The following is a 70,195-nucleotide window of genomic DNA, read 5'->3' on the forward strand; positions in this document are numbered from 1 at the left end:
AGCATGGAGGAAAAGGATGTCAGGAAGGAGTGGAATATAGAAAGATCAAAATGACTTTTTGTAGAGGCTTGATAAAAAATAAGACTTAAAATCACCTTTTGAAGTCTTATTTTTTATCAAGCCTCTACAAAAAGTCCCTGATTTTAATGAAGCATGTCTTCACCTTCAAATTCAACCCATTTCCAAATGTCTTTAGGTCTGAATCAGGCTTTGTTCTTCTGTTAATGCCACATAATAACATGTGGTTGCCTCTGGGATCAAATGCGTTCAATCATCCAACATTTCTGCCTTTTTTTCTCAGGAAGGAGGTGAAAACCCTCAATGAAAAGGTTTGTGTTGTACTGTCAGCAACAGAGAGCTCTTATTCCTTGCTCCTTTTACAGGATTTTCCCAGAATGCATTGCTCTCTGTCGGAGGGGGGGGGTTGTCTGTATTTGGCTGCATAGACCGGTTGTCAACAGGCCCCGTCAACAAACCCTCGTCTCCATAGAAACGTCCAAATACACGGGAGAAGAGAGGCAGGCTCTCCGCCTCTGCAGCCGGTGGGTTTGAGCGGGGAGGCGGGTCAGAGGAGCGGATCCTTTAGACCTGTCAGATACACTTAGACAGAGCGGGGTGGGGGCGCCGAGTCACTCTGCCCCGTCCTTCGCTCAGAAATCAGCAGCTGGAATTGTAAAATCGAAGCAGATGGAAAAGCAGCCTGCGGCCCGGGAACTCAGACCAGAGGAAGCTAACAATCTGCAGTTTACCTTAGCATTAGTATACTGTTTGTTAGCATTAGTTGTTGTTGTTGATGTTGTTGATGTTGTTGTTGTTGTTGGAGATAAGCCTCGCCTCTTGACGCAAGTGAACGTAGTTGATGCCGCGGTAAAACTTGTGCAAGTAACGTTGGAAGTAGACGCACCATTAACGAGGACCCGGGTTGATAGAAAACATGTTTAGAACAAAGAGGTTTTGAACAGTGTCAGCTAATGCTACCTGATAGCAGCTAATCCGTGTATAGCAGCTAATGCTACCTGATAGCAGCTAATCCGTGTATAGCAGCTAATGCTACCTGATAGCAGCTAATCCGTGTATAGCAGCTAATGCTACCTGATAGCAGCTAATCCGTGTATAGCAGCTAATGCTACCTGATAGCAGCTAATCCGTGTATAGCAGCTAATGCTACCTGATAGCAGCTAATCCGTGTATAGCAGCTAATGCTACCTGATAGCAGCTAATCCGTGTATAGCAGCTAATGCTACCTGATAGCAGCTAATCCGTGTATAGCAGCTAATGCTATCGGAGGTTCGTACATCAGGTTCTCAGAGATAATGAGTTGTTTGGTTGACTGCATGGACAAATAATCATCTCTTGAACTCTAATTGCTAATTGGTTAATTGGTTTAAATTGATGCTTAAAATGACGTATCTTCTATGTTTGGTGCGTTTGCCTTCATCTTTTCAGAAGGTGTCGCTAATTTTTGATGGACACATTGACAATAAAAATGGAGCAGAGTTGGTTTTAATGAAACAAAACAGATTTAAAGCAGCTTTTAAAACCTTTGAGTCCACATGGTTTCACATCTGCAGGCTCATGGTAAATTTATCTTGGATGGTAACGACATCATTGCAGACAACGTACTTTTAGGTTTCCACAGAATCTCCAATATGTGTAGGGTTCATCTATTACCATTCTGTGTCCCCTTAGTGTCCCTTTGTGCTCTCTTAGTGTCCCCTTAGTGTCCCCTTGTGCTCTCTTAGTGTCCCCTTAGTGTCCCCTTGTGCTCTCTTAGTGTCCCCTTGTGCTCTCTTAGTGTCCCCTTAGTGTCCCTTTGTGCTCTCTTAGTGTCCCCTTAGTGTCCCCTTGTGCTCTCTTAGTGTCCCCTTGTGCTCTCTTAGTGTCCCCTTAGTGTCCCTTTGTGCTCTCTTAGTGTCCCCTTGTGCTCTCTTAGTGTCCCCTTGTGCTCTCTTAGTGTCCCTTGTGCTCTCTTAGTGTCCCCTTAGTGTCCCTTTGTGCTCTCTTAGTGTCCCCTTTGTGCTCTCTTAGTGTCCCCTTAGTGTCCCTTTGTGCTCTCTTAGTGTCCCCTTGTGCTCTCTTAGTGTCCCCTTAGTGTCCCTTTGTGCTCTCTTAGTGTCCCTTGTGCTCTCTTAGTGTCCCCTTGTGCTCTCTTAGTGTCCCCTTGTGCTCTCTTAGTGTCCCTTGTGCTCTCTTAGTGTCCCCTTGTGCTCTCTTAGTGTCCCCTTGTGCTCTCTTAGTGTCCCCTTGTGCTCTCTTAGTGTCCCCTTAGTGTCCCCATGTGCTCTCTTAGTGTCCCCTTGTGCTCTCTTAGTGTCCCCTTGTGCTCTCTTAGTGTCCCCTTAGTGTCCCCATGTGCTCTCTTAGTGTCCCCTTGTGCTCTCTTAGTGTCCCCTTGTGCTCTCTTAGTGTCCCTTTGTGCTCTCTTAGTGTCCCCTTGTGCTCTCTTAGTGTCCCCTTGTGCTCTGTTAGTGTCCCTTGTGCTCTCTTAGTGTCCCCATGTGCTCTCTTAGTGTCCCCATGTGCTCTCTTAGTGTCCCCTTGTGCTCTGTTAGTGTCCCCTTGTGCTCTGTTAGTGTCTCTTGTGCTCTCTTAGTGTCCCTTTGTGCTCTCCTAGTGTCCCCTTGTGCTCTCTTAGTGTCCCCTTGTGCTCTCTTAGTGTCCCCTTGTGTCTCTTAGTGTCCCCTTGTGCTCTGTAGTGTCTCTTAGTGTCCCCTTGTGCTCTCTTAGTGTCCCCTTGTGCTCTCTTAGTGTCCCCTTGTGCTCTGTTAGTGTCTCTTAGTGTCCCCTTGTGCTCTGTTAGTGTCTCTTGTGCTCTCTTAGCGTCCCCTTGTGTCTCTTAGTGTCCCCTTGTGCTCTGTTAGTGTCTCTTAGTGTCCCCTTGTGCTCTGTTAGTGTCTCTTAGTGCCCCCTTGTGCTCTGTTAGTGTCCCCTTGTGTCTCTTAGTGTCCCTTTTCTGTAGTTGTGTGACTCTTTGTTGACTTGTATGTTTCCGTGTCTCTTGTTGGTTAGCAGTCTTCTCGTTGTTTGATGTTTTATCCCCTTCACCCCCGAACGTTAACCCCTCTGTTGATAACGAAGAGTCTAAGGTTCAAAGGCTCTCATTTCCCTCTTTCATGGACATGTTAGGCAGTTTATTTGACTGAAACCCAGCCTGACTCGACCACTTCAGAGCAGGTCCACAGCGTTAGTGAACATCTTCTTCACTCCGAGGTCCTTTTAGCGTTTATTTGACAGATGACAGTCTCTCTTCCGTTGATAACCAAGACTTCAAAGGCCTCTCACTACCCTTTCCCTCTTCATTCAGATGTGAGCACGTTTATAGATGTGTTTTATATATTTAAATGCAATCCGGCAGCCGTGGAGTCGACCACTCTTCATAAAAGCCCCCAGCACAGAGTTTAATCTTCATTTTTTGGGGGGGATTTTTAGCATTTATTTGATGGATGACGGTGGAAGCAGAGAGGAAACGGTTAGGTTTATAGGTAGTGGCAGGGTGTGTGGATTAGAGGGTAAATCTGGAGGTGTTTGGGGGGTTTAAGGTGCTGACCGTGAAGCCAGTCACTTCCTGTTATTTCCTCACTTCATTACCTACCAAATAATCAAGATGATATTTTTTAAGTATTTATTTTATTTTGAGTTTTTTCAGCATTATTTGTATTTGAATTCTTTTTCGAGTTTTTTCCTCCAATGTTTATACTTTTGTATTCCTGTTTTTATTGCACATGTCTTTATAGTATTTCAATATGTATACAATATCATATTTGTAGTCATTTATATTATTGTATCCTACCACTAAACCAAAATGATATTTTTCTCTTGTACTTTTTTATGTTAATTGTGTTTTTTAAATATTGTATATATTTTAAAAACATTTTGCTGTTTATTTTATTCCTGTTTTACATGTCTTCATAGTATTTGAATATCTCAAATATTTATATTATATAGAGTTATTTTGTTCATTTTTATAATTTATAATTTCTCCTTCATTTTAAATGTTTTTTGACGTCATTTTTTGTTGTTGTTGTTTTTATGCACCAAAGACGTGATAAAATACTCGTCTCATTTCTGTCCCAAAGGTCAAATATCGTGGTGTTTTCCCTCCCTGGCCGTGGCTGCAGACTCAGCTCCACATGCATTAAGGTATTTATTAAATGCTCTTTTATTTAAATATCAGAGGTGCTCTGGTGTCTCGGGGCTGGACCTCAGTGACTCACGTCTTCCACAGTTATTATCTCTGGATCCTCCAACGACGCCGTGTTTCTGTTTCTGTTAAACGCCGACGCCGTCTGCCTCTCTCTTTTACTGCGCGGTGCAGAAACCAGATCCAGACCTCAGCAGCACGGCGAGGAGCGAACAAGTGGAGCCGCACAGGAGCTCCTACTGTAGCGTCCAGATGCTGTCTGGATAAATATAGACCCCGCGCTCTCCAAACACTCGCCCCACCATCATTTCAGTTTTATTATAAACTCTCGGTCTAACGAGCCAGAGGAAGAGCAGTAAACAGCGGGACAGGAAGAGGAGACGCAAAGTGCTTTCAGCTCCGCGGGCCCCGTCCAGAATGTAATACAAATAAACACAATACAAGGACTCATAATACAGTGTAAGAGGAGAGAGGACGACATGCTACTGGTGTTTTATTATAATCCAATTAAAAAGGTTTGGAGGACGTCCGTGAGTCCAATAAAAGGGCAACTGTCAAAGGGTTTATGGTTATTTTAGTCAAAGTTAGGGTAAAAACTGATATCTGAGGTTAACTTTGCTGTTGACGAGTCACAGATATATTTAGAGAGATGTTCCTGCCTGAAACCAAAAGAATATCTAAACTCAAAGCATGGTTTTCTAACCCTTAAGTCAAAGTTTGCTGCCTAAATATGAACTTGATTTCATTCCCTTTGACACATGCTTTTAGTTCCTGTTTTATTTTGAAAGTCATTCTCTCCTTGAGTCTGGTCCTGTCTTCCTTCCTGTCTTTAATCTTGCATTCCCCTTGTGTTCCTTGTTGCTTCGTCGTCGTCCAGTCGGTTTGATTCCCAGTCTGTCTGCCCTCCCATCATGTCTCCTAAAGTTTTCCCAGTTTGGTTCTGGTTTTGTTTCCCTCGCCTGTCCCTGCAGTGTTTCTGTTTATTAAGGAACAGCTTCTCTCCAAACCCTGACGTTGTTCTGTTACCTATCGGTATAACCTGTGTGGAGGCTGTGGCTTAGTGGGATGGTCATGGGAGCACTGGTTCAATCCTGACAATTCTGACCTCTCAGTACCCCCAAATCTGCCCCTTAGTGAAATTTTCAGTCCTTCATTATTAAACATCTCTTAAAAGTCACATTCTAATCCCCCGGTCGGTCAAAGCACTGCAGCTACAATAAAGGAAATGATCCAAGTTAGGATACTGTTACCTTCTTGGGCTTTTATTTTGAAAAACAAGGTATTTTCGTAGGTGTTTTATGCCCTTCAGCGACTGTTGGAGGCTTTTATTTTGAAAAACAAGCCATTTCCTGACCCCTATGTATTGTTAGGGGTCAATGATAGAGAGATGGAAGTGTTTCTGAAGGTGAGGAGAAGGGTTTGGTTTATTTTCCATGATGTTGGAACATTAAAAGGTGTCTTTTTGGTCTCTTTAGGCCAAGATGTGATGAGGATTGGCTCAAAATCGTCTCAGTTTCAATAAAGGAAATGTTCGACCTGCTGTTGGTTTGAGGCGTGACGTCATCAGGCCACCCTGCAGCTCCTCTTCTCTGGGTGTTTGCAGAGAGAGATGTAATGGCTGAATAAAGTGGCAGTGATTCCAACTGGGAAAATACAGGTACAGGTGACTATAACAACAGTAAATGGTTCTTTGTTCACAGCGTTACATTTTATATATTTATATTAAGACCTGAACAATTTGGAACATATTTATAATTTTGCTTTTTTTTCTGAAACCTTTTTTTCGGGGGGGAAATCTCAGAGTTCAGACTTTAATCTGAAATTTGGAAAAAATATATATTTTCATTTTTTAATTTGTATTATGTTCAAGGAAAATCTCAGAAATCTGAAAATAATACATTTTAATGTTCTGAGACCGGTTCTGAGACCGGTTCTGAGACCGGTTCTGAGACCGGTTCTGAGACCGGTTCTGAGACCGGTTCTGAGACCGGTTCTGAGACCGGTTCTGAGACAGGTTCTGAGACCGGTTCTGAGACAGGTTCTGAGAAAAGTCAGAATTCTGATATAAAATTAGTTTTTTTCTAAAAAAAGATATCAGTATTTTTCTCTGAGGTTTGCTGTCAGGACTTTAAAGCCTGTCAAATGTAAAACCATAACACTTACCAAACATAACAAATGAGTGATCTGACTTCATTAAAGCTCTGAGACTGAACTCTGGAACTGGAGCTTCATTAATCCTCGCAGTGATTCGCTGCTGACAGCCGCGGTCAGCCCGTCTGCCGGCCGTCGCCTCGCTTTATTCCCCACATCAGGCCTCACTAATGCGTCTGAACACCCACACCCCCCACACCCAGCCGCCGCTCCAGAGTCATTGTGTGGAGCCTCAGTTAATCAGAGGACCCTCCCTTCAGGGAGAGCTCCCCGTCCAGGAACAAGCACTCACTATTTCCCCAGAAACATAATGACTGAGAGGCTCTACCTCCAGACGCTGGAAAACCAGCTCAGTGACACCTGGGGCAGGGTCGGCGGCCCTTTGCAGGGTCGGGGGCCAGCGGCCCTCAGGCTCCAGGATCCTCCTCTCTCCTGCAGACTGTAAACAGCGACCTGCAGCCTGATGACACCTCCATTACTCACGCTCAGCCCTCAGTTCTGGAAACTCGGGATCACTGAGCGCTGAGTCACGCTGTTTACATACCACGGTGGGGGGGTGGGGGGGGTGGCTGCTAACACCAGTATTCTCTCAGGTAGATCCAGATCATTTCACCCATTGCAGCTGCTTCTCTGCTACTGAATGCTAAGTGTAGCATCCGTCTGGCCGTTATTTTTAGCCAAGAAATGTACATGCACGTCCAGGACTTTAGGATAACTATTGCAACTACCTGACAGCTGGTTGTGGCAGACAATCGATCCATCACATTTATTGATAAAGCACACCCTAACCCTAACCCTGACCCCAACCCTAACCCTAACCCAACCCTAACCCCAACCCTAAATAAATAGAAGAGACGTACACATGAACACACACAGCTCTGATGCACAAATAAACACGCATCAGGCAGATGAGAGTCAAACGCTAGAGAATTAAGTAGGTTCTTAGTCTGGATTTACAGCAGTCCATGGAGGGGACCGGTCCGGTGGGGGGGGGAGGTGGTGCCGGTCCACAGTCTTGAGCTGCAACAGAGAAGGCACTGAGTCTACGTTCGGAGCGTGGGATGACCAGGAGCCCAGGTGAGGGGCCTAGGAGGTCTGCAACATGCAAGGCTTCATACTCAAACAGGACCGGGTTCAAATCAGTGCCCTGACTGCGGGCTTCATGAGTCCAGACCCCCCCCTCTCTTTGGATCTGGCTCCACGGCGGTCCGGTTGTGCTGTAGTTTATTACAGTTGACATTTTGTCGGGCATTTCCATGTTAGGGTGGAGTTTACATTTCAGGAAACATGATTTTCGAGTGGAGTCATGTCGTGTTGTGAAATAATGTAAAATGTTTGGCAGGGGAAAATGTAATTAGGAGCGGGGGAGTTGTGGAAATGCAAAAAGTTGCCATAATACGTCCCCAAACGGAGAGTCAGAGCCTGAGAGGAGCAGCAGCCGGCCTTTACACGTTCTTCAGCAATTAAAGAGCCATTCATCATCCTCTCTTAAAGGTGCCGAACCACAGCCTCACCGCCGCCAGTCTGCGGTGAGAGGCTCGACCTGAGAGGGATCTGTGAGGGAACTGTGAGGGATCTGAGAGGGATCTATGAGGGAACTGTGAGGGATCTGAGAGGGATCTGAGAGGGAACTGTGAGGGATCTGAGAGGGATCTGAGAGGCTCGACCTGTGAGGGAACTGTGAGGGATCTGTGAGGGATCTGAGAGGGATCTGAGAGGCTCGACCTGTGAGGGAACTGTGAGGGATCTGTGAGGGATCTGAGAGGGGTCTGTGAGGCTCGACCTGTGAGGGACCTGTGAGGGATCTGTGAGGGATCTGAGAGGGATCTATGAGGGAACTGTGAGGGATCTGAGAGGGATCTGAGAGGGAACTGTGAGGGATCTGAGAGGGATCTGAGAGGCTCGACCTGTGAGGGAACTGTGAGGGATCTGTGAGGGATCTGAGAGGGATCTGAGAGGCTCGACCTGAGAGGGATCTGAGAGGGATCTGAGAGGCTCGACCTGTGAGGGAACTGTGAGGGATCTGAGAGGGGTCTGTGAGGCTCGACCTGTGAGGGACCTGTGAGGGATCTGAGAGGGATCTGTGAGGCTCGACCTGAGAGGGATCTGTGAGGCTCGACCTGAGAGGGATCTATGAGGGATCTGAGAGGGATCTGAGAGGGATCTGTGAGGCTCCACCTGAGAAGGATCTGAGAGGCTCGACCTGAGAGGGATCTGTGAGGGATCTGTGAGGGATCTGAGAGGGATCTGAGAGGGATCTGTGAGGGATGTGAGAGGCTCGACCTGAGAGGGATCTGAGAGGGATCTGAGAGGGATCTGTGAGGGATCTGTGAGGCTCGACCTGAGAGGGATCTGAGAGGGATCTGTGAGGCTCGACCTGAGAGGGATCTGAGAGGGATCTGAGAGGGTTTTGAGAGGGATCTGAGAGGGATCTGCGAGGGATCTGAGAGGCTCGACCTGAGGGGGATGTGAGAGGCTCGACCTGAGAGGGATCTGAGAGGGATCTGAGAGGGATCTGTGAGGGATCTGAGAGGCTCAACCTGAGAGGGATCTGTGAGGCTCGACCTGAGAGGGATCTGAGAGGGATCTGAGAGGAATCTGTGAGGCTCGACCTGAGAGGGATCTGAGAGGGATCTGTGAGGGATGTGTGAGGCTCGACCTGAGAGGGATCTGTGAGGGATCTGAGAGGCTCGACCTGAGAGGGATCTGTGAGGGATCTGAGAGGCTCGACCTGAGAGGGATCTGAGAGGGATCTGAGAGGGTTTTGAGAGGGATCTGTGAGGGATCTGAGAGGCTCGACCTGAGAGGGATCTGTGAGGGATCTGTGAGGCTCGACCTGAGAGGGATCTGAGAGGGATCTGAGAGGGTTTTGAGAGGGATCTGAGAGGGATCTGTGAGGGATCTGAGAGGCTCGACCTGAGGGGGATGTGAGAGGCTCGACCTGAGAGGGATCTGAGAGGGATCTGAGAGGGATCTGTGAGGGATCTGAGAGGCTCGACCTGAGAGGGATCTGTGAGGCTCGACCTGAGAGGGATCTGAGAGGGATCTGTGAGGCTCGACCTGAGAGGGATCTGAGAGGGATCTGAGAGGGATCTGTGAGGGATGTGTGAGGCTCGACCTGAGAGGGATCTGTGAGGGATCTGAGAGGCTCGACCTGAGAGGGATCTGAGAGGGATCTGAGAGGCTCCTAATGAAGAGGAAGCTGCACAGAAACACTACTGCTGAAGAACGAGGCGCTGCAGTGCAGTTACTCAGTGTATTCAGATGGGCGGGTTAATAAAAGGGTCAGAGCCCCTGGGGGAAGTTTCTGCTGACATTTCCGTGAAGTCTTAAAAAGAGATAAAACTAACTGGACATAAGAGTACAAAAAACGACCACAAAAAGATGCAAAAATGTAGAAAAAGAGACATTAAGATTTTCAGTCGACTATTCAGTATTCATGAAGTCACTAAAACCTATTTTTAAATTTGCATGTTTTATAGATTTTTAAAACCCCAATTTCGTGTCATCTGACCCTTTCTAACCCTGAGGGTGTTTCTGTTTTGTATGAACAAGTTAATCTGCACACAAGTTACAAGAAGCAAACAAAAATGACCCCAAAAAATGTTCAGAAAAATAAGTAAAATTAGCAGAAAAACCTGAAATATTTCTATTATTTTTGTTTATTCTCCAGGTGATGAAGGGGTAACTGGGTTCAGGAAGGTATACCACACTTCCTCCTCTTCTTCCTCCTCCTCCTCCTCCAGCAGCGCCTCGTTAAGCTCGTTACTGTTTTACACACTTCTGTAAATGACTGAGAGGTTTCCTGAAGGCGAACAAATCAAACACACCCAGTGAGGCGACGGCTGTGAAGCAGCAGCATGACGCCGCGCCACCGCCAACACACACACACACACACACACACACACACACACACACACACACACACATACACATACACATAAACCTGATTAAAAACAACACTACACATGTTGTGGAGGAGATTATTCTGCAGACAGGATCTGAAACCACCAATAAAAACGAGTCGTCGGGCAGAAAGAGTCAATGTGTTTTTTAAGCTCTAAATTGTAAAAATAAATAGCAATATTAAATAGAAAAAATATATAGATATCATAAAAAAGAAGTTCCTTTACTCCTACATATTTTTTTATTTTTATAAAAAACACATTTGATTTAATTAAATTTTAAATATTTAATTATTGCCAAAAACAATTAAACAGGAAATATTTAGAAATACCACCTAATGAATAAATAATGATAAGATTCAAAATAAAAGATGATGTTTAAATAAAAGATTGAATTAAATTTAAATGATTTAAAAAATGAATTGTAATTTGAACACATTTGGATATAAACCGGCTGCAGTCGCTTTAGAGCCAAACAGCTTTAAAGTAAACTCAAATTAAACTCTTCCCGTAGTCCAGAGAACGTTTTCACCTGCTGAACTCTGAGTTTAATCACGGTATTTCACAGTGTTTACTGCAGCAGCACGTCCAACTATATAGTTAGTGGATCGGCTGCAGCTGTGATTGATCCCGTTAACCCATTTCCTCAAGGCCTCGCCGAGGATTATGGGTCATTACGGGCTTTTACACTCCCTCCGTTCTGCAAACAAACTCTCAGAAAGATCCAGTTCTTCAAGCTGTTATGTAATAAACTGACATTATGTAATGTGCTTCTTTTTTTTAAATGTATCCGACTGTATTGTATTGCTAACTTTTTTCACATATTATATTTTTAATAAATGACATTTTAGCTTAGTGGTGGAGACGTGAGGTCATGTGACCGTGCTGTAGTTCCTTTATAACCCAACATTAGCCTCCTTTAGCTTAGTGGTCGAGACGTGAGGTCATGTGACCGTGCTGTAGTTCCTTATAACCCAACATTAGCCTCCTTTAGCTTAGTGGTCGAGACGTGAGGTCATGTGACCGTGCTGTAGTTCCTTTATAACCCAACATTAGCCTCCTTTAGCTTAGTGGTCGAGACGTGAGGTCATGTGACCGTGCTGTAGTTCCTTTATAACCCAACATTAGCCTCCTTTAGCTTAGTGGTCGAGACGTGAGGTCATGTGACCGTGCTGTAGTTCCTCTATAGCCCAACGTTAGCCTCCTTTAGCTTAGTGGTGGAGACGTGAGGTCATGTGACCGTGCTGTAGTTCCTTTATAGCCCAACATTAGCCTCCTTTAGCTTAGCGGTGGAGAGGTGAGGTCATGTGACCGTGCTGTAGTTCCTCTATAGCCCAACGTTAGCCTCCTTTAGCTTAGCGGTGGAGACGGTGAGGTCATGTGACGTGCTGTAGTTCCTTTATAGCCCAACATTAGCCGCCTTTAGCTTAGCGGTGGAGACGTGAAGTCATGTGACGTGCTGTAGTTCCTTTATAGCCTAATATTAGCTTTTTACTTCAGAAATCATTCATGTGGAGATTATTCTGCTGAACTACACGTTTGTTTGACACAGAGATTATTTTCTGACAGAATTTAAGGAGAAATCGGGCCAGGGAGATGTTGCCTTCAGGGACCAACACAGAAACAACAGACTTTTATCTCAGGGCTTTTTCTAATAGCGCAGCTCTACTCGTATAATATGAAATACTCAGTCTTTATAGACTCCAGGTCCTGGTTTCGCTCTGGAACCAGTGAACTGTTGTTGCTGAAAGCCTCTCACTTCTCTCTGAGTGTGAAATATTGTCTGCTGGATGCTGCTGTGTTGGGGTTGGCTCTGCAGACGCTTTGCATGGGTGTGTTTCCAAAACCTGAAAAGCCCTGACACAGTTCCACACACACTGTCTGCAGGTTAACAAACTGCTGCTTTTACTGCACTTTAATGAAGTCTTCTGCAGAAAAAAGAGGGTTTGAAATGCTTCAGAAATCAGATTTACTCTTTCTTTACTTTTGTGACCAACAACATGGGTTAAACGTCACGTCCCATTAAAGGCGCCTTGATCCCGTCTCCCCACAATAATGCATACCAGAGCTTCTGGAAACATCTCAAGGCTGCCCACTTTTCAGAGCACACACACACACACACACACACACACACACATTCCTGCCTGAGAAGCAACACACACACTGTAGCCGCTCTGTCTGACGTTTAACCGTCTTATCTTTACAGCAGCACGCTAACATGCTCCTAGCTCTTCATATTGGGAGATTTCCAAAAGCTAATGTTGGGCTATAAAGGAACTACAGCACGATCACATGACTTCACGTCCCCACCGCTAAGCTAAAGGAGGCTAATGTTGGGCTATAAAGGAACTACAGCACGATCACATGACTTCACGTCCCCACCGCTAAGCTAAAGGTGGTTAATGTTGGGTTATAAAGGAACTACAGCACGGTCACATGACTTCACGTCCCCACCGCTAAGCTAAAGGAGGCTAATGTTGGGCTATAAAGGAACTACAGCACGGTCACATGACTTCACGTCCCCACCACTACGCTAAAGGTGGCTAATGTTGTCTATAAAGGAACTACAGCACGGTCACATGACCTCACGTCTCCACCGCTAAGCTAAAGGTGGCTAATGTTGGGCTATAAAGGAACTACAGCACGGTCACATGACTTCACGTCCCCACCGCTAAGCTAAAGGAGGCTAATGTTGGGATATAAAGGAACTACAGCACGGTCACATGACTTCACGTCCCCACCGCTAAGCTAAAGGTGGCTAATGTTGGGATATAAAGGAACTACAGCACGGTCACATGACTTCACGTCACCACCGCTAAGCTAAAGGAGGCTAATGTTGGATATAAAGGAACTACAGCACGGTCACATGACTTCACGTCCCCACCGCTAAGCTAAAGGTGGCTAATGTTGGGCTATAAAGGAACTACAGCACGGTCACATGACTTCACGTCCCCACCGCTAAGCTAAAGGTGGCTAATGTTGGGCTATAAAGGAACTACAGCACGGTCACATGACTTCACGTCACCACCGCTACGCTAAAGGTGGCTAATGTTGTCTATAAAGGAACTACAGCACGGTCACATGACCTCACGTCTCCACCGCTAAGCTAAAGGAGGCTAATGTTGGGCTATAAAGGAACTACAGCACGGTCACATGACTTCACGTCACCACCGCTAAGCTAAAGGAGGCTAATGTTGGGCTATAAAGGAACTACAGCACGGTCACATGACCTCACGTCACCACCGCTAAGCTAAAGGAGGCTAATGTTGGGCTATAAAGGAACTACAGCACGGTCACATGACTTCACGTGGAGTTAAATTACAATTTTAGGTTGAAGATAATGGTTCAAGTAATCCTGCCTGGTTGGTTAGGAAATATATCTAAGGCCATGTCACTTTGATCAGTTTACATTATTGGACATAATTCTATTTCCTTTATAAATGCATGAGGTTCAGATTATATACAAATAGTTGCATCTCCTTAGGCATATTAGTAACTGGAGGCTTCATTTAAATACAGTTTAGTGTGGCTTTAAATGATGAGGATGTGAGAAAAATGAAGGGGATTAAAAAATCTGCACATCAGCACATTTTCAAACACAGGCTCAAACTTTATCCCATTGATTCAGCAGCAGGACGGTAACGCTGCAAGTTTAACATGAAGTTTAAATTCCTCACATAGAAGACGTGTTCAGCAGCATCTGGACCCCCCAGACATCAGAGGGGCTGCTGGGAAATCTGCCAGCTTGAGGCGGCAACAGCTTCTCAGGAGGTCTGAGAGACGACGACAGAGAGAGAACTCAGCAGACTGGAAACACTGCCGTCCTCAGACCGTCCGTCTGACTGCCGGTCCGGCTTCAAGAAAAGGTAAAAATCTCCAGCTAAATGCATTTCAATGGAAACGCTGCAAGGAGTAGATTTACTCCCGTGGGTGGAATAAAACTGCACTAATCCTCTGCACCAAGTTCAACTCTGACTGGCTAATTCACATCGTTATCCAACTGGGCCGACTTTAGAGAGTAAAAGGAGTCAACATGTGTTATTGAGGAAATTATGTGAGAGTAGAACTGGTTGACATCATATCATACGTCATGCTAATAAAGCTTTTAATAAACTGGGACTGACTCACCCTTTATTGAATAAAATGAACAACAAAATATCAGGGAGGACTAAGACTTTCCAGCAAAGGCATGTTCCCTGCTAGCTAGCATGTTAGCAGCTAATGATATTATTGAAGATCCTTTGTTGTAGTATAACGTTTACACAGTTACAAGAGGTGACATCATCAGGAAATAAAACTCGTATTCAACTCGGTTTGAATAACTTCAAAAGTTAAGCAAAGAAACGTAGAGGACCCAGTACCTAGCCTTGGGGTACACCACATGTACATTTCATCCAAAAAACATGCCGCTATGTAAGTATGCTTTATTATTTAATGTTTAAACTGGTTTGGGTTCCTGGTTTGTACTCTGCGATGTATCCTACAGGACATTTAAGTCAAAGCAAGAAAAGCTTGTCACAGATCGGGCGGATCACACATCCAAACTTTTCCATTTCTGCGACACCAATGTGAAATGTGCTCGACAGATTTGGGTGGAAACCCCGAACCGTTCGTCTGTTATGGAAGAGGACACCTCCTGTCTGTGTGTGTGTGTGTGTGTGTGTGTGTGTGTGTGTGTGTGTGTGTGTGTGTGTGTGTGTGTGTGTGTGTGTGTGTGTGTGTGTGTGTGTGTGTGTGTGTGTGTGTGTGTGTGTGTGTGTGTGTTAAACACAGGGAGGAGTGTGTGATCAGTATCAGCAGTGATGTCTTGAACTCTGTTTATAACTGCCGTCGCTCTGATGATGATCCTGGGTGGTGCGCTTGTTTTAGTGTGTGTGTGTGTGTGTGTGTGTGTGTGTGTGTGTGTGTGTGTGTGTGTGTGTGTGTGTGTGTGTGTGTGTGTGTGTGTGTGTGTGTGTGTGTGTGTCTGTGTCTGTGTCTGTGTCTGTGTGTGTGTGTGTGTGTGTGTGTGTGAAGAGACAGTAAAGTGTCTCCACCCTGCAGACGCCTCGCTGGATGACGTGATGTTTGACATGTTGCTCCATGACGCAGACGGTCCTTCATCACAGCTGGAGGTCCGAGGATCCTGCAGGACAAAGAAATCCTTTTCTTTTTTCTTCTGAAAATAGGTTTTTGTGACAGTTTTAGAAGATAAATGAATTAAATATTTGACAAATATGAGACCTAATAGAAAAGATCAAATCTAATATATAAAATAAGACATTATGATAAAAAATACCATCTCTGCTTTCCACTCCAGAAACATCAACTGAACAACATCATATGGTTTGAAAGGAATACAAATGTGAAGTAGTACGGTATTTACTAATGGTAAAGAGAAGAGTTATTTGGGTGTGTAAACTGTAAGTGTCAGTCAGATTTGAAAAACAACAGATCCCAATAATGATCCCTTCAGACCCTGGACCTCAGTCCGCTGCGTTAAACACAAACAACACAGCGACAAACTCAATGCCAACCCAGTGTTCCCTCGACAAGAACAAGTTATTAGATTTTAACGACAAACTCACAGTTTCCACAACAACCCCCCCAGGACTCGTAAACCCTTCCTCTGCTGCCAGAGTTCAAACACTTAAAGGGACGTCCTCTTTATTCCCACAGACCGGGCCCGCTCAGTGTTCATTAATCTGTTCCTCAGAAAAACTTACTGCCCTACTCATCTGTTCATGGTGTTCCCTCTCCTCAAGAGTGTTTGAGTGCATGTGGACGGTCTACAAAGGCTAAAGAGTCCCAAAGTTCAGGAACATGGTGACATCACTACGGAACACTCGCGCTCCTGTTGGGTGCCGAGTTAAAGAAAAGCTTCCTGAAGTCTGCAGAGCAAAACTAAACGCCTCGTTCTGAAGTTCACTGAGCTTATTCTAGATATCCACATTTACGTGTGTGTGTGTGTGTGTGTGTGTGTGTGTGTGTGTGTGTGTGTGTGTGTGTGTGTGTGTGTGTGTGTGTGTGTGTGTGTGTGTGTGTGTGTGTGTGTGTGTGTGTGTGTGTGTGTGTGTGTGTGTGTGTGACCACAGATCCTCTGCAGACTCTCAGACTCTCTTTAATCCCCGACTCACTGCGAGGCTCCTCTTCACATCACAACGAGACACACTCACACACTTTATCCACCACAGACACTCTCTCTCACACACTCACACACACACACACACACACACACACACACACACACACACACACACACACACACACACACACACACACACACACACACACACACACACACACTGCTACAGACGACAGTAAATATCTTGAACACAGTTTTGGTCCTGAGTAAAAATACCTCAGCTCAGTTTAAAATAGCGTGTAGCAGCAGAAGAAGAAGTGGGTCGTTACGCAGCGTTCCCACAGCGGTGACACAGCACCCTCCACATGCACGCCCTTTCACGTGCACGCCCACGCCTCCAGCAGCCAATGGGAGGCGGAGGTCTGAGTGACATCAGAGTTGTATTTAGCAGCGAGGAATCCCCCCGTGTTTACTCTCTGCTGCAGGACCACAGAGTGTGTGTGGGGGGAGGACCAGAACCAGGACCACGAGCTGGACTTGGACCAACAGAAACACAGCGGTCAGACGGCAGAGAGAGAAGCTTCAGAACAAGCAGAAAAACTGCTTTCAGAGGCAGGGATGGTGAGCACTGAGGCCTCAAACCTGAAGCAGGACTTAGGGATCGCTAACCATGAGATATCCGTCTGTTTCATCCGTTCATACTCAGTTTCATCCGTTCATACTCAGTTTCATCCGTTCATACTCAGTTTCATCCGTTCATACTCAGTTTCATACTCAGTTTCATCCGTTCATACCGTTCATACTCAGTTTCATACTCAGTTTCATACTCAGTTTCATCTGTTCATACTCAGTTTCATCCGTTTATCAGTTTCATCCATTCATACTCAGTTTCATCCGTTCATTCGTTCATACTCAGTTTCATCCGTTCATACTCAGTTTCATCTGTTCATACTCAGTTTCATACTCAGTTTCATCCGTTCATACTCAGTTTCATCCGTTTATCAGTTTCATCCGTTCATACTCAGTTTCATCCGTTCATACTCAGTTTCATACTCAGTTTCATCCGTTCATACTCAGTTTCATCCGTTCATACATTCATACTCAGTTTCATCCGTTCATACTCAGTTTCATACTCAGTTTCATCCGTTCATACTCAGTTTCATACTCAGTTTCATCCGTTCATACATTCATACTCAGTTTCATACTCAGTTTCATCCGTTCATCCGTTCATACTCAGTTTCATACTCAGTTTATATTCTTTGCATGTTTGTGATTTTTGGCAACATTCTCCGGTCCCTTTTCATCCCTTCAGTGATTCTGGATCTATTCTTTTGGTCTTTTTTAATCTGTTTTCGGTATTGGTATCTTTTCGTGCAGATCTTTGTGATTGTACTGCATGACTTATTTCTCTTTTGGCATGCGGCCCCTCAATATCAAGATCTTTGTGTTTCCTGTTTGATTTTGAAAGGCCTTTTCTCCTCGTGTCTTGTTTCCCTTCCTATGTGATTGACTTCACCTGCTGTGTGTTTCAGTAAATTACTCCTGTTTGGCGTCCATGTTTTTCTGGTGTGGTTCATTCTGTCCCTGGTTTCCAGTCGCCGTCTGCTTCCTGTGTTCCTCAAGTCTTCCTGGGTATGTTTCTGGTTTTATTTCACAGTCTCTTGTTATGTTTCACTTTAATGCCTCCTTGTTTCATACTGCGTTTGGGTTCTGCCTTCCTCACCCATCCCCTGACAGTCGACTTCCTGCACATTACTGACCGTTTATACATCAAGAGTTGCCGATTAAATCCACTTTAAAGTCATATTATACAGTTGAATATGTGTGGAATATAAAAGCAGACACCTGCAGTTCTTTACTTTTAAGATACATTCACCCAGAAGTAGATAAATAACTGATATCTAGAGAAGTTCTCTAGCTGCATGAGGAAACACCGATGAAAAGGTAATGCAAAATGACCAAAACGGAATCAAAAAACATCTAAAAACAGATGCAGATGTTAAGCTGATGCAAATCATGGAAGCCAAAGGACACAGAAAGCTTGAAACAGCTCCACACGATATTCAGAAAGCCCTTAAAAGAGTGATGCTATATATTTACTTCCCACAAGGTCAGCTCTAGATCTCCCTCACGTTCCCCTCTGGATTCGGTGACTTTAGAGACCTTTAAATGTTGGAAACTCTGGAAATAAACTCTGACATCTCCAGGAATAGAAGCTGCTTCTGACTGTGGAGTGATGAAGAGGAGGAGGAGGAGGAAGACGTCTCAGAGAGAAACCACTGCGCTGCTGCAGGCTGACTGCTCTGTTATTATCCAATCAGACGTCTGCAGCTCCGGGGTTTACCGACTGCACATCACGAGGTCAGCCGAGAGGCGAGATGATGGGTGGACCGGGTCATCCACGAGCCTTAGAAGATCCAAAATGACTGAAAATAGTTATAAAAAGGCCTAAAATAGAAGCTACATAATAAAATGAGATGCTAAATGACGGAAAAATGATTAAAAGCAACAGATATGAAGTGATGCAAGACAATAACAAAAAACATGGAAGTAAAATCACTGGAAATATTTGTAAAATGGCTGGAAACAGGTTAGGTTGTCTAACATGAAATGCTTAATGACTGAAATTAGATGCAAAACTATCAAAAAGACTGAATGACAATAAATCGATACACAATGACTTAAAATGATTGTAAAATGGGAGGAAATGTATGCATATTATCACAATTCTATGAAAAATGCCTAAAATTAAATGTGAAATGAAGGAAAAATATGCTTTTAAGAAATCACACACACACACACACACACACACACACACACACACTCTCTGTTATTAGCTGCTTCGATTTATCGAGCTATTTTTAGCCGCTCTCTGATTTGCTTGGTGTGGCGGAAAGTCAACTCTGGAAACTCAAGCTGAGCGAAGACATGTGTCGGGCCGCCGCTCACACACACACGGTCTCACACACTCCTCACACACACTCCTCACACACTCTGACTCATAAATATATGTTAATATATGTCTGCTGTGTCTTCCCTGTACTCTCTGGAAAAGAGACGCAGTGGAAGGAGAGCGGCTGGAATTACAGATCTGAGGACAAAGTGTAATCTCACCTCACATGAAAACTCTGGAGAAACAGCTCGTCACCAACGCTCAGGAAACCCTTCGTACAGAGCTGCAGAGGCTGAATCCTTCTCTGGGATTCATACGATCAATGAATCGTACCAACTATTTCCCAACATGAAGATGTAAATCTGCAAAGCAATCAACTACAAAGAGACACAGACTGACTAAAAAGCATAACGCAAAGTCATGCAACATGTGCAAACAACCAAAAAAACAGCAGAATGTCTTCAAAGAGACACAAAGCAAACAAAAAAGCAAGAAGTGTAAAAAGGAATGCAAATCGGCCTAAAACCTCTAAGAAAACGTCCACATACGATGCAAGATGTCTCCAAAGAGACACAAAGCAAACAGAAAGAAACCGCAATAATTCTACAAGTTCCTTAAAACGATCGAAACCAAAAGGAACAAAAAATACTTCAAAGGAATGAAAGAGGACCAAAGAGCTCCAAAACGCCCCAGAAAGACGTGCAGAACTTCTACAGAGAGACGCAGAACATACAGAACATCTGTTCCTCTGCCAATATGTGAAGGTCTTCCAGCCTCGATTTGAGGGAACATTTTGTCATTTGCAGCAGTGTGTGTGTGTGTGTGTGTGTGTGTGTGTGTGTGTGTGTGTGTGTGTGTGTGTGTGTGTGTGTGTGTGTGTGTGTGTGTGTGTGTGTGTGTGTGTGTGTGTGTGTGTGTCTGTGTCTGTGTCTGTGTCTGTGTGTGTGTGTGTGTGTGTGGGAAACCACAGAAGTAAACATGGCTTTATTGTCAGGAGATGAAGGAAGGAGCATCTCCGAGGCTCCGGACGGAAACTCTGTCAGACTCTCCAGAATAGTGCCGTGGCTTTAATAGAGGCTGAACCTGAGGAAATGAGACAAAGGTAGAGCCTTTCATTCCCAGTTATCGATATTTTAGGAGGCATTTAGATGAGTTATTAGGAAAACTACAGTTAATATTTGCCATTTTATTTTCCGAGCAGCAGTTGAAGGGGCGAGTAAACTTTACAAAGAAATACCAAGAAAGAACATCACCACATAATTAAGGCGACACAAAACGAGAAGATCAGGGCAACATGACGGAGGAGCTAGACTCATGAGAAAATAGTTTGACATTTTTAAAAGTCGAAGATTCAAAAATGTGTCAGATTTCCAAAGGGAAACAAACCGTCCTCTAAAGGAAACCAAACAACCTCACCTGATGCAAAATGTCCTCAAAGAGGTGCAAAATCACAGAAACATGAAGCAGAACAAAGAGAGAAGGAGAGGTTTATAAAGACACCAAAACCAAGAGAGAAACGGCCAAAATGTGACGCTCATCCCAAGAAAGAGAAGTAAAAAGTTTGTCGAGCCGACACAAAACGTCCTCAAAGAAATGAAAGAGGACCAAAGAGTTCTCTTCTAGGATCTGTAGCTCTTGATTTTTGTAGGATGGGGCTTTTGTCTGTAGTTTGGACAGGTGTTCAGTCTCTACCTGCAGCAGGACTCACCTGTCTCTCTGCAGATGTCATTTATATATTAGTTTTCTCTTCCTTTGACTCTCTTGGGTTTGTTTGCATGTCCTTTGATCGTGTGTGGTCTCCACCTCCAGAGACACCATGAGCTCATAAAACAGTATTTGACTCTTTTTATCTCTGAGCGCTAACCGGGAGCGTCTGGAGCTTAATGAACTTAACTTCATTAGAAGAGGAACGCCGTATCTGCATTAACGAGCTGTCTGTATCTGTACATCTGCTCAGCAAACTGCTCACACATGTGGAAACATCTGCCTCCATAGAGAGAAGCGTATCCGGCTCAGGGAGGCAGAACGGACCGTCGCTAGCTTCTATCTTTAGCCTCTGATGCTAACAGCGGCGGACGTCGGCCGGACGTTTAATCTGCAGAAGTAATTCAATAATCGTTTAATTGATGAGTAATGTTTCCCAGGATAACAATATATGAGATGTTGTTGGTAAAGCAGTGGAGCACGGTTTAACCCTTCGTTATATTACATAAGAGGCTCAATAACAGGTCAGAATAGTAAAGGCACGTCCGCTCTGCCCAATCCCTGCCCATGTTCAAAAAGCACCTCAACACATTTCTCTGCACTAAGTCCTTTGATCCCTCACCCCCACTCCCCTTTTCCCCTCCCTATTTGTAAAGCGACCTTGGGTATATAAGCTTAAGTTATTATTATTAATGAGGAACAGAAATCGCAAACAGGACGGCCAGAGTTCAGAAATACAGCAGGAGATGCTAATCAGTAAACCTTTGAACTGAGTTTCCACCAATTAATTTTCATCTTGTGTCTCTAATAGTTTAAGATTGAGAGGTTCTAGATCCTTCCATCATCCCAACTATCCACACTATATTTAAAAATCACTGCAGGCCCGAGGTGCTACGAGCTAAATGCTAACGTTAGCTCGGCTTGATATTTTTCTGCATTGGCCAACTTGCCTCCTGTCCTCTGATATAAATATAAAGTGGTAAAAACAAGGAATACAGTTTCAGTTTGAGGTCAAAAATCAGAGTTTCTCTTTGAATGCTGTTTGGCTAACTCTCAGGAAGAGACTGCGTCTGCAGGATTTCATTTTTATTAGAAATGTATGGCTCACAAATGCACACCCTTCTTATTCTCTTTCCTTTGAACGCTCTTTCGTTGGTATGGTTGGCAAAAAACAGTGACCATCAGTTTGAGAGTTCCAGGCGTTCCATCTCTAACGTCCTTCAGCAATATATAGAGTTATAGAGCAACAGGAAGTACGTGTCGGTATAAATGTGGCTTCAGACTGAACATAAACGACAACTTGTTAGTACTTGAATGTTTTAAACTATGACTTTTTTAGGTTTCTTATTTTAAACTCATCTTCTGTAGATTTAGGAAACAACACTACAATTTAACGGCCCTTTTTTCTGCCAATAAGATCTGAAACAACTCTCAATATACATCTCAGGGCTGGTGTTTTTAGCCCTTCTGATGCAGAGATATTCCACCTTCAGCGAAGCTGCTGAGTAAAAACCGTCAGACGCTGAATGTCAGACGCGTCACTCTCAGTCTGAAGGAGGCTCGAACCCCAGAAACCACCAGCCTCTAAACATAGAGACCTCAGACCACACGGAAACTGACGCTTCGCCTTCGACTGAAACCACCAGCAGCGTGTTGTGGGGAGCGCTCCCTTTCTTCACCCTCCGTCTGACAGCAGGGGGTCATTACTTAATACAGAGAAAGTGAGACAAAAACATAGGAGGCGGGGAGACAAAAACACGCAGCGAGACTGAAAATGATCCCGTGAAGATGCCCAAGTAAAGTTTGAGGCTCTGCAGAAACAACATGTGAGTGCTGCAGAGCCTCGGTGACGTGTGCACCGCTCACATGTGCCACTGTTTAGGGTTTTATGGAGTAAAGTTAGCAGGAAGTGGGAGTGAGTGAGTTCACGGTGCTTCTGCTGATGTCACGAGGAGGGCTGAACGGTTTTATAAAGCTGCAGGAACATGCAGCGGAGGAAACAGATCTGCAGAGGAGTGTCTTCTCTTCACGGGACCTTTATTATCCCCGAGGATTCATAGCAGAGGAGAACCCAGGACCCCTCATACAGGTGAGTGCATCCATCCATCCATAGGTGCAGGACTTCACCACTGAGCAGTCATTGGAAGTCTAAACGTTGTGGGGTTTGGGTTCTGGTAAATAGTTAATAATACAAATAAATGAAATCAAGATTTGTTCTCACGTATCTTTTTTAAAACAGTTTTTTCTTATTTGTTTACTTCAATTATAACAGTTAAAAACATCCCTTGTAGACTTTATTTACAGCATTTGTTTTTTTACGGCATAATATTTTTAATAATTAGATGTTTCTAACTTTGAATTTATTCCCAAAGTTTTAAACGTATAAAAAATATTCTCTATTCTTGAATCATAGTTTCCTGCAATTCAAGTTGTTTTATTATTTCAGGTAGACATGATATCTCTGGGCAGGTAACCAAACCGTGCAATGCTCTCTTAAAATGTAGCTTGAGGCGCTAACGGCACTTCCGGACAATTAAGCCCCGCCCACTTTCTGGTGCTAACACTGCATTAGAGCGAAGCAGAACATAATAGCTCCTTCATGTCTGAAACTGCTGAGGCTGCTGGGGAACATTTAAAGACAGCTTGTTCCGCACCATGTTTTAAACTTCTATTAGGGCTTATTGGAATAATCAGAAATGTGCACGGCGGTGTCGTCTGCGTACAGGGTGACTTTTTAATTTGGCACAAAAAAAATAACATTTTCTTCTGCATTTGTAGAGAAACCAGAACATGGTTTCTAGCCAGTTAAATCATTTGAAGTGTACCTGCCATAGTTTTATCCTCCTGACATTCATTCAGAGAAGATATACCTGCACAATACTGGTATTTCTACTCCCTAAAGCCATCAAACTGACTGTTATTATCAGATCAACACCAAAGGCCAACCCCGTCTTTTAAACAATACATATTTCACAATATGCTCTTCAGCCTAAACAATAGAAAACTATGAATCATTGTTTTTCTTAATGTCATTGTTAGCATTGATTGTGTGATGCTAACAGAAGCCCAGATGATTTGTTAGCGCTGCCATTAGCTTGTAAACGTTTATAAAGAGTCAGTGTGTCTCCTTTTAAATGTGATCACAGCTGTAGCTCCATAAAGAGCTGCAAACTGTTTCAAGAACCTCTCTGTGCGCTAATCCCGTTAGCTTGGCAGCGCAGCGCTAACCATAATGAGCTCTAATTGAGCGCAGGGGACGTGACGCCGCGGTGCGATCCAGCAGTGAAACACAAGCAGATAATACACACACATCTGGTGATACACACATATCTGATGACACACACAGTCAGACGCAGACAGACTGCAGGCGCCGTGCACTTTCCTCTCAATGCTGCTGGATCTGCATGCTAAGCTAACGGTTAGCATGGGCCGAGAGCTGCCAGATTCTGCAGGAAGGCCTTTTTATTTATTCAATTTTAGTTGCGCTGACGTATTTATAACTCACTGTGACTTTAGATAAATGAAAACACATTGAGCTTCTTCTGGCATGATGCTGACAAACCTTAATTTAAGGCTGTGGAAAGTGTGTTTTTGTGACTCGTTTCTGGGGTTTTAAAAGCAAAATATACAGTTTTAAGGAGATAAATAGGAGTATAAAGATGTAAGTGTAGTATTTCTTTAACCACAGGCTGTAACACATCTAGTACTTCTTATTTAACGCTTATAAATCCCTACTATGTGGGCCTCTGACCATAGCTTGAGCCTCTGTGTTTTTGTGGTCTGTGTTATGTCAGATGGTCACAGGGTCAGGCTGGGTAGCAGAAAAAAACCTCTGAAAATATGTGTGTGAATAACTGTGTGTCAGAGTGTGTGTGTGTGTGTGTGTGTGTGTGTGTGTGTGTGTGTGTGTGTGTGTGTGTGTGTGTGTGTGTGTGTGTGTGTGTGTGTGTGTGTGTGTGTGTGTGTGTGTGTGTGTGTGTGTGTGTGTGTGTGTGTGTGTGTGGTTTCACAGCGGTGGTGGTGGTGGCGGTGGGAGTGGTGTGTAATGTGAATGGGAGTAAAACAAGAGCGGGGGAGGAAAGGGGGGGATAGGAGAGAGTTATTCGTTATGGCGTGTGTGTCCAAAACAAATGGACTGAATTCCTGCGTTAGAAAATATGTACGTTATGAAAATAAGATGGGTATGGAGTCCAAGGAGTGCCATAATTATTAACACCTAAACAAGTATACATATATGGGGGATAGTAAGACACGTGCTGAAGTGTTCAGTTTTAAATTCCTTATTGTTTTTTAAATGTTTTAGGGATTTTTTCAGTTTGCTTAAAAAAAATATTTATCCTATTTTTTTATTTTTGGCTTTTTTCTGAAACTTATTATTTCCTTTTTTCCCATTTAATGAAATCATTCATCATTTTAGAATTCTTATTTATTCTGCCTTTATTTTTTATTGTTTTATTTAGATTTCACTCTTTTAATGTTCTATATATCTCCATGTTTATATTAATAGTAACATTCCCCTTTTTTCTATATACTTATTTATTGATCTTTATATTTCCAACATTTAAATTTGTATAGATTGACACTTTTTGTGAGGCACTCCTCTGTCTCCATAGGGAGGGTCAAAGTAAAGCCCGAGCGATGAAAGCCACCCTGAGAGGAGAATGTCAGGGCCTCTTCATCATCCCTCAATCATCTTCATACATCACCCCCCCTCCCACCCCCTGACATTTTCCCATCATCCCTCTCTCAGGAACTCCTCACTGATTTACTGTCTCTCAGCTGCTGTACTAACTATTAAATGGAGTCTGAGGTCACTTCATTCCTCTCACATTTAGGGGGGAACAAATCCGTTAGGAAGCTCAAATTCAGGCGTCTCTCATCGTTGTGCTCGGCTCGGACGTTTTGGAATAATAAAATGAAACGAGATAAGGGGAGTTTTGACAGACATCCCAGCTGGATTTTGACCGCTATACTAAGATGAACCCTTAGCTTTTTCCTCAGTTTGAGACGCCCCGTTATTCTGATGGCTCATTTTTCTAAAACCCAGTAGGCAGAATAATGGGCCACTAGGGCAAAAGACCATTTGTCCGACAGCCCGTTATCTCCCAAAATAAACACCTGTTGCTTCTAAAATACAGCCACAAAGAAAATTTGAATAGTGTACTGTAGATTTACGGCCTGTCATCATTTGGCCTGCCTGCTTAATTGTTTAGCCAATTAACCTTTGAGACCTTCTCCTGATAATTGGTGTTGGGCCACAGAAACAAGGGTCATACTAAAGTCTTCCAAAGCCTTGAGTGAGCAACTAAACCAGGTTCTGAATCACAGGTTTACCTACATGAGTCCTGTCATTAAAACCCACACCACCTCCCTGTGTGGTGAGCAACTACAGTCGGGGGGGAACAGTACGAGTCTTTGTGAGGAGGATTGTTTTAAAAAGCCGCCACAGGAGAAACGGGGGGGGGGGGGTTCAGTCACAAAGATTAAGAGCGGATATTTGTTTTGTGTACGGCGGCTCTGCCAAACGCAGCAGCGCTCTGTGATCTGAAACAGGCTGCTGCTGCCAGGAACACGCCTGACTCCTCTTACCTGTTCAGGTGAAGCAGCTTCAGCAGGAGGGGTTGTTTCCAGGACAGGTAGACCTCCCCCTCTGTGTAAAATAAATCTCTCTGGACCCTGTGTTCCTGACTCGCCTCCAAACAGCTCGTAAACTGGAAGCCAATACACTGATGTGTAGGGGGGAGTCCTGCCCCGATCCCCCCGGCAGCACCACCCTCAGAAAGCTTTTTATTTGTATATATTCTGAGAGATGACTCGGAGAGCTGGCCGCTGGTAGCAGTGAATGAAAGCAGTGTTGCATCACCACACTGGCAGCCTCCGTACTTCACAATAATGAGTTCATTGTGTTCAAACCGTGACCTTTCCCTGAGAGCTATTCCTGGGACTCAGAGGGACTGAAGTGGAGGGGGCATCACATCCAGGAGCAAAGTGAAAACACACGGCTCTGCAGGCAAGCCCCGGTAGATATCTGCCTCTCTCAGGTTGCACCTGGAAGCTCACGGTGGGCTCGGCCTTGAGGTTAAAGAGGTCCTTAAACAAACATGGCTGTGTGTTAGGGGACAGCAGCCGGGGCACAAAACCCCTTAAGCTTCCCCTTAAGTACGACACTTGAGGGTTAACTTCCTCTCAACTGAGTGACACAAGTTTTTTCACAGAAACAGATACAATTCTACAGACGTGTTGAAGACCTGTTGTTATGAAGCTCCATTTAAAGCATCTTTACAAATTTGCATTAGAGAGAAAACGGATTACATTTAGCTCTCATTCTTTGTCATTGTGCACCATATGTGGCGGTTTGTCATCATATGTACATCATTTTGCATCGTATTGTGGTGGTTTTACATCATATGTACATCATTTTGCATCGTATTGTGGTGGTTTGCATCCTTTTTTTTGTGATTTTGCATCAAACTCTAGTTGTTCCGCTTGTCTTTGTGATGCATTCTACCAATTTTACTCGTTTTGCATCTTTTTGTAATATTTTTAGGGTCAAAGCAAGTATATGAAAAATATCCTTACAGAAAATAAAAGCAGAAAGTGTCTCTGTAATTGTAACAGCGTTTGGTTTCTGCAGTTTGTAGTAAACGCTGATCATGATGAAGCGCGTTGGCACCTGTCGGCCTCCGTACCTTGACTCTGGAAAATCCCAATCAATCGTTTTATTGTTGAAAAGAGAAAAGAAACAACAGTCTTTGTGTGAAGTCGCCTGGATAAGATGAGAGTCACATTAATCACACGTCTGTTGTTTCTAAACACGCTTCAAACCCATTGCACACACACACACACACACACACACACACACACACACACACACACACACACACACACACACACACACATAAATAAAAACCGGTATCATAATTACACATAAATCTCCGCCGTGTGAAACGCTGCTGCCTCATGCTTGTGTAAACATTTTCCCCCAGAAATGATTTCCACACAGATACGTTCGTGTGTGTGTGTGTGTGTGTGTGTGTGTGTGTGTGTGTGTGTGTGTGTGTGTGTGTGTGTGTGTGTGTGTGTGTGTGTGTGTGTGTGTGCGTGTGCGTGTGTGTCTGGCTTTAATTGTGAGGCGACAGCTGGAACACATTTCAGATGTTTCAACACGTGTCCGTCAGCGCGGCCTCTCTCCACGGCTCCTGATGTGTGTGTGTGTGTGTGTGTGTGTGTGTGTGTGTGTGTGTGTGTGTGTGTGTGTGTGTGTGTGTGTGTGTGTGTGTGTGTGTGTGTGTGTGTGTGTGTGTGTGTGTGTGTGTGTGTGTGTGTGTCTGTGTGTGTGTGGTGTGTGTGTGTGTGTGTGTGTGTGTGTGTGTGTGTGTGTGTGTGTGGGTTACCTCAGGAAACTTTTATTTAAAGTCGTGTTTCTTTATGCTTTACGCCTGAGCGGAGCGCGGGAAAACAAGCCAGCGTTCATGAAGCCTGGTGTTAGCTGTGTGTTGTGCTGCCGTTAGCTGGTCTTAATATGTTTGCTCTGGTTTGGTATTAAAATCCTCACATAAACTGATGTTAGGAATCATAAACGGTCCTATAAAGAGGTGTGTTACGGTGCTTTATGCCGCCCTTCTCAAGGGAGCCCTTACTTTTCAGCTTGTTTTCCTGCAGACGTTGTCTCTTGCATGCATCTACGGTAGCCGACGAATACGTATAAAAGCAACCTCTCAACAAAAACCCAACAATGGTTAGCTTTGATGCAGCTTGGAGACGCGATCGAGCCACGAAATCTACAAAAGACATGGTGCTGAGTTAATGAAATGCTCGGGTCATCCTCTAGTCATCGCCTAGTCTTTGTTCGGGACAAATTCTCAGATTTAATTAACTTTAAATCCATTTTACCTGAAGAATATTCCAGTTCATTTTGTGCTCTGAAGTCCCACTTAACTCGATCTAATCAGCTGTCCTTTAACGAGCCGTGTTAACGAGATCAGTTAATTACAGTCAGAGAGCGAACCGGGATCAGACTCCCCGCTCAGGAGAAGCTGATGTGCATCATGAGCGCTTCTTTATTTATAGACATTACGGAGGATCGTAATCGACCGGGGACAGGGTCGTATCGTCCGTTCATTCGTCTGATAATGAATCCTTTAAATGACCAGCAGGAACCTTGGTTTTAATCAGAAGTCTGCAGCTAACGTCAGCTTATTATTGAGCGGTTGCGTTGTACGTCACAACCTACGTTCATTAGGAGAATCTGGTTTCTAATCAAGCGTAGAAAAAGTCCAGTCCTGCCAGAGATGAGGTAGCAGCGAATACTCGTTACGCTTTACGGCTCGTTAGGTTCTCTAAACATAGAGTTATGTGACAAACTCACATTGGACTCTGGCCACTACAGCCACAACAACTGGAAGATAACGTGTCAAACTGCGCAAAATAATTCATTGAAAGGGCCGGAAGAAGAAATAAAAGGGAATGTGTTTTTAAAAAGCAACATATTTTTGGACCTGTGAAAAGTGTCTTCCACTGAATGCTTGCAGAAGTCGGACTCCATTGATTGGTTGTTAGCTTCTCACATGACAGAGATCTAAAGTATGTGCTTTTCTTTAAAACTTTGAAGCACCTCAGCGGTAAATGTTCAGCATTTTCATGCAGCAGTTCATGGTCTGCGTCAGGTGTCTGGACCTGAGTCTCTGCTGGTTGTTTGAAAGGGCGGCGCTGGCTGGGAGTCAGACGGCTGTCAGGGCGAATCAAACAGGAAACGCCTCTGAGTCGTTCTGCAGACGTAGAGTCAGGAAACACCGGCAGATACATCTGACAGTCAGTTCATATAAATATCAACTTGCATTTCACTGTGAGTCAGGTTTATCAAGTCCTGCACTAAATCCATAAAACAACTAAAAACGATCCAATATTTTTGGTATTTATAAAAAAAACTTAATTTAGATAAAAAACAACAACATGAGTTTGTTGACGTGAAACTTATACCATAAAAAACGAGGTTTTAAAAAAGGAAGTCATTTCTACACCAACAATTAATACGTTTAGAATTTGATCTTGTGGTCATCAATTGACCCCCATACCCTTGTTTTTTTCTGTAATAATCTTCGCTTTTAACTTCAAACAAACAAAATGGTATTGTGTTGTTTCATTTGTTGTTGTCTTATCTTAAAGGATGAATTAAACCTCTTAACATAGAAGTATTAAAACACTAAACTCACTATTGGATGAATGTGGATTGTGTTTGGCACTTATTGACCTCCGTAGTCCAGCTTTGTCGCTTTTCTGACTGCGTTTCTGTTTTAGTTGTCTTTGTTAAACTTCACCCTCAGTCTTTGAACTCCTGCAGCTCCTGGTCAGACTCAGACCTCCTCCTGGTGCTGCTCTGCCACCTTCCTGCTGCTCCTCCTCAGCTGATGTAGCCCCTCCCCTTGCTGTTACCCCTCCCCTCTCGCAGCCCCTCCCCTCTGTGGCTCCTCCCCCTCTCCTCCTCTGTCCTCCTGGTTCAGTCTCTCCTCACACCGACCTGAGGCTGCACACCTGGAGGACTCCTTCTCCTTCCTCCTCCTCCTCGCTGCAGGAAGGACTCTGAGCTCTGGATGTGTTTCGGCTCGTTGAGATTACATTTTCCTCTCCTGGACTTTATTTGTGCAAGTTTGAGAAAAAAGGACTTAAAGTGAATTCTTTTCTGGACTCAAAGACCCTGCTGTGGGAGAGTAAGTGTCCCCCCACCTCCTCCTCCTCCTCCTCCTCTCCTCCTCTCCTCCTCTTACTCCTGCTGCTCCTCTTGTTTAGAGGCAGCCCTGTTGTGGCTTCATTAGGAATCTGCAGGGAGACATGTGGACGGGTTTCTGCTCAGGCTCGCCTCTCAGTCGCTCTGCAGCTCAGAGAAAAAGTTTGAATAAGAAAATAAAAAACGTAAAAACACAAAAGTCGCTTTTTAGAAACTGGGATGGGATTTAATTCACCAGAATCATCATTTAAAAAACACTTTTGGTGCATGTTTTGGACAGCTGGTAGCAGAGACATGGTGTCAGTTATGAGGATAAAATGAATATTTATAATAAAAGAAATATTTTCTGTTTTTTGCTGAAATTTCTTTGAACACCAAAATGAACGTTTCATTCTGCTGTTTGTTATTTCTGATTATTTTCTCTCATTTTTCAACATTTCTGTCATTTTAAAGCCCAAAATATTATTATGTTTTGTCCTAAAGGCAAATATTTGTCTACCTTTATGTTGAAAGTTGTGTTTGACACTTGTTGCATTAAAATAAGAGGATCAATAAAGTTAAAAAGTAGTGAAACTGCAGAAATTAAGACGTGCACATGATGTCAAAGTCTGCAAGATGTTGTATCGGGGTTAACGGGATCAAGTGAGGTGTTGATCTCCTGCAGCTTCTGATGTGTGTGTGTGTGCGTGTGTGTGTGTGCAGGATGAGTTTCCTGCAGCAGTGGATCCTCGCTCTCTTCCTGCTCTGCTCGCCGGGCCACGGCCGCCCCATCGACGCCGTCAGCAGCAGAATGTGAGTTCCTCCGAGCATCTTTAAGAGTTATGGACGTCCAGATGATCTGAGTTCCCTCGGACGTGTCCGTGCATCTGTTTACATTCCTGATTTATTGCAAATGTGGTCTTAGTTTTGTTCAGAAGCAGAATTTTTCCCAATATCATATCTTAAAATATAGAAACATTTTCACACCAAAGACTTTATTCATCATGTTCATCAATCCCATTTAAACTAAGTGAAGATTTGTAAAATATACTTCTTACAGTTTTTTCTCACAAAAATTCCCAAAACATTCAAAAGTCAAACGGAAACTTTGTTCAAAATAATAAGTAAAGAAATCTGAAGTAGTTCAAAGTGAGGAGCGACCTGCTCCCATGAGAATCACTTTTGGTAAAAAACTTCAATTTCTTTGACTTTTTATTGATTATTTTGTCAGGATGAAATGTTTCTGGGCTGTTAGAGATGACAGGTATCTCTTATTCGGATCAGGAAAGGACTTAAAGTGGTCTAACTTGTAGAAATCTGCAATGATAAGTGGATTATTTAATAAAGGAGGGAAATAAAGCCAACTGGAGGCTCATTTTTAAACAGAAGTCTTAGATTTCACACGTTTCCAGTTTAAACACATGACGATGTGTTGCGTTCCTTTCCTTTCATTTCCTACCAAAGTCCTACAAAAGATTGTCCAAATATTTGATATAAATCAGCAGTTATCTGATCGGAGAAGAACACGACGTCATTTTTTCACTTTGTCCACAAATATCAAACATGCAACATCGAGCAGCTCTCCCACTGAACCCCATTACAGCTGCTGGGAGTTGAGCTTGTTGCACTGGGAGAAACTGAAACCTGCAGGAAGCTCCTCTGGGTTTCAAGTTTTCCATCAGAGAGAGATTTCTGCACAGAGCTATCAGAGAAGCACGACTCACCGTGGGGGGGCTCTCCGGAAGCTGTTTCTTTTTGGGGTTTAAAACGAGTGTCTTTAAAGAGTCCTCTCCTGCTGATGTTCAGGTGTGTATCAGTATGTAGTGTCTCTACTTTAAAGAGTCCTCTCCTGCTGATGTTCAGGTGTGTATCAGTATGTAGTGTCTCTACTTTAAAGAGTCCTCTCCTGCTGATGTTCAGGTGTATATCAGTATGTAGGGTCTCTACTTTAAAGAGTCCTCTCCTGCTGATGTTCAGGTGTGTATCAGTATGTAGTGTCTCTACTTTAAAGAGTCCTCTCCTGCTGATGTTCAGGTGTGTATCAGTATGTAGTGTCTCTACTTTAAAGAGTCCTCTCCTGCTGATGTTCAGGTGTATATCAGTATGTAGTGTCTCTACTTTAAAGAGTCCTCTCCTGCTGATGTTCAGGTGTATATCAGTATGTAGTGTCTCTACTTTAAAGAGTCCTCTCCTGCTGATGTTCAGGTGTATATCAGTATGTAGCGTCTCTACTTTAAAGAGTCCTCTCCTGCTGATGTTCAGGTGTATATCAGTATGTAGAGTCTCTACTTTAAAGAGTCCTCTCCTGCTGATGTTCAGGTGTATATCAGTATGTAGAGTCTCTACTTTAAAGAGTCCTCTCCTGCTGATGTTCAGGTGTATATCAGTATGTAGTGTCTCTACTTTAAAGAGTCCTCTCCTGCTGATGTTCAGGTGTATATCAGTATGTAGTGTCTCTACTTTAAAGAGTCCTCTCCTGCTGATGTTCAGGTGTATATCAGTATGTAGTGTCTCTACTTTAAAGAGTCCTCTCCTGCTGATGTTCAGGTGTATATCAGTATGTAGAGTCTCTACTTTAAAGAGTCCTCTCCTGCTGATGTTCAGGTGTATATCAGTATGTAGAGTCTCTACTTTAAAGAGTCCTCTCCTGCTGATGTTCAGGTGTATATCAGTATGTAGAGTCTCTACTTTAAAGAGTCCTCTCCTGCTGATGTTCAGGTGTATATCAGTATGTAGTGTCTCTACTTTAAAGAGTCCTCTCCTGCTGATGTTCAGGTGTATATCAGTATGTAGTGTCTCTACTTTAAAGAGTCCTCTCCTGCTGATGTTCAGGTGTATATCAGTATGTAGTGTCTCTACTTTAAAGAGTCCTCTCCTGCTGATGTTCAGGTGTATATCAGTATGTAGAGTCTCTACTTTAAAGAGTCCTCTCCTGCTGATGTTCAGGTGTATATCAGTATGTAGTGTCTCTACTTTAAAGAGTCCTCTCCTGCTGATGTTCAGGTGTATATCAGTATGTAGTGTCTCTACTTTAAAGAGTCCTCTCCTGCTGATGTTCAGGTGTATATCAGTATGTAGTGTCTCTACTTTAAAGAGTCCTCTCCTGCTGATGTTCAGGTGTATATCAGTATGTAGAGTCTCTACTTTAAAGAGTCCTCTCCTGCTGATGTTCAGGTGTATATCAGTATGTAGTGTCTCTACTATAAAGAGTCCTCTCCTGCTGATGTTCAGGTGTATATCAGTATGTAGAGTCTCTACTTTAAAGAGTCCTCTCCTGCTGATGTTCAGGTGTATATCAGTATGTAGTGTCTCTACTTTAAAGAGTCCTCTCCTGCTGATGTTCAGGTGTATATCAGTATGTAGCGTCTCTACTTTAACCTCTTAGAGGTGTCCTGTCCTTTAGCCTATCAGGTTCAATGTGTTGGAGCGACAGCCAATAGGAGCACTGCTGTTCCGTATTGATGGCTATACTTTTATTTTTGTGTATTTTGTAAATAGTGTGATTCTTGTATATATTTTTTAGTACCTGGGTGAAACATTCAGCTGTCTTTGGCTCTTTCTGCTGTAACAATGCAAATTTCCCCTCTGTGGGACGATTAAAGGTATTCGGATTCGGATTCACTATCACCACTTTATTTTAAAACTTAGAAAAGCAGCAGATCTCAGATTAAAGACGCAGGAAACAGACTTTAAAAACAAAATATTGGTAGATTTTTGCAGCTGTACTCACAAAAATCACCAAAAATCCTGAAGATACTGAATAATTTGGAATAAAAACAACAGCTTCAGACAAATTAACTATTCGGGTGGTAAATCTTGGTTAACTTGGACATAAAAACATTAGAAAAGTGTTTTTGCTCAGAAAAACATTTAAGTATACAGTTAACACACAACACTGTTAAAATACACCTTTACTCGTCACTTGGTGGAGTTATCTGCACAACATTACTTTAACCTCTTTCTTTTGCTAAACAGATTTAAAAAACCTGCATGTTGCATTAAAATCAGCTCCAAATTGATTGAAGTGTTTGACCCTTTGGAGATTATTTTCCTGATTGATTATCAGGCTTCTCTCCTCCTGCACCTCTTCCTCTTTCTCCTCCTGCTGTTTCTGCTGGTTCTGTGAAACCCAGTGTATATTTCTGCTGCACTCCACGCCCTGCAGATGAAAGGGAGCAAAGGTGCATGATGGGAAGGTGTGTTTGCGCAGCGCTGGTTCCCAGGCCTCCCTTGTGTTTAGCCAGCATCGGGCTCAGCGTAACGAGAGTCGAGACAAAGCAAATCTCCGGCAACCATAACATCTGGTCAGAGTCAGGACCTGCTCTTCATCCTCCTCCTCTTCATCGCTTCATCCTCCTCTTCATCCTCTTCCTCTTCTTCTCCTGCAGTCATCACTTCTTCTCCCTCTTCCTCCTCTTCCTCTCAATCCCTCCTGCATCCTAACTCTTTGTTTTACATTTTGTACGCCTTTAAACGTGGTTTGCACCTAAAAAATAAATGGGAACTCAATTATAATAATAAATATGAATTACTAATAATATTTCGATCTAATGCATCATTCCGGAAAGAATGACTCAGCTGTCAGCTGAGTTTGGTGAGGGTGTCATAGGGTTTATGTGCAGACCGCGCTCTCTGGTGGCCGTTCTGCTCAAAACACCATTAGGATTTTTACAGCATTTAAACCTCTTCTGTTGTAGTGGGTTTAAATACTGATCCAGCCTCCTCGTGGTTTTATGTACTATATATGAACTGCTTCATATTTTGCTATTTAAGATGCTTCAATTTCCCGTGTGTACAGTATAGAGTACAGTAGAGTGTCCTTTAAGTAGGATGTGGGTGGAGTCTGTTAGCACCCAGGCTCCATAGCTCAGGGGTTAGAGCACTGGTCTTGTAAACCAGGGGTCGCGAGTTCAATTCTCGCTGGGGCCTGAATAACATTTTCAATTTTTTTTAATGGGAAAACTGAAAGCTTCGCATTTAATGGACACACACTGAGTAATAAGGGGTAGTTTTTAAATGGTAAATATAAATTAGACCTACCACAGATCACATACATCCTGAGTGTTTCACAACTGCTCCCGGCATTAATATTCTGAATGGCTCAATTATAAACTATTCGGTGGGTTTTCTTGCAGGCAAGAACGAGTCTTATTAGTTGTCTTAACTATTCAAATAATATCTGTTATTACAATAAATGCCTTTAATCGAAATGTATGTGATATTTGTTTTACAGTATTACAAACAAATATTTTCATTTTCTTTGCAGAGAAAAAAGGTCCAAATAGAGAAGTTCTATATATCTATATATATCTATATATATATATATATATATATATATATATAGATATATAGATATATATATATATATATCTATATATCTATATATATATATATATATATCGATATATATATATATATATCTATATATATATATCGATTAAATATTTGTTTTATTTGCACAAAAAAGTATAATTTATTCATATTTTCAATGCATTTTTTGGCTTAATATAAAAAGTGTAATGTAATCATTTGTATTTTTGTGTGGTTTTTTTTGCAGAAAGAAATGGAAAAATGTGAACAAATGTTCAATATTTTTTGCAGAAAGAAAATTGTAGTTCAATGAAATCTGTGAATTGTATTTGAGTGAAATATTCTGTATTTATTCCCCACAGAAAGCGCTCGGTGTCCCACGCTCAGCTGATGCACGATAAGGGCCGGACGCTGCAGGACTTCAAGAGGAGGATGTGGCTGCAGGAGCTGCTGGACGAGGTCCACACTGCCGAGACCAGAGACCTGCCCCCCCGCCCTCCCCCATCTGGAGTAGGGGGAATCAGCCTCGAGGGGGGGGTGAGCACCACGGGCAGCACCATGCACTCTAAACCCCCGGGGGGGACCAAGAACCTCCCCCTCAGCTTCAGGGAGGAAGAGGAGAACCTCCCGCAGGAGACCAACAAGTCGCTGCGAGCGCAGGGGAAGAAGAAGAAGAAAGGGAGGGGGGGCCGGAGGAGGGGAGGGGGGGAGGGCGAGAAGAGGAAGAGGAGGGAACGCTCGCTGGGGGGGGAGGGGGGGGAGGAGGGAGCAAGATGGAGGCAGTGGAGGGCTGGAGTGGAGGACGCTGCTCGGCCTCCAGAGGAAGTGAAACGCTGTCAGACTGACTAAGGTGAGAGAGACCTGGGATTTACTATTTTTGTAGGGGACCCTGAAAGCAGCATCTCCCTGGTTGAAATTAATGGGATGTTTGCAGAAAAATGATCCGAAATAAAATATATTGTTTGGATAGATTAGATCAGAAAAGTATAATTTTGCGTCTTAATTATTATTTAGAATTATATGTCTTTATAAAAACAGTGATTTCATATATTTCTCCCTCTCTGTGTTTCAGAAACCTGCGGACACTCGACTCCTAAATTCTCACGTTGCAGTTTTTTCCTGTGAAAGTGATTATTTGGAAAGAAATTGGAAATATTTATTGTGTGTAAATATTCTAAATATAGCAGAATAGATAGCAGAATATGATCATTAAAAATATTTGATGCTCTGTGAGGCAACAGATTTTACTCTTTGTGAATCCTTTGCTTTTTATTCTTTTTTTATTCCAATAATGTTGGTAATTTATTTCGTCTGAATGGTGTATTTATTTTTGTAAATGTATCGAGGTGCTGCTGACCTTCTATATTTTTGTACCATAATGCACTTTAGATATATAAATATAAATATATATACCATTAATTTTGTGCGTTTGTTGTTTGAATGAAATGAAGAAAAAACGACGGTCGTCTTTCTGTGTTCTTGTTCACTTTTTTTATTTCTCGCTGCTGATTTTTCTGATGTTTTCTGATGGAAAATGTTGATTTATTTTATTTTGTGTTTGAGTCCCGCTGCCTCTGTTTCCTCCACATGCTCTGCTTCTCAAATTCTCCTGTACATAAACCAAACAGCTAGATATTTGTTGTTTTTGGCACTTGCACTGAGATAAACACCCTGTACTGAACGGATTAAACATTTGACACAATCCTCCTGCAGTCTCACATCTCTTCAATTTCACTTTTTATGAATGAATTACCAAATAAAAGGTGTTAGATTAGAAAGCTTCTTGTGGTGCACCCCAGGGCTCCATCCTGGGTCGTCTTGAAGTTGTAGACATTATTATTAATTACTTTAATTTTTTCTGTCTTTTTCTGCAAACAAAGACTCTAAATAATCTTTCTTAATAATTCATTCATTTATTATTAATATTTATTTGGTATTATTTGTTATTTTATTTCTAGATGTATCCTTGGTCCTCTTAAACTGTAGATTCTATTAATCATTTATTTATTTTATATACCACTATAATTAAATTCGGCATCCCATTTTGTAAATGCTTTAAATTAAAATATTTTATTTAGATTTTAGAAGACATTTTGAAGGTTAGTTTAGAATAAAACATTAATATAGATTTATTTTAGATTTTGTATTTGTGCCTTAATCAGCATGTTCAGGTTTCTACCATTTTCTACCAACAAATGATTTTAGTGTAATGTATTTATGGGCCGTATTAAGAACTTTGAAACAGATTTTATCAGTAAAAAGCAATATATTTACAGGGTTTTAAATATCAGAAAATAAAAATAATAGATAAAAACCTGATTAAAGCACGGCCTGTAATGCGTGTCTCGGCCTGAGGGGGCAGCACCGAGCCTCCAGCCCGGAGGACTGACTGGAGTTAAAGCCCCAGAAGCAGCCGCTCTCCCCACGTGTGAACATGCCTTCTGCAGGAGGAAAGATAAACAGACCGAAAACTGTAAGAAACTCTCTTTACTTTCTATAATCTGTACTCCAAAAGTGCTTTACCTGTTTGTGTTTCACCGCAGATTAAGACATTATAACCGGAGAGTTAGCAGCAGCTAGCATAACGAGCTAACAACAACATGCTACTTCTCAGTTAACATAGCTTCATGTTGCTAGCTGTGAAAACGTGGCGAATATTAGTGTAAAATTAGCTTTAAAAATAGAATAAATATGTGTTTTATGAAGATTTGCTTCTCTAAATAACATCTGAGGAGATACAGAGTGTGAAAGTCATTCAGAAAATATGCTAGAGTAATAAAATCTGTTATTAACTACCAATAATTGTCTAAAGATGCCCCAAAAGCATAATAAATGTGTCTTTCCGTTCATATTTAAAGGGTTTTACTTAGGTAACCCGTTAATAAACGACTGTTTGAGTGACTAAAAGCCTATTTTAAATACAAAACACTTAGCTAATTGACCATATTAGTGAAAATGAGGCTTAAAAATATAACATGTCTTAAGTGTGAAAGTCATCAATGTAATAGGAAACATGCATTTTCAGACTTTATGAGGTTACTTATTATCTTATCGTTTTAGTTTTAGAAGTAAAATGAAAATGCTCTTAAATGGAAGAAGCTTTTTGTTTTTCTACTTTTTAGAAGTAGGATTTATTTACCATATTTTCCATGAGAGGAACCAGCTGTATCTGGTGTGAGTGCCCCCTGCTGGGTGGGCTGGCACACTTCAGTTTCTCTTTCTTTGCTCTGAATATATTATTTCTGCAGCAGAAACAGAAACCCAATAAATGTTCATGATTTATTTAAATAGTTTATGGACTAGAGCGAACAACGGGGTCATGATTCCGATTCATCATCGTATTCTCCACCGTCGGCTCTCTATGTTGTTGTTCTAATACTTGTTGTTGTTGTTGTTGTTCAGGAGCTGTCGAGGAACCTGTTCAAGCGTCGGCGTGTCCTGAGCAGAGAGAAGAGGAAGAGGCATCTGATCGTCGGGGCTGTCGTGGATCAGGGACTCATCACCGTGCATCACCTGAAGAAGAGGAAGTACGCCTCTCATCCAAATATAAGTTAGATATTATAAACAAATAATCCTGAAGCTAACGTGGTGTTGTTTAGGTCGAGTGCGCGGGCGAACATCACGCTGTCGGGAAAGAAGAGGAGGAAGCTGATCAAGCAGCTGCAGCACATGCAGAACGAGAAGAGCAGCATGGAGGGTAAACCAACTAAATCATGGTGTCTATTTTAACCGTTCCAACACTGAGCACTACACCCACAGGGGAGAGTCAGGGTGTCTCCCCCAGAGACACAACGACATGCTGACTGCTGTGGGGCTAAAGGTGGGATTCAACCGGTGTTCCCCACTAGCCCACTGCACTACAGCCGCCCCAAACTACTTCCTGTTGTACTTTATATGGGATCATAACCCGGCGTTCCTCAGACGTGCTGTGGTGTTAATCTGAGACTGAAGCGCAGTCTCCTCATTCTGCTTCTTCCGCCGCTTGTTTTCTTAATGTCGACTTTTAAAAATGTCCCATTATTTCTCTCAGTATTCTAACTCCTCCATGTGGCCCTAATCACTGTCTTTCATACTCTCACTTTTTGTATCCCAATTTTCTTTCCTTTCTATTTTTTTCCAAATGATCACTTTTTGATAAATATATATATACATAACAAAAACATGTTCAATAAAAACTGAAGTAAAAATGGTTTATTGAATTTTAACACGGCAGGCAAACGCATCGTTTTTCATGCACGGGTCAATTTTGAGATTTTGTGCTATTTTGATTCCATAACATGTTCCCTGTCGCTCTTTTGGAAGGAAAACGTACAAAATACACATTTAGGTTTTTATTTGACTATAGTTTGTCTATTTGCGTCTGTAGATTTCTCCTAAACTCACCAGAAGTTAGCATTCTAACGCAACACGTAGCACCGCGACCGATGGTTGCACCATGTAATCACTGGTATCGCTGTAAAGCTACGTCTCTCCCGCACAATGTCATCGGATCCAAATATGATCATTTCCTTTGTATCAGCAACCACTCGGGAAAGTACAAAGGGGGCTTTAGACCAAAAAACGAAATCTCATTGGCTGGTGTCAATTTCTGACAACGTGATTTGTTCACATGCGTCACGGGGTGTGCTATGACCAGGGTGGGAATTTCACAGCGGCCGTGGCCTTCATTGCCCCTCGGTCTGGCCGTGATGCCCCGGAAATAATTGTACGTCCTACGGCCGTTGTGCCCTGATTCTGTTAGAATCTCGAAGTTGCTTTAACAGTGTCAGAGCGGTGGTCTGGGCTCTGAGCTGCATTAGTGCTTGTAGCTTGGATTGGTTGCGCGCACCTCACGTGTCATCATCGCATCATTCGATCATCACTGCAGCGTCTCGCTGTAAGAATACCTCCTGTCTCTGTCCGTGAGTTTATTCACTTCTGACAGGTTACTGTCGCCCGGAACCACGGCAAAACAACAAAGAACGTGAATTATCTCACACACACACACACACCCCGTTAGCTCTCCCATAGCACTCCCCCGTCTCTCTCTCTAGGAACCTCCCTTCTCCTCACCCAGTGGCGTTTTATATGTACAAAACTGGTGGGGCACGAACAAGTTAGATATATAAGGCCTTTTGTACCTTAATACATGGACTACCACAAAGCAAAACTTACCAACACCAACCGTGATGCCTCGGCATGAAACCTTCAGACTGTAGGAAAACACAGACCCTCGTCACCGTGGTTACAATAGCAATGGATCCATCGACACATGAACTATACTTCCGCTCACCAAAGCTCCAGTAGAGGGTCAACTTCTGTCATGTTCTGTTTGTATTATGTACCGCTGGTGATGTAGTCTAAGCCTTCTCGTCTCCTCTTCTACACTTTTCACACACACACACACACACACACACACACACACACACACACACACACACAGACTGACAGCCAATCAGCTCTGACTTCTGAGATGCTGTCTCCGCGGGGGTGCGAGCGCTTTGTGATTTATTTTTTGCCGCACACATTGAATGAAACACTACTCTCTTCAACGCGCAGTGTGGGTAAAGGTGATTTGTGTTCCTCGTCATTCGTGTTTTTATCATCAGAAAGTGAAGCTGTTTATCTGTAAGATCCAAACCCTCATTTTCCCTGAATGGCCTTTGTGCCCTAAAACAATTTGTGACACAAAAGGCCAAAATGGCTTTGCCCCTGAAATGACGAAATTCCAAGCCTGGCTATGACACCTGGTTTATCTTTCCGTGGGACATTTAAATCTCAAAATGGCAAAAGAACAGCGAAAAAATGTTCACAGAAGACGACACAATTGTCACTTGCACGAAGCGAAGAAAAACGACCCCGAACAGGACACACCTTCACGGGTGCGTCGATGCGCAAACAGGAGGCGGGTTTAGACAGCGCCACGCAGCAGAGGCTGATCGGTCATGCAGCGAGGTTGGATGAACCGCTCACTGGGTTCATTCTGTTCAGGTCATATGCTGTTACTCAGTTTTTAGTTGTACTGTGTTTTATGAGTTCCATTTTGTTGTTGCCAAGGATTAGATAGTCTGTAAATAGTGTCTTCAATAAAAATCGAATTTGACAATCAGATCTTCAAAGGTCGTTTTCCACTTCAGTAGTACACCAAACCTTCCAGTTTTATTCCCATCAATATTCTGAAGGGTTTTACAGAAGGGTTTGTTCATGTGTCTTTCATAGCCTGAGTTATATAACAGTGTATACCTAAAAACATGGCGAAATTGGATATTTTACGGCAGTACTTCCTGATTTATGGAGTGATAAAAGGAAATCCCTTCTGTAAAAACTTGAGATTCAAATATGACTACAAAATGAAACAAGAATTTTGAACCTGACTTTATCCAACGTTCAGAACGGTGTTCCTGAGATGTACTCACATTTTGCATATTTAACTAGATGGGGTCTAATTTGCATATTTAAACAAGCTTTTTCTGAAAGCCTGTAATACAAAACACAATTGTAATTAACTGGAGAAGTTTTGATATCTTTCAGTGGAAAGCATTGCCCTGTTCGCCTGTAATCACATGTCTTTATTTTCTAAACTTTTAAAGATGAAACTAAATGTTTTTCTGACTTCTTTCATACCATACTCTGATTTGTATGTGAGTATGTTCACACCAAAGACAAATTCCCTGTATGTGTAAAACCCCACCCGGTGATAAACCTGGTTCTGATTCTGGTTCTGACTCCTCAGCTGAGACAACAGCAGCACCACAGAAGAAGAACACTCAGGAGACTGCTCCGAGCAAGAAGAAGAATAAGAACCAGGAGAAGAAATCAGCAGGAGCTCAGGGAGACGTGGAGATGGCTGACATGGAGTAAAGAGAGCAGAAATGGACTGAGATGAGACGTTGGAGAGTCTGAGGCAGAGGCTCGGATCAGGGGCAGAGGCTCGGATCAGGGGCAGAGGCTCGGATCAGGGGCAGAGGCTCGGATCAGGGGTATTGGTGTGGATAGTTGTGGCTGTGTTGAGTTATTGTTTGTCAAAGATCCTTAAAATGTTTGTTTTAATAAACCTTCTCTTTAATAATCCACTTCCTGTTCTCTGTTTTATTCCCACTACTTTAACGGACCCGGGGAGCATTCTCCATCGCTGCCCCCACCCTCTGGAATTCACTCCCACATCAGAGGACTGACCCCCCACCTTCAAAACACTGACCAAAACTCACCTTCTTAGACCAGCTTTTAACGTGGTTTTATTGCTCCATTTTAATTCGACTTTTAAAACATTTTAAACCTTTTTTCTTTATTTTTAAATGAGTTTCTTAGATCTGTATTTTTTTGTACCTTTTTTTTAATATATTTATTTGTAATTATTAAAAAATGTGAAATATTGATTAAAACAAACGATGAAATATGTCTTCATTTTCAATGTTTTATCTGTGATCTCGGCCCAAAGTTAAGTTTTTGGTTATTAGGTCTAATATATATTTTATTGAAAAAAGTCAATTAGTTTCTTAATTCATATTATTAAAATTAAAAGGTATTTTGTAGCTTTATTATAATTGATTCCCTATTATATACCCCTCTCTGATCCACCACTCATTGTTCTGTCAGGCTCTTTAATTATTGATGACCCCCCCCACCCTCTTACATAAACATGGATTTCTGTGTAAAACTCGTGATTTTAACCCTAAAAACGGTGCTTTTTAACGCCTATAAACGTGATGCTCTGCAGCCGGATGGTGCTGCTGATTAAACCGAATGTCTGCAGGTTTTGGGATGCAGGATCCATGCATCCCTCCCCCTCCTGCAGGCAGAGGACAAAGAGTAAAATGGGTCAGACTCCGGAGGGAAGAGCATCATGTAACATCATCCGGAGACAGATCAGCATGCTGCTCTAACGTGGCCTTGAAACCATTTAAATCCGAATAACGCAGCAGGTTTCCGCCTCCTCGGCTCAGCCCGATGGACAGCATTTAAAGGACGAATTGAAGCCATTTTTTACATCAACATGTCCCCTCCGGATCGTACTGGGACTGAACTGGTTTGATTGGGACTGAGATCTTTTTGTTGTTGTTGAAAGCTCCAGTGTGTTCCAGACACCGACTCATCAGGCTGGTTCTATCCGAGGGGCGATGGACGCGGGGTCGAGCTAATCCGTGTCCCCGGTGAAAATACAGGTACAACCGGGGGGTGGGGGGGGGGGGGGGGGGGGTAGCTTTCGGGGCTAATGTTAGCATCAGTGAAGTGGCGTGTTATTATGGGCAGGTGGTTCATTAAATAACATTGCATTAGCTGCTTTTTATAAGGGTTTATAAAGATGTTTAAGAGCTTGACTTGTTGACGTGTCTCTCCAGCCTTTAATCCGCAGTTTAAACCAGTTTTGCGTACCTGTTAATGGTATGGAAGCCCGTTGATGCCAAAAGGGTGAATAATATGTCCTTATGGTCATATCATAGAAGCTCTTTAATGCCAATGTGATGAAACACAGAGTAGTCATTCTAATTTGAAACTTAGCTTCATTGCTTTTATAAGCTAGCAGTTCTACTAAACAGTGTCTAATAATTCCACCCAAAATGCAAATATTACACAGCAAAAACTCTTTGTTGTTCTTTATTTTCCAGAGAAGGTCAGCCTCTTAAAAAACCTTTGAATATCCGCCTGTTTAACAATAATATTTGAGAGATTTTAACTTTGTTTGTGCCATATTTAAGAGCTAGTTTAACAAACGTACCTGATATTTCCCATATAAATCCCACTGACGCCAATATGATTAAATGTTCCCTACTGTGAGTAATTGTAGAGACAAAAAATAAATACCTTAAGGTGATTAATTCAATGTATTTTGAGCCACAGCCTCAGTATATGTATTAACCTTACCCAAAGAACCTAAATGTGCTGCTAATTGTCCTTTTTTTAAAGTACGGTAGCCAATATCTGCCAGTGTGATGAAACCAAAAATCCTGTAGATCGTTACTACTTTATAAAAACAATGATTTATGGCCATTTTTTCCAGACTTAACGTGAATATAAAGCTGCAAAAACTGTATACTTATTACTAAAATGCACTTTGTTTTTCAACTTTTTCCACATTTCAGTGTCTTTTCGATGACGTCTGCTCATGTAGAGGACCTTCGTGTTTCTGTTGAATGCTCAGGAGCTACAGACACACCTGGATACTGATCAGATAACTGGCTGTAAAGCAGATAAAGTGAGGTAACGTCTGGGTGTTCCCAGCAGGGGGTAAAGTCTGCGGACTGTGGACCTGGAGATCCAGCTTCTGATGGAGGACGCTGCTCATGGTGAGTTCAGGTTCCAAAGGCTCTAAATATATATTCCAGTTATTTTACCGTCTTTTAATAAAGCCGACTGACCTGATTCACTCTGAGGAGGAATCTAAAAACGGAGCTGCTCTATTTTTACTCGGAGCCGATTGATTCGTCTAATTTAGGCTCGTGTTTTGTCAGCCGAGACAGATCTGGGACGCTTAAATAAAAAAAGGTGTTTTAGCGTCAAAAAACTGCCAGTGAGACTTTTAAAATAAAGTCCATCAAAGGGATTTAAATCTAAAAACTCTTGTTGTTATATAACACTGCTTTTACTTTGTATGGATATCTGCCATTAAGTGAAAAATAACTTTCCCTCATTAAGTATTTAATTCAAGTCATAATTTGGAAAAACAGCTCTTTATCTTAATTGTAATTCTGTTCAGTTCAAATGAAGGGTTGTTCTGTTCAGTTCAAATGAAGGGTTGTTCTGTTCAGTTCAAATGAAGGGTTGTTCTGTTCAGTTCAAATGAAGGGTTGTATTGAATGTGATTTATTTTCATTAAAAAGCTGTTTTTTAAATGTTTTTCTTAAATGGTATAAAATGTTTGAATATTGTTCTTTTAAATCTGATTTCTTTCCTACATTTAACTTGTAAGGGTATGCCTCATTCAAATCAATTACTTTAATGAAATGGACATGTTGTTTGTGAGGCTTAACACCCAAGAAATACACGTAAGCAGAACATTTGGATTTATAAATCATCAGTTGTATGTAAATGTTTTAATTTGTGTATAAATATGAATTAATAACATGTATTGCGTCTTCTCTCCTCAGTCCTGTAGTGCTTCCTTCGCTGTGGACTCTTTGTAAACTGACCGTAGATCAGCAGCCGCCATGACACCGTCACTCACCACGCTGCTGCTGGTGGCGATGACATCACTGATGACCTCACTGATGGCGTCGCTCCCCGCGCTGGCGGTGGATCCGGAGACGTGTTACTCGAGGCAGCACCAGAGCGCCATCGTGAACGTGAGGCAGGCGCTGACCATGCCCAGCACGGCCATGGACGCCCGGGCCGTGACCTCGGAGACAGACTGCATCCTCGCTTGCTGCTCCGAGGAGGTGAAGCCAGGTGAGGTCACATGACACGCTAACTCTGAAGCTATGCTAACGTACCTGGCATTAACTCCATTCTGAGTTTTATTGCTAGCGTAGCATGATCTCTGTCCTCCTTTAATGAGACTTTAAACTTTGTGTTTCATTGAAGGAGCTAAATGCAACATGGCCGTGTTTAACGGCAACAAGCCCGCCGGAGAGGATAACTGCTTCCTGTTTCACTGCGAGGCGGAGCAGGACTGTCCTCTGATGAAGGCGCAGGACAACATCAACACCTACGACATCTACAAAGGTAACCTGTCTTCCCTCAGATCCACCTGATACCTGTATTTAATACGTGAAACGAAGCAGGAAGTCTCAACGGATCTCAACAGAAACAAATTCTAGCTTTGGCCAATGAAAGTTCTCTGGATTCTACAAACGTCCTTTCCTTAGCTAGCACTTCCATAGCTAACAGTTCCTTAGCTAACACTTCCATAGCTAACACTTCCTTAGCTAGCACTTCCTTAGCTAACACTTCCATAGCTAACACTTCCATAGCTAACACTTCCATAGCTAACACTTCCTTAGCTAGCACTTCCTTAGCTAGCACTTCCTTAGCTAACACTTCCATAGCTAACACTTCCATAGCTAACACTTCCATAGCTACCACTTCCTTAGCTAGCACTTCCTTAGCTAACACTTCCTTAGCTAAAACTTCCATAGCTAACACTTCCATAGCTAACACTTCCATAGCTAACACTTCCTTAGCTAGCACTTCCATAGCTAGCACTTCCATAGCTAGCACTTCCTTAGCTAACACTTCCATAGCTAACACTTCCATAGCTAACACTTCCTTAGCTAGCACTTCCATAGCTAACACTTCCTTAGCTAGCACTTCCTTAGCTAGCACTTCCATAGCTAACACTTCCATAGCTAGCACTTTCTTAGCTAACACTTCCATAGCTAACAGTTCCTTAGCTAGCACTTCCTTAGCTAACACTTCCATAGCTAACAGTTCCTTAGCTAGCACTTCCATAGCTAACAGTTCCATAGCTAACACTTCCTTAGCTAGCACTTCCATAGCTAACACTTCCATAGCTAACACTTCCATAGCTAACACTTCCATAGCTAGCACTTCCTTAGCTAACACTTCCATAGCTAACACTTCCATAGCTAACACTTCCATAGCTAACACTTCCATAGCTAGCACTTCCTTAGCTAACACTTCCATAGCTAACACTTCCATAGCCAACAGTTCCTTAGCAAACACTTGTAGATCCAAAATAACTCACATTTATAAGCTAAGGAACTGTGTAAGCTTGGAGCTACGAACCTTAGCCGATAACTAACGTTCATGGATCCCAGACAACTTACTAACCCTGATAGCTAGCGTCTGTTAGCGAGACCGTACGAACGGCAGCTAAAGTTAGTTGTCTGGGATCTACGAACGTTCGCTAAGGAACATTTGTTTTTGTGGTTCTTTGAAAGTAAGCTAACAGACATTGTTTATCTAGGATACATGAATGTTAGAGAATGTTTGTTAGCTTGCAGCTATGATAGCAAGCTAAAAGCTACAACGCTAAGCTAACGTTAGCGCTGACATCTTAAAAATCGAACTAGTTCTTTTTTTTACCTGTTACCAGTTTACAAACGTATTCATGCCTTAAATAAATCACAGCATTTATTTATTAATGTTTATTATTTATTTAGTTCAGTTAGAAGGAAGGGCTGAACTAAATGTAATTTATTTTACATTTAAAAGGTTTTCCTGCATACATGGTATAAAATTAGCGAATGTTCTTCTAATTAAATCAGATTTCTTTAATGAAGATAACTTATGGGGATATGCCTCATTCAAATCCAAATGTTAATGAAACGAACATGTTGTTTTTGAGGTCAGCTAACGTTAGCTCTGTCCTTTCAGTCCTCAGAGAGAGAGGTATTATCATGCGCCTTCATTTCTCTTTGTCTTCCTGCTCAGGTTTGATTCATCCAACCACGCTGAGACCTTCGACCACAACCACCACCACCACTGAACCAACCACCACCAGCACCACTACCACCACACCGGCACCCACTACACCACCAACCACTCAACCCACCACAACAACAACAAAGGCACCACCAACCACCACCACCACTTTGGCGGCAACAACAACTACCACGACAACAACACCTCCTCCACCCTTCATCATCCTCGCCACCATGGCCCCGGTTCCTCCAGAACCAAACCCCACCACCACCACCACCACCACCACAACCTCTCCCACTACAACCACCACTATCACCCCCATAAAGAAGCCGAATAAACCCAGTAAAAAACTGAAACCCGCCAAGAAACTGAGGCCTCATCCTGCCATCACCGCCCGCCCGCCGCAGAGCTCCACCACGACACCTCCTGTTGTAAAGACCACCACAGAGGCTATAGCAAGAACTACTGAAACCACAACTCCCACTACCACTACCACGACTACAACTCCCACTACCACGACTACAACTCCCACTACAACTCCCACTACCACGACTACAACTCCCACTACCACGACTACAACAACAACCACAACAACAACAGCTATTCCAACAACTACTACGACCACAGTTCCCCCGACCACAACAACCACAACTTCCTGCAATTCTTCTCCTCCCACCACAACCACCACCACCACAACCAGTCCCACGACCACACCCCTGCCCTCCACCACGCGGTCGACTCTGCCGGCGAGTCTTGTGGTCGTCCCGAAAGACACCGTGCAGTCGGACCGCGCCCTGCAGGATTCGGACTCCGCGGCGGCGTCTCGGGGGGTGCTGAAAAGTGGCGTGGTGGCGGTCATGGTGCTCGGACTCGCTGTGCTCACGCTGGCGTTGGCAGTCGGCGGACGCAAGGCGATGGAGTCGTTCGACCGGCGGCATTACACGAGACTGGAGCTCAACGACCTGCACTACGAGGTGTGAGGTCGCTCGGGGCTCAAAGACTTTCAGCGATTGTTCGTCTGACGATGGTTCGATTTGACGCTGGCTGAAAAACGTTGAGCTCTACGAACGTTCACCAATGACCATTCCTTAGCCTGGATCTACGAACGCTCGTTAGCTGGGACGTATGTACGGGGTCTCAGAAAGGACAGAAAGACTTTCAACGACTGTTCATCTGATGATGTTTGAATTTCACACAACAGAACGTGTGGTGAACTGAAGAGGCGTTTCTCTGAGAATAAAACTCTCTTCACGACATTGACCAGGGCTAACGTAGGTGTTTAAAAAAATGGGGGGGGGGGTTTATTGATATTCTCTGAGATAAAATTGGTGAATTGATTATTTTCGCGGAACCTATACGAAAACATCGGCGAGGAAATAATCTAATATTCTCTGAGATTAAAGTCACAAATATACCAGGAATAAAACTCTGGTTCTCTTAATATCATTAAATCTGGAATAAAACAAAACATTTAGCAAAAGAAACTTAAACATTTAAGTCGGTTTTTAAGGACTTGGAAACATTTTAATTGGACGATTTTTTTTCTTTCTCAAATTGATTTGATATTATTCTCAGAAGAGTAAAGAGACTTCAATCCATGAATATTCCCCCCTTCCTCGGTTTGGGAATTATCATCATTATTTAACGTCGTACAATCCTGATCGGCCGAAGTCTGTGCATTATTTTATAATAACCCCACAGAATGTCCTTAGTTAATTTGCATGTATTTAATTGAGTTTATTGCCCTCAAATTACATAATTACACAAGACATTAAATTTAGCCAGTGGCCGTGGTGTAAGAAGGACAATGCACTCACAGCATTTATCAAACGGTAAACCTAAAACACCAGAGAGGAGATCATGTCTCCACGTTTAGCTCGTCCAAAAAATGCATCATAAGACAAATCAACTTTAATTCTCTTTTAAAATCTTTTTTGCACGATTTACCTGCAGCTGTTTCACATCTTATCACAGTCATGTATTACAATAATTAGAAAACATCTTAATTAATTAAAATAACTTTGAAACTTTTTTCTGCTCATTTTTAATTATTATGAAGTATTTGTTGATGTGGAGAAACTTGAGGTGGCGATGAACGAACAAACATACAAGCAGCAATGTTTTTATTCCCTGACTCTCAGGAAGCCTCTGTACATTATTGTTGTTGTTGTTATTATTGTTGTGTATAGACACCTGCATGTATTTTTACTCACATGCTTCGACTCTGCACTGTGCTGCCTCTCTGTCCACAGCTCTTTTATATGACACTGTATCCGGGTTATGGAAGGTTTGAATCACATCAGAAATGGAGCCGAAGCAGGAGAGAAATTCAGATGAAAAAAGTCTACATCTTAGAGATTACTGTGGTGGTTTTGGGTTGAAGGAAAAAACCATATTTTTACTAGAAATATCACTGAGGAAAAAAATGCAATATTCTCAGAGACTGAGGTGTGAAAATAACAAGAGAAAAAGTCATTGTGATTTAAAACTGCAGGTATTCTGAGAAAAGGCCAACATTTTAAGAGAAAAAACTACATTTTTTTTATCCTAATATATTTTCTCTGAGAAAAATGTGTTACATTTGAGGAAAAACTATATATTTTCTGTTATAAACACATAATTATATTAGAAGAAATATATAATTTAATCAAAGACCATTTTGGGTTTTTCTCATAGATTTCTTTTCTCATAAAAGTCCTTTACATGTAGTTTAAGGTGACAAGTCTCTGGGAAAAGAAATTGAGATTATTTCTTAAATTAGAAACTGAATTTATCTCAAAGGTAAAAATTATATAAGTACAAATAGCAATCGATATCCTCCGAGATATAGGTGGTAAGGTAAACAAGAAAGAACAAATAAATGTTGGGATATTCTGTGAGAAAAGAAATGTCATTTTCTTAAAATGTGAAGAAAAACAAATAAGGGAAAGAAAACACTTAAAAAATAATCATTTAAAATAATAACATTTCTGAGTTTGTTTTTTAGGCAAGTTGTGAAGTTTTATTCTCATAAATGTCCACATTTTAAATCTATGAAACCCGAGGTTTACCCTCTGAATTTCTCCTCTTCTGGCTCCATATTCCCAACTGTTATGAACCTCTCACTGACCTCACTCTCAGTCATCTCTATATTTCTCACGGCTGCAGACTGCAGTGGGGGGGTGCAGCTCTGGAATCGATGCCCTGACTTCCTGTGTTTTTGATAAATATGATATGCTTCTTTTTGAGATTGTTTTTCATAAGTAAGAGTACACTGGCCGCGCACTATTTTCCTAAGCTGACGAAGAGGATGATGAAGATGAAGAGTGCACACACTGCTGATGTTCCTGTTTTTAATAATCACGATGGTGACAGTTTGGTGTCTGTAAAGTGATCTGCATACAGTCCATGTTTTCTCTTGTAAGGATTAAAAAAATGTGATTTTTGAACGAGGTGTCTTTGTTTCACTGATTCTGGAGATGAACCCTGAACTCATCATGATATCATTCAGAGGAGGTGGAAATCTCCAAGACATCGTTACAGATTTCTATATCTAGATCTAATATATCTTTGTGTGTCTCTTTGTGTGTACATTTCTCACGTTGTATTTGTGGTTTTTGCTCATTGTATGTCTGTTACCAGTCACTTTGTCTCTCTTTTAGCTTTAGTTGACACTTAGTTCTTTAAATCCCTTCTTTGAATGCTTAATGTTCCCAGTGTGTCTCTGAGTGTGTGTCGGTGTGTGAGCCTCTGTCCCGGGTTAAACGGAGCCTCCATGATAAACTAGTCCCGCAGGAATGTGTGTGTTAAAGCCGAACTTCAGAGTCTGTCCTGCAGCCTGCAGCTCCTGCAGGATCCGGGGGTGCCTCCATAGCAGGAGTAAACACACAGAAACCCATGCAACACCATGCAGCGGGGTGTTTTCCAGAGTGTTGTAACATTATCCTGCATGAAATCAGAACAACAATAGAGAAGGGTTGAGGAGGTGGAGGTGCAGGAGGAGGAGGAGCAGCTTCCTCACAGCGGAAGGATCTCCTGCAGGACAATGTGAGAGTGCATCCACTTATAGCAAAAGCAGCCAGGATGGAACCACTGGGGATCATTTAACACCCTTTTTGTGTAGATAAAAATCACAATATAGTTGCAAAAACCCCTTGGATTGAGTGACCCAGAGGAACCGGCTGCAGCAGCGATGGGAGCTCTGCGCTGAGGCCGAGAATAGAGCGCCTTGCTGGGCCACGACTAGGGAGAAAGATGGGTGTCGTGCTGCGGAGCCTGTTGTTGTGTAGTTTCTGTTTTCTCATACGAGGTGAGTCCCTGCTAAACACACCGCTTTCTTTCAGGGTTTCCGTGTAAAAGTGTTCTATAAAGCGCCACAGGAGCAGTGTTTTTCAGCGGGGTTTTTCTGCAGAGGTGTCCGGGATCGAGGCCCTTTCTCCGGGTCCGAGAGGAGCTAACTGTTAGCCCGCTATGCTATGCGTGCTTTTCGCCTGTTTTGCTCCTGGAGTTCAGGGGAAATAAAACCACAAGTAGCCTGTGTTAGCCACATTAGCTGGAAAAACATCCCGTTTCACACTCCAGCTTCTTCTGAATCCACACATTCTGATTTATTTTACCCCAGTTTGCACCTTGTTAGCATGCTAACTCTGTGTTTTGTAACTTAGGTTAACGTTAGGTAGCAATTAGCACAACATATGCTAACACCAATCTAAAATTGTTGTCCTTTTTCTCTTTCTCTTTGATTATTTTGTGTATGGTTTTTGGCCATTTTGTGTCTGTTTTAGTAATTATTGTCCTTTTTGGGTGTTTTTGTTGTCTCTGTTGTAACTCAGCTGGAAAATGATCAGAGGAAATCAGTTTTCTGATGTGTTTGTTTTGGTGTTCTGTGGACTAGATGCTGGATCATTTCTGCACATTTTGATCAACTAAAACTTGGTGTATCTAACAATTCTTATATGTTTTATACATATAAACCTTGTTTAGTTTACAGTAAAAACAGTAAATGCACATTTACAAACCCTCAGAGCTGATAAGCAATTAAAATGGAGTTCAAAAACACAAAGTTATAAATGCAAACACATGTTAAAATAGGCTTTAAGTTAAATATAAATAGTTTCTTACAGATTCATCAGACTCAGCTTAAAAACACAATAAAGTCAATATTTTTCTGTAAATCCAGAGAAGACGTGTTGAAATCATGCAAATAGAAAATAAAACGATGACAATCCCTGAAGAAACAGTGAAGTGAGAATAAATGAGCCTCTGATTTTTGTTTGGATTAATACTTGATGTTATTTAGATTCTCCAGCTGCAGCCAACCAGTGTTTACATTTGACTGCTGATTTTTTTCTCGTTTATAAAACGCTTCTCTGACTTTGTTTTTTGCAAATTACTCCAAAAACCCAGAGATGTTTAGTTTGCTGGGAGACAATTATTGGTGTGGGATTTTTTCTATCCCAGACATGTGAGGAGATTTTTGAATAAAGTGCCCAAAAAGTCTACTTGCAAACTGTTTCCTCATTTTTCTGTAAAATTCCGTCAGAAAACATGTTTTAAATGCATTAATCAGTAAACTCAATGCAATGTGACACATATGTAATTAACACCTGTGAGGAGCTGGAAACGCTTCAAATCGCAACTTGTAGAAATATCTTCCTCATCCTCATCTTCAGGGTTTCAGACGGGCCATTTAATTCATCCCAAATTACATCCAGATTCCGATTGCTGATCCTGTAATGTGACCACTGTACACCCTGGTTCCTGTTTTCTGATCAAATATACTGTTTACTGTTTTAGATATGGAGTTGTAATGGACTACCTTCAGCAGAAAGCAGTCAGTGGTTTGATATAGTGTATTTTGGGCAATGAATGCTGTTCTTCTTTCACATTTTCCACACTTTTGAGTTTGTGTTTTTGTGTATGTTCCACTATTCAAAGTGAGTATTTTCCCAGGTATAGCCGTTATGTTTTTGTGTATTTTTTAAGTTTTAATATTGTGTTCTTGTGTATTTTCCGCAGTATAAATGACTTATTTTGGTGCATTTTTCTCAGCATTATAAGTGCACGTGTAATTCAACATATCCCCCCCCTCCTGCAGGTGTACCGCTGCTGCTGTATGCGAACCGGCGGGACCTCCGGCTGGTGGACGGCGCCCACGAGAAGGCCAACTCCACGGTGGTGGTGGGGGGGCTGGAGGACGCCGCCGCGGTGGACTACGTCTACGATCAGGGCCTCATCTACTGGAGCGACGTGAGCGAGGAGGCCATCAAGCGCACCGTGTTCAACCAGTCGGGGGGCAGCGCCGTGCAGACGGTGGTGCCGGGCCTCGCCTCGCCCGACGGCATCGCCTGTGACTGGCGGGGCCGGAAGCTGTACTGGACAGACTCAGAGACCAACCGCATCGAGGTGTCGCAGCTGGACGGGACGCTGAGGAAGGTTCTGTTCTGGCAGGAGCTGGACCAGCCGCGCGCCATCGCTCTGGACCCGGAACGAGGGTGAGTGGGAGGCTGCGTTTTTACATCGGGAGTGATGTCACATTCCAGTTGTTCCAGTGGCACAAGTAGAAAGGAGGTGGCCTTGTTTCCAGCTTTAGCATGACCTGGGGTTAGCCACTGTTAGCGGTTCATAACTACGCTTCATTCTTTAATACAAACGGTAGCAACGAGTCCACAGAGAGATGAGCAGCAGCATCACCTGTTCTAGGCTGAAATGCAGTTTGGTAAATGAGGATGTAAAATAACTGATTGAAGTCGCTGTTAAAGACATTCGTTGGGATTTTTCTGGCTTTTATTTTGTAATTAAGGGATAGAAGAACATCCAGTCATGGTAGTACGGCTGCAGGATAATGGCTGAAATAATATGGGCATTAATTAGTTTACATTCAAACCAACATTGCACTGCCAATGCACAAGTCTGTGCATCAAAATAAGACCTACAATCTGAGTTTCCTTCACTTGAACTCACTAAATGCTGTGTTTTCAGGGACGTTTTGCTTGAGCTTAGCATGCATTTTAATTCTGGGACTCCAAATGAATCATGACTGTTTATTCTGGGATGATTGTTCAGCCCGAATGATCTTTTTCTCCCCAAGAATCTGTCGTTCTATCATTCAAAGCTCTTGACTAATGTGATTACAAACGAGTTGCAGATGTGGAAACAAACATTTGGCACAGACTAGTTCCTGGAGAGTAGTTTCCACCGTAAACATGGTTGTTGTTTAAAGTCGAGGGTCAGCTCTCTACAGCCCGAGGCCCCGAGTCCTCCAATAGAGGGGGGGTGTCTTTGTGTGCAGCTCGTCCGGATCAGATTGTGTTCCTGCAGAACAACAGCGCCAGTGTTGGAGAGACGAGGAGGAATGTTTCTGTCAGGATAAACACCGAGCTCTGACTCTGAGAGCAGAAACACTCCCTGAGTGTATTTATTTATTACAGAGCGCTGACTTGTTGTAGTGTCGCCTAGTGAGTCCTCTCCTGCTGATGTTCAGGTGTATATCAGTATGTAGAGTCTCTACTTTAAAGAGTCCTCTCCTGCTGATGTTCAGGTGTATATCAGTATGTAGCGTCTCTACTTTAAAGAGTCCTCTCCTGCTGATGTTCAGGTGTGTATCAGTATGTAGAGTCTCTACTTTAAAGAGTCCTCTCCTGCTGATGTTCAGGTGTATATCAGTATGTAGTGTCTCTACTTTAAAGAGTCCTCTCCTGCTGATGTTCAGGTGTATATCAGTATGTAGCGTCTCTACTTTAAAGAGTCCTCTCCTGCTGATGTTCAGGTGTATATCAGTATGTAGAGTCTCTACTTTAAAGAGTCCTCTCCTGCTGATGTTCAGGTGTATATCAGTATGTAGTGTCTTTACTTTAAAGAGTCCTCTCCTGCTGATGTTCTGGTGTATATCAGTATGTAGAGTCTCTACTTTAAAGAGTCCTCTCCTGCTGATGTTCAGGTGTATATCAGTATGTAGAGTCTCTACTTTAAAGAGTCCTTTCCTGCTGATGTTCAGGTGTATATCAGTATGTAGTGTCTCTACTTTAAAGAGTCCTCTCCTGCTGATGTTCAGGTGTATATCAGTATGTAGTGTCTCTACTTTAAAGAGTCCTCTCCTGCTGATGTTCAGGTGTATATCAGTATGTAGAGTCTCTACTTTAAAGAGTCCTCTCCTGCTGATGTTCAGGTGTATATCAGTATGTAGCGTCTCTACTTTAAAGAGTCCTCTCCTGCTGATGTTCAGGTGTATATCAGTATGTAGCGTCTCTACTTTAAAGAGTCCTCTCCTGCTGATGTTCAGGTGTATATCAGTATGTAGTGTCTACTTTAAAGAGTCCTCTCCTGCTGATGTTCAGGTGTATATCAGTATGTAGAGTCTCTACTTTAAAGAGTCCTCTCCTGCTGATGTTCAGGTGTATATCAGTATGTAGCGTCTCTACTTTAAAGAGTCCTTTCCTGCTGATGTTCAGGTGTATATCAGTATGTAGCGTCTCTACTTTAAAGAGTCCTTTCCTGCTGATGTTCAGGTGTATATCAGTATGTAGTGTCTCTACTTTAAAGAGTCCTTTCCTGCTGATGTTCAGGTGTATATCAGTATGTAGAGTCTCTACTTTAAAGAGTCCTCTCCTGCTGATGTTCAGGTGTATATCAGTATGTAGCGTCTCTACTTTAAAGAGTCCTTTCCTGCTGATGTTCAGGTGTATATCAGTATGTAGTGTCTCTACTTTAAAGAGTCCTTTCCTGCTGATGTTCAGGTGTATATCAGTATGTAGAGTCTCTACTTTAAAGAGTCCTTTCCTGCTGATGTTCAGGTGTATATCAGTATGTAGAGTCTCTACTTTAAAGAGTCCTCTCCTGCTGATGTTCAGGTGTATATCAGTATGTAGTGTCTCTACTTTAAAGAGTCCTCTCCTGCTGATGTTCAGGTGTATATCAGTATGTAGTGTCTACTTTAAAGAGTCCTCTCCTGCTGATGTTCAGGTGTATATCAGTACGTAGAGTCTCTACTTTAAAGAGTCCTCTCCTGCTGATGTTCAGGTGTATATCAGTATGTAGTGTCTCTACTTTAAAGAGTCCTCTCCTGCTGATGTTCAGGTGTATATCAGTATGTAGAGTCTCTACTTTAAAGAGTCCTCTCCTGCTGATGTTCAGGTGTATATCAGTATGTAGAGTCTCTACTTTAAAGAGTCCTCTCCTGCTGATGTTCAGGTGTATATCAGTATGTAGAGTCTCTACTTTAAAGAGTCCTCTCCTGCTGATGTTCAGGTGTATATCAGTATGTAGAGTCTCTACTTTAAAGAGTCCTCTCCTGCTGAATTAGATGTAAATCCAGCAGCTCTCAGATAAAGGAGTACTTAATGTATTCATTAGTTGTATTTAAATATCTCTCTCTATTCATGGGAACTCTTCTCCGTTGTTCTGTTTGATACACCTCAGTGAGGGAGATTAAAGTCACCACTCACACACACACACACACTCACTCACTCACTCACTCACTCACTCACTCACTCACTCACTCACTCACTCACTCACTCACACACTCACTCACTCACTCACTCACTCACTCACTCACTCACACACTCACTCACTCACTCACTTCACTACAAGTTGTATTTGTTCATAATCACAAAAAATATATTTTTGAAAGCACTAGAAGAATATGTTTGGACCTTTAAGTGTGTGTGTGTGTGTGTGTGTGTGTGTGTGTGTGTGTGTGTGTGTGTGTGTGTGTGTGTGTGTGTGTGTGTGTGTGTGTGTGTGTGTGTGTGTGTGTGTGTGTGTGTGTGTGTGTGTGTGTGTGTGTGTGTGTGTGTCGTTCAGCTGCACATGTCTTTGTGAAACTGAAGCACTTTCTTTGCACTTTTAGCTCCTGGGCAGAAATCCGTCGGAGCTTTTGTCCTTTTTCTCTGAATGGGTTATGTATACGCGCCCCCCCCCCCCCTTCGGAGCGGCTCTTCATGACATCAGACGGGTTTTAAACAGCTTGTAACTGGACTCATTAAAGCCCCCCCCCCCTCTGTTTTCTGACTTACTGCCGACCTCTGCCGGCTGTGACCGCGACTCATTCACACCACATCCCAGTTTAACGGGCCCTTTGACCAGGTCTATGACCAGTAGCTCGCATAGGTTCCTTAAAAAGTGCTCAGCTTAAAGTTTCTCCGTTTATTATTCCTCTGGGTCCAACCTTTGTAGGTGTTAGTACAACACATCATGAATACGCTCAGCTTTCAGGGCATTTCCTCAACATTTGATTACATTCTGGTACGCCAAAAATCAACACGTTTTTTGGGCTAAAACTCAAGAATGCAGAAATAGTGACAACGTTCTGCACGACATGGATTAAAACCTGGCATTTGTTATCCTCTCGTTTAATTCCCGTCGTGTTGTACTTCCCACACTTGCTGTGTTTCCTCTGGTGTGTCTGTGGGGGGGGGGGGGGGTTATTGGTGGAGGTGTTCCAGCTGTGATGGTAATCAAGACAAACAAAGAGGAGAATTAGCAGCCCCCCCCCCCCCCCCCAGCAGGAGAACAGCTTGCAGTGAGGTCCTGGTTCAGCTAGCAGACCCCGACCCTAGAGCTGAACACGTTTAGTGACGCCATACCTGCAGGAAGGGCAAAGAGCCATTTCTGTTTTAGAAATCCTTTATTCAGGAACGGACTTCTCTGTGCTGTGATGTTTTATTAATTCTCCAACGATAATAAAAACAGTCTCATATGTTCAGGTTTTTGGAGACTTTTTGAGGTGGTTAGAGACTTTAGGGTACGGCTTCTTCAAAGACATAAATACCTTAAACTCATCACAGCGATCTTCAATGTTTTAAAAAAAGTTTTCGGGAATATTTACCTTTTTTTCCGTGTCATTAAAGACTTGTTTTCAGTTTTTGGTGACTTTAAGGGGACATCTAAAGGATAGTCTTTGTTGTTGACGTCTCGTTGGAGTCATTTGAGACTTTATGGGGATATCAGAGACTTGTCAGGAGGCTGTACTCGTTGTAAATACATTGGATACCTGTTCTGATGTCCTGTGCCTCCTGTGTCTCAGGTACATGTACTGGACGGACTGGGGTGAGATCCCGAAGATCGAGCGGGCAGGGATGGACGGTACGAACCGCTCGATGATCATCGACAAAGAGATCTATTGGCCCAACGGCCTGACGCTGGATTACGCTCAGCAGAAACTGTACTGGGCCGACGCCAAGCACAACTTTATCCACCGAGCCAACATGGACGGCTCCTCCAGGTACCTGAAATATAAATAGCCAGAAAAACATCCGGAGTTTCTACCTAACTGTGACAGTCAAGTAAAAACGTTGCTATTTAAGACTTTTACAGCAATCTCAGACTTTCGGTTGATAGTCAAGGTTTATTTGGTTCTTTTAAAGACTATTTGAGACTTTTATCACACATTTAGATATTTTACACGGGTTATTGGAGACTTTTAGACAGGAAAGACTTGGATTATATTACAGACGTTTCAAGATCTTAAACACATTACAAACTTTACTGTGGAGACTTTGGATGTTTCAGGACTGTTGAAGATTATTTGATGTTATTTATAACATGACAGCAAAGACTTTTTCTGGGACCTTTCGATGTGATTCGAGACCCGTCGTGGACATGAAAGACTTTTTCCTTTTTAAGATGATTTATTTTGGCGTACTAAAGACTATTCAAAGACTTTTCAAGACTTTTTAAGACTTTTGGGGTTATTTGTGAACTCACGATGATACTGAAGACTTTGTTGAGTTATCAAATGATTTTCTAGATCATTTAAAGAGTTTTCTGGGACTTTTCGATGGCACTAAAGTTATTTCTTTGTGATCCCGATGTAACCCCTGCTCTGTGTTTTCAGGGAGGTGGTGGTGAAAGGGGAGCTCCCTCACCCGTTCGCCCTCACCCTCTACGAGGAGACGCTGTTCTGGACGGACTGGAACACGCACTCCATACACTCCTGCAGGAAACAGACGGGGGAGGACCAGAGGGTCGTGCACTCAGACATCTTCTCCCCCATGGACATCCACGTGTTCAGCGCCCACAGACAGAGCATACGTGAGTCAGAAATACAGACCATAATAACAACCACAGACGAACATGCTGAGTGTATTCTAATGCTCCAGATATAAAGAGAGTGCTGTAACCTGTGTTGCTGTTTGTTTGTTTGTTTGTTCACAGTGGTCAGCAGCCCATGCTCCGTGCAGAATGGAGGCTGTTCCCACCTCTGCCTGCTCTCCCCTCTGAAGCCGTTCTATCAGTGCGCCTGTCCCACCGGAGTCCAGCTTCTGCCCGACGACAAGACCTGCAGGGACGGTGAGAGGAGCATATTCCATAATACATGCCAAGGGGCGGGACATCTCTAAGTGGTTGACCAATCACAACAGAGCTAGCTGACCAATCAGAGCAGACTGGTTTCTGGTTTCAGACAGAGGGTAAAGAGACGTGCTTTTGCGATTTCTGGAATTAGAAAGGGTGTTTGAGAGTGAGCGTTGTTGAAATCCCTTCAGAGGAAACTCTCTGAGGTTCAGAGTGGAAACAGAAAAACATCCAGATATTTCCTGAAGTGCGTCACGAAGTTTGGAGATTATCAATCATTTTCAGAAGAGGAGAAAAACAGAACACTCAGAGCATACTGAAGTCATTAGTGTGTGTGTGTGTGTGTGTGTGTGTGTGTGTGTGTGTGTGTGTGTGTGTGTGTGTGTGTGTGTGTGTGTGTGTGTGTGTGTGTGTGTGTGTGTGTGTGTGTGTGTGTGTGTGTGTGTGTGTGTGTGTGTGTGTGTGTGTGTGTGTGTGTGTGTGTGTGTGTGTGTGTGTGTGTGTGTGTGTGTGTGTGTGTGTGTGTGTGTGTGTGTGTGTGTGTGTGTGTGTGTGTGTGTGTGTGTGTGTGTGTGTGTGTGTGTGTGTGTGTGTGTGTGTGTGTGTGTGTGTCATTTTTCTCTCTCTTCACCAAAACTTGGAATAGTGGTTTCTTAATTTCTGCGACAGTTTTCATATATTTGTTTTTAGATATTTTCCCTCAAATTCTCCAGATATTTTGCGCATCATTTCTCATGCTTTTTTAATTTGTTTTTTGTGCATTATCCGGACATTTCTTCTGCTATTTTTCACACATTTTGGGAGTTTTTATAAACATTTCACCTCTTTTTCTGTGCCGATAAATACCAGCTAAAAAACCTTAATTTATTATATATATTTTTTATAATTCCATCAAATTCTTCATACATTTTCCAGATTGTTTCACGTATATTTTTAACACTTTTTTCCTAAATTTTTCAGAATTTTCTGTGGGATTTTTCCTACATCATTGAGACTTTCTGTAGAGATATATCCACGATCCAGTGCAGCCTCGTACTAGTGTTTGCTTTTATTTGTTTTACATTATTCTTAAATTAAATCATCTTGGACTTTAGAAAATATTCAAGTGTCTTTGTTGTTTCAGAGAATTTAGAATATTGTGTTTAATTCTAGATTTTTAAATGTGTTTTTGTTTGATTTGTTTCTGATATTCCTCTCAGTGGCTCTTATTGTGAAGTCTCTGATTAACCTCTGACCCCCCCCCCCCCAGGAGCGACCCAGATGCTGCTGCTGGCCCGGCGCACCGACCTGCGGCGGATCTCCCTCGACATGCCGGATTTCACGGACATCATCCTGCAGGTGGAGGACATCCGGCACGCCATCGCCATCGACTACGACCCGGTGGAGGGCTACGTGTACTGGACGGACGACGACGTGAAAGCGCTGCGCCGCTCGCTGCTGGACGGGTCGGACGCGCAGTTCGTGGTCACGTCGCAGGTCAACCACCCCGATGGCATCGCAGTGGACTGGGTGGCCCGGAACCTGTACTGGACCGACACCGGCACCGACCGCATCGAAGTGACCCGGCTCAACGGCACCATGCGCAAGATCCTCATCTCCGAGGACCTGGACGAGCCCCGGGCCATTGTGCTGGACCCCGTCGCCGGGTGGGTTCCTGACCCCCCCCTCACCCTGATCTTCAGCGATGGACCTGCAGGATTCTAACCGTGTTTATTCCCGTGTGTCTACAGCTACATGTACTGGACCGACTGGGGCGAGGTGCCGAAGATCGAGCGGGCGGACCTGGACGGGTTGGAGCGTCTGGTTCTGGTCAACACGTCGCTGGGCTGGCCCAACGGACTCGCGCTCGACTACGAGGAGCGCAAACTGTACTGGGGGGACGCCAAGACCGACAAGATCGAGGTACCGGTTTCACAGAAAGCCCGAATCTGGAGCTGACCTGGGGTGCAACAAGATCAACAATAATCAGCTTTAAAATGTTTAAAAACAACATAATATAAATATAATTTAAATACAATATAAATATAAATACAATATAAATATAATTTAAATATAAATATAAATACAATATAAATATAATTTAAATACAATATAAATATATTATAAATATAATATAAATATAAATATAAATATAATATAAATATAAATACAATATAAATATAAATATAAAGACAATATAAATATAATATAAATATAAATATAAATATAATTTAAATATAAATATAATATAAATATAAAGACAATATAAATATAATATAAATATAATATAATATAAATATAAATACAATATAAATACAATATAAATATAAATATAATATAAATATAATATAAATTAAATATAAATATAATATAAATATAAATACAATATAAATATAAATACAATATAATATAAATATAATATAAATATAAATACAATATAAATATAAATACAATATAATATAAATATAATATAAATATAAATACAATATAATATAAATATAATATAAATATAAATACAATATAAATATAAATACAATATAATATAAATATAAAGACAATATAAATATAATTTAAATATAAATATAATATAAATATAAAGACAATATAAATATAATATAAATATAATATAATATAAATACAATATAAATACAATATAAATATAATATAAATATAATATAAATATAAATACAATATAAATACAATATAAATATAATTTAAATACAATATAAATATAATTTAAATACAATATAAATATAATTTAAATATAAAGACAATATAAATATAATATAAATATAAATACAATATAAATATAAATATAATTTAAATATAATATAAATATAAATATAAATACAATATAAATATAATATAAATATAATTTAAATATAAATACAATATAATATAAATATAATTTAAATATAATTTAAATACAATATAAATATAATATAAATATAATATAAATATAATATTGATATAAATACAATATAAATATAAATATAAATACAATATAAATATAAATACAATATAAATACAATATAAATATAATATAAATATAATTTAAATATAATATAAATATAAAGACAATATAATTTAAATACAATATAAATTTAAATACAATATAAATACAATATAAAGACAATATAATATAAAGACAATATAAATACAATATAAATATAAATATAATATAAAGACAATATAATATAAATACAATATAAATACAAATATAATATAAAGAGAGCAATCTATCGTACTCGTATTTAATCATTTGTAATGTTTTACAATAATCACAAACCCTCTGAATAATGTTTCCCAGCATGCTTTGCTGTTAAACTTGTCGTCCAGTTTCTGAAAACACAAACTCTCTCTGCGGTCTCCCTCCTCACGCCATGCTGACCCCACCTGAACCACACACACACACACACACACACACACACACATCTGGAGTGTATCAGCTCTGTTTGGAATAAACCTCACCACACTGCTCCCAACCAGAGGAGGCTTTTTATGAACTGTGTGTGTGTGTGTGTTCTCTCTGCAGATTCCTCACATTTCTCTCTTCTCGTCTTTCTGCATGTTTCAGATAAAATCTACACACACACATACATCACACACACACACACACACACACACACACACACACACACTATTTTCTACAAATTTCTGCAGGAATATGGAGAGCCACATCTCTGCAGGATCTGTTTCTATTTTTACAAAACTAAAACCTATACTTAACACGAAACAAAAACAGACGATGAAAGATCATTTAGGAGGTGAAATAATAATAAAATAAACAATAGGGAACATAAAGTAAAAAGACATTTTAAAATGCAAGTGCCCAGCTGCTTGTGTGTAAAACTAACCCCCCCTAACCCCCCCTCCAGGTGATGAACATGGACGGCTCGGGGCGGCAGGTTCTGGTGGAGGATAAGCTCCCCCACATTTTCGGCTTCACGCTGCTGGGAGACTTCATCTACTGGACGGACTGGCAGCGGCGCAGCATCGAGCGCGTCCACAAGCGCACAGCGGAGCGAGAGGTCATCATCGACCAGCTGCCCGACCTCATGGGGCTGAAGGCCGCCAGCGTGCACCAGGTCTCAGGTGAGTCCAGGACTACAGGTCTTATCGTGAGACAGGAAGAGAGACATTATTACAGAGACAGTCCTGACTGACTTTAGAAGTCCTGTTATGTCTGGTTAAGTACAAGGACAAAATATTTCCTGGATTATTTACATTTTTCTTTTGGACATATTTCACAAATTATTTTTGGATTATTCCCAAATGCTTTTATTTTTACATTTTCCCTTTTTTGGGGAAATTTGAAAAATATTTACAGATTTATTAAAAATGTATTTTGGACATTTTTTATTTTATAATTATTATTATTTATAAAAATACATTTTGGATTTACTTTATGTTTTAACTTAACTGTTGTACATTTGTAAAAATAAACAACTAAAAAACCAGATTATTAAAAACAAAAGAATTGGGGACATTTCTCTTAAATATACAAAATATTTTAGATTTTTTTGGTTGGGGGAAACATTTCATATTATAAAAAAACAGTCGGCGACATTTTCCCTTTTTTAAATTGACATTTTTCAGAGAATAACAGCTTTGGAACAATAAAGAGACCGCTGTTATGTTTTCTTGAGTCTCTACATGCATGGCAGCTATTCCACAGAGGAATGTTGTCACTAGTTAAAAGAATGAAATCTAATAATGTGTATTTTTTTTGTTCAAATGATTTTGGGACATTTTACACATAATTAGACATATTCAAGATAAGAAGAACATTTACAAAAAATTATATTCCCAAAAGTAATGACACTGCCCCATCACCTGATGAACCCCCCCGCCTCTCCCCAGGAACGAACGCGTGTGCGGAGGGTAACGGCGGCTGCAGTCACCTCTGCCTCTTCACGCCCCGGGGCGTTCAGTGCGGCTGCCCCATCGGCCTGGAGCTCGTCTCCGACATGCGGACCTGCATCGTCCCCGAAGCCTTCCTGCTCTTCTCCCGGCACACCGACATCCGCCGCATCTCCCTGGAGACCAACAACAACAACGTGGCCATCCCGCTCACCGGCGTCAAGGAGGCGTCCGCGCTCGACTTTGACGTTACCGACAACCGCATCTACTGGACCGACATCACGCTCAAGGTGGGAAACCAGAACCCAGTGGAGCAGAGTTTACATTCATTCACTATTCACGTCTTCCCGGCTCATTTCGTACATATTTTACAAGTACTCTTTTATTTGTACGAATATCTGAGGGAAATCTTTTGGACATATTTATCAGATATTTTCCTAATATGTTTAGATATTTTTTGGACACTTTTTTAGGATATGTTTTTCATCTTTTCCAGACAATTTCTCAAATATTTTTAAGACATTTTGCAGAAGAAAAAAAAAGGTCTTCTTTGATGCTTGAATCTCCCTCTGTCTCCCGCAGACGATCAGCCGGGCCTTCATGAACGGCTCGGCTCTGGAGCACGTGGTGGAGTTCGGGCTGGACTACCCCGAGGGGATGGCGGTGGACTGGCTGGGGAAGAACCTGTACTGGGCCGACACCGGAACCAACCGCATCGAGGTGGCCAAGCTGGACGGGCAGCACCGGCAGGTCCTGGTGTGGAAAGACCTGGACAGCCCCAGGGCCCTGGCTCTGGACCCGGCTGAAGGGTGAGGGAGTAAATACAGGAGGAGCATAGTTAGGGAGTGGGCTTAAAGATACCAAGGATCTTTTTTTGTCTTTAAACACAAAAATAATGGACATTTTTAAATATTCTCCATGAGTAAAGTGGGGAAAAAACACAAAAAATATAAACGTAGGTTTGTTCCATGAGCCTTACGGAATTTAAAGGGAATAAATGAAATATTGTCCAAGATGTAATTTAAGATAAATCAGAAGGAATTTATTCTCGAAGATTTGAGAGAAAAATACATTTATATCCTCCAAAAGGAATTCCCTAATCAAATATCTGTCCAACATGTTTGTGAAAATGTTATGAGAAAATACCAACAAAGAAGAAAACAGTTTTTGTTATCTGAAAGATTTAAGTCGTACATTCAAGTGGAGAAAAGGTTCCCTGGACTCCGCTGTCCGTCTCATCTGAAGTAATAACATGACCCTAACCTGTCCCTCAGGTACATGTACTGGACGGAGTGGCGGGGGAAGCCTAAGATCGACCGGGCCGCGATGGACGGGACGGGCCGCCTCACGCTGGTGGCCGATGTCGGCCGAGCCAACGGACTCACCATCGACTACGCCGAGCGGCGGCTCTACTGGACCGACCTCGACACGGCGCTCATCGAGTCCTCCAACATGCTGGGTGAGCAGACCGAGAACCTCAGGGGAATAACAGGATTAAAAATCAGGAGGAAAAATATTTCAGAGCTGCAGAAGTTTGTCTCATTAGAGAAACACAATCTCAGAGTTTTGATAATTCTTCTTTAATATTTTCAGGTAAATACAAACGCATCACAAAGCTGATAGAAGGGGAAACCTAACATTGATTTTAGATTTTTTGATTTGATTTGATTTAAGCAAGTTCATTTATGAGGTAAAAATAAATTAAAGAGGGCAATTCTGTCCTAAATCTCCTAAATCTCAAGGAATATAAAGAATATTTCATGAATTCTGAGGCAAAACTAATGTGTGGTTTCCCTTCTTTATCTGCCTAACCCTAATAATAACAATAATAACCAATAATAATAATAACAAATAATAATAATAATAATAACAAATAATAATAATAATAATAATAACAACAATAATAATAATAATAACAAATAATAATAATAATAATAACAACAACAATAATAATAATAATAATAACAATAATAAATAATAATAATAAATAATAATAATAATAATAATAATAATAATAAAAGAAATTACAGAATAATAAATATAATAAAACTAGTGGACTTATTTTCCCCATGTTAATAAATAATCCAGATAAAACTCCTTCCTCTAACCCCTGCTGTCCCCCCCTCCACCCCCTGCAGGTGAGGACCGGGAGGTGATCGCTGACGACCTGCCTCACCCGTTCGGACTCACCCAGTACCAGGACTACATCTACTGGACGGACTGGAGCCAGCGCAGCATCGAGCGCGCCAACAAGACCAGCGGCCAGAACCGCACCGTCATCCAGGGCCACCTGGACTACGTCATGGACATCCTGGTCTTCCACTCGTCCCGGCAGGGAGGCTGGAACGCCTGCGCCTCCACCAACGGGCACTGCTCTCACCTGTGCCTCGCCGTGCCAATCAGCGGCTTCGTCTGCGGATGCCCCGCCCACTTCCTGCTCAACGGAGACAACAAGACCTGCAGTGGTGAGACCAGTACCATGTTTCTCCTTAAGCCCCGCCCCTAAACTCCTCCTCACATCATGTCCACAGCCAGTAATAACTCGGTGCCCACCCCTGTTTGCCCCCCTGCAGCCCCCACCTCCTTCCTGCTGTTCAGCCAGAAGACAGCCATTAACCGGATGGTGATGGACGAGCAGCAGAGCCCCGACATCATCCTGCCCATCCACAGCCTGAGGAACGTCCGGGCCATTGACTACGACCCGCTGGACAAGCAGCTGTACTGGATCGACTCCAAGCAGAGCGTGATCCGCCGGGCCACGGAGGATGGGAACCAGGTACCGACCCATAGAAGTACTCAGGATATACGACATAAAGCAGGTTATTTGTTCCTTATTATATCTCGTCCCCCCCCTCCTCAGAGCATGACGGTGGTGTCCAGCCCGCTGCACGGTCCTGGTCCTGGTTCGGGTCTGCAGCTGTACGACCTAAGCATCGACGTGTTCAGCCGCTTCATCTACTGGACCAGCGAAGTCACCAACGTCATCAACGTCACCCGGACAGACGGCAGCCGGGTCGGGGTGGTTCTGAGGGGGGAGAGCGACAAACCCAGAGCCATCGTCGTCAACCCAGAGAGAGGGTAGGTCTCTGAGAAAGGGGGGGTCCCTTTAACCCAGAGAGAGGGTAGGTCTCTGAGAGAGGGGGGGTCCCTTTAACCCAGAGAGAGGGTAGGTCTCTGCGAAAGGGGGGGTCCCTTTAACCCAGAGAGAGGGTAGGTCTCTGGGAGAGGGGGGGTCCCTTTAACCCAGAGAGAGGGTAGGTCTCTGAGAAAGGGGGGGTCCCTTTAACCCAGAGAGAGGGTAGGTCTCTGAGAAAGGGGGGGTCCCTTTAACCCAGAGAGACAGTAGGTCTCTGAGAAAGGGGGGGTCCCTTTAACCCAGAGAGAGGGTAGGTCTCTGAGAGAGGGGGGGTCCCTTTAACCCAGAGAGACGGTAGGTCTCTGGAAGAGGGGGGGGTCCCTTTAACCCAGAGAGAGGGTAGGTCTCTGGGAGAGGGGGGGGTCCCTTTAACCCAGAGAGAGGGTAGGTCTCTGGAAGAGGGGGGGTTCCTTTAACCCAGAGAGAGGGTAGGTCTCTTAGAGAGGGGGGGTCCCTTTAACCCAGAGAGACGGTAGGTCTCTGGAAGAGGGGGGGTCCCTTTAACCCAGAGAGAGGGTAGGTCTCTGGGAGAGGGGGGGTCCCCTTAACCCAGAGAGACGGTAGGTCTCTGAGAGAGGGGGGGTCTCTTAAACCCAGAGAGACGGTAGGTCTCTGAGAGAGGGGGGGGTCCTTTAACCCAGAGACGGTAGGTCTCTGAGAGAGGGGGGGGGGGGGGATTTTGACTTGGTTTATTTATTTCATTCTGCAGGTATCACTGATTTATTCCTGTTCATCACCTGTCTGCAGGTACATGTACTTCACCAACCTGCAGGACCGCTCCCCTAAGATCGAGCGGGCGGCTCTGGACGGGACGGAGAGGGAGGTTCTGTTCTTCAGCGGTCTGGGGAAGCCCGTGGCTCTGGCCGTGGATAACGAGCTGGGGAAACTGTTCTGGGTAGACTCGGACCTGAGGAGGATCGAGAGCAGCGACCTCTCCGGTGAGGACACGTCTGCTTTATCTCATTGGTCCAGAACACCGGCCCGCTCAGTTGTGATTGGTCAAACACTTACAGATGTCCCGCCCCTTAGCCTATCACGTACAATGTGTTGAAGCGGCAGCCAATAGGAGCGGTGATGTCACTATGTTCCGGAAGTAAACAAAGGAGTCCAAAGGAGACGTTTCAGGCGGAGAGATTCCACACTTTAAGTTCTAAGTTCATGACTTAATTCTCAGAAAGTAACCGGGTTTATTTCTGTGGTTATTTACTTCTTCAATCCAGGAATTGTTGTTTTACTTGGGATAGTTTCAGTGTCTGATCTTGTAGACAAGCGGTGCTTTTAATGGTGAAATCCAGCAGGAGAACTCCCGTCTCAGATCAGCAGAAGGAGATTAATGTGAGAACAGAGAAACTGTGATCCTAGAGGAGGAACTCTGGCGTAGAGCCGAGCTCTGCACATTCCTGATTCTCTGGGGAGGGAAGGCTGGAGGAATTTAAAACATCTGCAGGAGAGAAGAGGAGGAGGAGGAGGAGTAAACTCTTCCTCTCCTCCTGCTTCACTCACTTTAGTTTTCCCTCTGCTGCCCCCTCCAAGGAGCTTTTACTATAACCAGTAACCTGAAGTTGTGAGGACCGAAATAACTACTGATAGGAATTTCCACAAGATCATACATTAAGAAGATTTAACATCCTAAAAATGAAATCTTCACGAAAAAGAAGATTCACAGGAGGAAAAACAATTGGATGTTTTCTAGAAGAAATCAACACAAAGTATTTTAGTTTAAAGCAGTCGACCTGAGAGACCCCTTTCTTGTGATTGGGTTTTAACTTGATTTCT

General features: G+C 42.5%; 4 protein-coding genes, 1 long non-coding RNA gene and 1 other non-coding gene across 21 annotated transcripts in view; all 6 read left to right on the forward strand.

Moving 5' to 3' along the window:
• Positions 1 to 418: 418 nt before the first annotated feature.
• LOC134878897 (uncharacterized) lies at positions 419 to 10,268 on the forward strand. Its single transcript, XR_010167748.1, has 4 exons — positions 419 to 542; positions 4,077 to 4,140; positions 5,617 to 5,798; positions 9,966 to 10,268. It is a non-coding gene; the product is annotated as an uncharacterized LOC134878897 (long non-coding RNA).
• Positions 10,269 to 22,591: 12,323 nt separating this feature from the next.
• Positions 22,592 to 37,575, forward strand: pthlha (parathyroid hormone-like hormone a). Of its 2 annotated transcripts, none has more exons than XM_063905810.1 (4): positions 22,592 to 22,947; positions 31,285 to 31,374; positions 36,234 to 36,721; positions 36,944 to 37,575. In XM_063905810.1, the coding sequence occupies exons 2-3, from the start codon at positions 31,286 to 31,288 to the stop codon at positions 36,718 to 36,720; spliced, it is 576 nt and encodes a 191-aa protein (XP_063761880.1). In that variant the 5' UTR covers positions 22,592 to 22,947; position 31,285; the 3' UTR covers position 36,721; positions 36,944 to 37,575. The 2 variants fall into 2 exon arrangements, with proteins under 2 accessions (XP_063761880.1, XP_063761879.1); XM_063905809.1 differs by lacking the exon at positions 22,592 to 22,947 and adding an exon at positions 30,380 to 30,565.
• Positions 35,418 to 35,490, forward strand: trnat-ugu (transfer RNA threonine (anticodon UGU)). Its single transcript has one exon. It is a non-coding gene; the product is annotated as a tRNA-Thr (tRNA).
• A 642-nt stretch (positions 37,576 to 38,217) lies between the features above and the next one.
• Positions 38,218 to 42,923, forward strand: c17h11orf98 (chromosome 17 C11orf98 homolog). The gene is made up of 4 exons (XM_063905035.1): positions 38,218 to 38,344; positions 39,274 to 39,398; positions 39,471 to 39,568; positions 42,584 to 42,923. The coding sequence occupies exons 1-4, from the start codon at positions 38,306 to 38,308 to the stop codon at positions 42,709 to 42,711; spliced, it is 390 nt and encodes a 129-aa protein (XP_063761105.1). The 5' UTR covers positions 38,218 to 38,305; the 3' UTR covers positions 42,712 to 42,923.
• Positions 42,924 to 43,491: 568 nt separating this feature from the next.
• Positions 43,492 to 51,599, forward strand: mansc1 (MANSC domain containing 1). 3 transcript variants are annotated; one of them, XM_063906120.1, is made up of 5 exons: positions 43,492 to 44,012; positions 44,931 to 45,134; positions 45,936 to 46,233; positions 46,369 to 46,509; positions 48,181 to 51,599. In XM_063906120.1, the coding sequence occupies exons 3-5, from the start codon at positions 45,996 to 45,998 to the stop codon at positions 49,149 to 49,151; spliced, it is 1,350 nt and encodes a 449-aa protein (XP_063762190.1). In that variant the 5' UTR covers positions 43,492 to 44,012; positions 44,931 to 45,134; positions 45,936 to 45,995; the 3' UTR covers positions 49,152 to 51,599. The 3 variants fall into 3 exon arrangements, with proteins under 3 accessions (XP_063762190.1, XP_063762191.1, XP_063762192.1); XM_063906121.1 differs by lacking the exon at positions 43,492 to 44,012 and having other exon boundaries at positions 44,299 to 45,134; XM_063906122.1 differs by lacking the exons at positions 43,492 to 44,012; positions 44,931 to 45,134 and adding an exon at positions 45,617 to 45,833.
• A 586-nt stretch (positions 51,600 to 52,185) lies between these two features.
• Positions 52,186 to 70,195, forward strand: part of lrp6 (low density lipoprotein receptor-related protein 6) — a 26,852-nt gene continuing 8,842 nt past the window's right edge. For all 13 annotated transcript variants that reach the window (XR_010167783.1, XR_010167784.1, XR_010167785.1 and 10 more), the window contains exons 1-15: positions 52,186 to 52,459; positions 54,248 to 54,644; positions 59,174 to 59,371; positions 59,984 to 60,180; positions 60,304 to 60,438; positions 61,691 to 62,087; positions 62,172 to 62,343; positions 64,299 to 64,515; positions 65,284 to 65,573; positions 65,866 to 66,092; positions 66,558 to 66,742; positions 67,422 to 67,748; positions 67,857 to 68,059; positions 68,144 to 68,361; positions 69,167 to 69,357. Coding sequence is in view for 1 of the 13 variants with exons in the window: in XM_063905462.1 (XP_063761532.1) it covers positions 52,405 to 52,459; positions 54,248 to 54,644; positions 59,174 to 59,371; positions 59,984 to 60,180; positions 60,304 to 60,438; positions 61,691 to 62,087; positions 62,172 to 62,343; positions 64,299 to 64,515; positions 65,284 to 65,573; positions 65,866 to 66,092; positions 66,558 to 66,742; positions 67,422 to 67,748; positions 67,857 to 68,059; positions 68,144 to 68,361; positions 69,167 to 69,357 (3,409 nt within the window). In the remaining 12 variants the exon portion in view is untranslated. The remainder of the gene's footprint in view (positions 52,460 to 54,247; positions 54,645 to 59,173; positions 59,372 to 59,983; positions 60,181 to 60,303; positions 60,439 to 61,690; positions 62,088 to 62,171; positions 62,344 to 64,298; positions 64,516 to 65,283; positions 65,574 to 65,865; positions 66,093 to 66,557; positions 66,743 to 67,421; positions 67,749 to 67,856; positions 68,060 to 68,143; positions 68,362 to 69,166; positions 69,358 to 70,195) is intronic.

This window comes from Eleginops maclovinus, chromosome 17 (genome assembly GCF_036324505.1).
Source record: "Eleginops maclovinus isolate JMC-PN-2008 ecotype Puerto Natales chromosome 17, JC_Emac_rtc_rv5, whole genome shotgun sequence".
NCBI classification, from domain to species: domain Eukaryota; kingdom Metazoa; phylum Chordata; class Actinopteri; order Perciformes; family Eleginopidae; genus Eleginops; species Eleginops maclovinus.

Coding starts and splice junctions, on each gene's coding strand:
- mansc1 (XM_063906120.1), top strand. CDS start 45,996: ATGACACCGTCACTCACCACGCTGCTGCTGGTGGCGATGACATCACTG. Junction 46,234..46,368: donor CTCCGAGGAGGTGAAGCCAG/GTGAGGTCACAT, acceptor GTTTCATTGAAG/GAGCTAAATGCAACATGGCC. Junction 46,510..48,180: donor CACCTACGACATCTACAAAG/GTAACCTGTCTT, acceptor CTTCCTGCTCAG/GTTTGATTCATCCAACCACG.
- pthlha (XM_063905810.1), top strand. CDS start 31,286: ATGAGTTTCCTGCAGCAGTGGATCCTCGCTCTCTTCCTGCTCTGCTCG. Junction 31,375..36,233: donor GACGCCGTCAGCAGCAGAAT/GTGAGTTCCTCC, acceptor TATTCCCCACAG/AAAGCGCTCGGTGTCCCACG.
- c17h11orf98 (XM_063905035.1), top strand. CDS start 38,306: ATGCCTTCTGCAGGAGGAAAGATAAACAGACCGAAAACT. Junction 38,345..39,273: donor AGATAAACAGACCGAAAACT/GTAAGAAACTCT, acceptor GTTGTTGTTCAG/GAGCTGTCGAGGAACCTGTT. Junction 39,569..42,583: donor CGAGAAGAGCAGCATGGAGG/GTAAACCAACTA, acceptor CTGACTCCTCAG/CTGAGACAACAGCAGCACCA.